This window comes from Rhynchophorus ferrugineus, unplaced genomic scaffold (assembly GCF_030347505.1).
Source record: "Rhynchophorus ferrugineus isolate W39M unplaced genomic scaffold, kcgeb_rfMv2 rfM3, whole genome shotgun sequence".
Taxonomy (NCBI): domain Eukaryota; kingdom Metazoa; phylum Arthropoda; class Insecta; order Coleoptera; family Curculionidae; genus Rhynchophorus; species Rhynchophorus ferrugineus.
Genome location: NW_027472582.1, coordinates 43725641 through 43797729, shown reverse-complemented (window position 1 = coordinate 43797729; position 72089 = coordinate 43725641). Strand labels below are relative to the sequence as shown.

The 72089-nt window shown below is 32.7% G+C and overlaps 1 protein-coding gene across 1 annotated transcript; it reads right to left on the bottom strand.

Moving 5' to 3' along the window:
- Positions 1-18811: 18811 nt before the first annotated feature.
- LOC143193320 (uncharacterized) lies at positions 18812-57461 on the bottom strand. The gene is made up of 10 exons (XM_076399475.1): positions 57155-57461; positions 34968-35148; positions 34487-34675; positions 25757-26002; positions 21879-22074; positions 21279-21431; positions 21042-21218; positions 20842-20984; positions 20496-20702; positions 18812-20295 (listed from the first exon to the last, which is right to left on the bottom strand). Exons 2-10 carry the CDS (start codon positions 35120-35122, stop codon positions 20121-20123), a joined length of 1641 nt encoding a protein of 546 aa, XP_076255590.1. The 5' UTR covers positions 35123-35148; positions 57155-57461; the 3' UTR covers positions 18812-20120.
- Between the last annotated feature and the right edge of the window lie 14628 nt (positions 57462-72089).

Here is a 72089-nt window from a genome sequence, read left to right as displayed (position 1 = left end):
TTATGAATGGGTTTCCAAATTAAACCAAATATCTTTTTTTTTCATCATATTGACCAAATTCAACAATTTCAAAAAGGTAATCATTAGTAGGAATAACGGGAGATAAAACACCTTGTTTGGGAGTGTTATAAACTAGGTCGCATATTCGTTTTTCGTCTTCAATAGTGTCGGCTCCTGAAATAAACGGAGTATCGTGAGAAAAGATGTTTACGTAGTCGTATGTTGAATATGTCAACGTATTTAACTCGCAAAAATTTAGGGGGTTCTCCGGATTAAATCGCCCTAAAATGCGCTGCGGCGGTTTATTTTCTGGGGAATTTCCTACTGATCAATTCATTTTTGTGCAGTCGGCAGATAAAACGAACCTACAACCTACCGAACCTACCGAATTCTACGAATCAATATTAAGATTAATACAATCGTGAAATTTCATTGTATTTTAGGCCATCTATTTGACTATTATTCAAAGAAAACCTTGTGCAACTTGGTAGTGATGCATTAAAGATGACGTGAAAATTAGTGGCGATAGAGTCTTTGCGATGGTGGAACCACCATCGTGGTTCCAAATTAATATATTGATGATTTTTATAATCATAGTTGGAAAACATTATACCTTCCAGATTTAAAAATAATTTTTAGCTTCTTCAAATGAACTACCTAACCTAGACTCTTTAATTCTTAAAGTTAACAACAAATAAGCTATTAACCTTACGTTTCGTATTTTCAATAAAGTTATTTTCACAAGCTACTTCTTAAACCTAACCGTTTTAACAGTTAAAATCCATTAAAGTTTTGGATTGTTTCATTGTAGAATACATCCCATAAAACATCCCAGTCAATGAAAATATTAGTCGACGTTTGACTTTCACAGAGTAAAAACGTGTCCGGGGAGACGGTCAGTGAAACGAAACAAAAGTGCAACAACAGTGTCACACATACGGCGTTAAAAAAGTTTAACAATAACATTTTAAAGACTGGGTTTAAAATAAAAAGTGAATGAAGTGCGATCGAAAAAAAGGTCAGTACATAAAACGTTAAGGGTCGAAAACTCAACATCTGGACCACAAATGCAGCGTTGGATAATTTGAAACATAAAAATAAAACACTGCATAAAAAACAGATAAAATTGAAATATCGACATCAGGCGTATCACATATTGCAGTTTTGAATCTAGAGGATAGAACTAGAACCCAGAACCAACAGGCACTCTACAATACGGCGATAAATGAAAAGTCCCTGAAATTGTATTAGGCAGCAAAAAAAATGCCCTCCAGCTGCAAGTAAATAAACAAAGCTCTGAGGGCAAGGACAGTACAACGATAAACCACCAAGCGAACAAAAGCACTCCAATTCTAAAATATGAAAGAGATGAAGAAGAATTGCAGAAAGAAGTAGACCGAATAACGGCTAAAAATAAAAAAGGAAAGCAAATAATTCCCCAGGATCTTCACCCCAGCAATTAAAAATAAAATAAATAAAGTTTCTGAAACTGCAATGGCACTCTTATGAAGGCAAACAAACTAGAGACATCAAAGTTATGGAAAAAGCGATTCCATCAACAGCTAAAACTGAAAAAATTATCGCAGAATTAAACCAAAATGGGCTTAAATGCTTAAATGCGACAAATATTTAAAAAAAAGAAAAGACCAAAAATAACAAAGTAGAAAATTTAGTCCACAAAAAACCATTACCCCTATTTATGTTAGCCTTTGAACATGATACGGACGCAAAAACAATTTTTGGTATTAAAAGAATTTTAGGGGTCGATATAAAAATCAAACCTTTTAAAAAATCGAACTTAATACCGCAATGCAAAAGATGCCAATTGCATGGACACACTCTGAATTTCTGCAGAAGAGAACCTAGATCTGTAAAATGTTCAGGCAAACATATCACCACAGAGTGTAGAAAACCCAAAGAAGCTAAGGCGAAATGTGCAAACTGTAATGAAGCACATCCGGGGCAAGTTATAGAGGACGTGTAGTTGCTGAAACACTACAAGAGAGGAGAAATAGAGTAACTCAAGTTAAACCTCAAGCAACAATGGTTGGAGAGAGTCAACCAAAAAAATATAACCAAGTTAATGGTGAAATGACTTATGCCCAAAGTATCAGTCAAAATAACCAAAGAGACACAAAGGAAGATGAAGCAGTCACCAACGAATTGCTACTTAAACTAATAGGAAAGCTGAACAGACAGGAAAAAATTATCGAATGTTATTAAGCAGATACAGGGTTACAATGGCCGCAATTTATTGTCTTCAAAGATACAATAAAAAAAAGGAAAAAAATATTTGAATGTCCTAAGCAACCTGGGAGAAAAATTTATTATTGGAGGTGATTTCAATGCAAAAAATACAAGATGGGGATCCAGAATGACAACAACTAAAGGCAATGAACTGCATAAGGCAGCTGCTGAACTAAGATGTAGTTGCATGTCAAACTGGAAAACAAACTTATTGGCCAACTGATGAAGAGAAAACCTCAGACCTATTAGATTTTTTCATAGTAAGAAACGGTTAGTAAGTTCAGATCATACGCCAGTGATTCTGACGTTGAGTGAAAATATAATAAGAAAGGAAAGAAACCCAACAAACAACAAAAAGGCTGAAATAGGGCCGATAGGACCCATCGGACCTAGTTATATACCTACCTGGATACCTGGATTGTATCTACCAAAGCTATCAAATTTTTTTATTAAACCTATTATTAAGAATACACATTTTACAAAGAAAAACTATATATAATATAATATTATCTTTTCTGCAGTAGAAATCCGATGTTGAGGTAAGTAGTTGTTCAAATTATATGACAATTTATGCCACAATATCTAAAGGTCTATTAAAACCACCTTTCCGGTTCATGTACTGTCTGTATTTTCTTTTTAAATTAACATGTACCACTCCAACATCGTTACGCTCTACCTTTTTTCCTGTTGTTGTGTCAAAACTGTAAAATCCCATAAGTTTCATCATTTCTTATTCATCCTGACTCTTTCCTTCTAAATCTGCAGCTGTTACTGTAGGTCTTTTTGACATCAATGTATTCCTTTTTTCTATAGGTTGAAAACTACTTCTTGATCTCGATCGTGAAAATCTTCGTTTTTCATGGGAATAGTATTTTCGTTCCCTTTCTGTTCCCCCGTGAAACTTGGAAAGGACCCATCATGCAAAGGATAAAAAATAGGAATGGAAAGGAATAAAACCAATCATTAGAAAAATAATCTTATCAACTTGGTTTCAGAAAACAGCACTCCAACATTGATCAGGCCCACAGAATCACCAATGTCATAGAACAGTTACTTAGTTTAAGAAAATAAAATTTGTTCTGCAATAAAGTTTGGCATGACGATTTAAAGCATAAGATTAGAATTAAAATTTATATTTGAAACTATGTTAAAATCGTTATATTTTACATTTTTTACAAAGAAAACAAATTAATGGATCTGCTTTATCGGAAGAAAAACTCGACATATGTAAAATTTTTATCCCAACATAGATTAACAAAATTCGAGAATAACAAGAATCGTCCGTTTTCTTTGCTTACGAGATATTTAGATTTTCGAAATCAGCTTTTGATTTAATTTGATCGTCTTGATGGTTGTTTATTTTATGTAAATTTTAGTGGTATTAAATTCTGATCAATTTCATGTTTCATTAGTAAATGCAGTTCTTAACAAAGCACTAACGGAGAGAATCAAGAGTTAACATGAATATTCCATATAATATGAACAGTTGTTAGTTCCCACATGGGACTTACTTATGGATTATGACAAAGTAGTAGATAAATGAAAGTCATAGAAAACAAACTAAAGATAAGCTATATGCGAGGGCGAGATTGAAAAGTGAAATGAATAAGCAAAGAACAATGCAATTTTATTTAAAAATTATATAGCCGGTTTGGTTAACGCAGTGGTAAAGGCGAGAGGACAGTCCACCTACTGTTGTGATATTCGCAGGTTTGAATCCTCCTGGGGCATGGTCGTAAATTTGTTTGTGATTGTCCTAGGCAAGAGTGTAAAATCCGATAAGTAAAATGATCTCAGTCACGCTAGTAACCAGGCTGGGTAAGACCGGATGTCTTCTGGGATGATTTCTAAGTTGGTCACTCGCCAGTCGGTGGGCTTAATGCCGAGGACCGTGGTTCGGAGCCCATGTTAAACTGTAGTCCAGATAAACCTTCGCTGGTAAAAAAGGATACTTTAAAATATTTTAAAAAATGATATACTTATGATATTTTATCATAATGTTCAGTGGTGTAGTAATTTATACTTGTTGATTTTTGAGAGTTAATGTAAATTATATTTAAATAAATGCAATTTAAAAAATTGTTAGTGAGTGTTAGTTCTTGAGATAGTTTGCATATTTTTTAATATGTTTTAATATACAAATATTTATTATTTTAATTAATGTTATATATCAAATATATTTCTGATCTTATATTCCAAATAATATGGTGAAAACAAGTTTCAGTAACATATCATTTTTAATAATCTATTATGACAGACATATGGTGAATTTAATACATTGTGGTGGAATTTAGGCCACAGGGTGATCACTAGTTAGGGTAAAAACAAGTAACTTATTAGTGTTAATTTACTAGATTGTTATAATAAACAATAAAAATTTTGTTACTTGCGTCAAGTATTGATCCTTAAAAAGATATTTTTTTCTTTAAAATTATTCTATTTATGTGAGTTCCTTAAATTCAATGAAGACATTGTTTTGAGTCGATTATAGAGATTAAAATCAAATCGAAGAAGCTTTCAAAGGTCGCTCAAGAAACTGATGTCAAAAATTATTTTCAAATCTGAAAAAAATCATTAGTATAAAGATATTTTTATCTATTGCAAATTCCAGATATTTTTAAAGAGAAACAACTAAATAAGCGACCCGTTTGCCTTATATTTCGAAATCCATGAGATATTTTGATCAAGATAGTGTACCAAATATAGTTCCAATCTCTTAATCTATATTTATACATTTTATTAATTATCCATTATAATTCTGATAACTGAAACTTTTGCGAAAGTAATGATTAAATCCAATTTGTGGTTTACAAATTGATAAAAACTATATTAAAAATAGAGGAATTTAAAAAAATAAAAAGTAAGATTAACTATATTTTAGTTCAGACCATTGGTAATTCAGGTGAGCTGTTAGATTTTTACTATTTACTGTTAAGTCAGAGATGGGTTAGAGTTCGGCTCTGTATATCCCTTATATTTACGTAGTCATTGTATACACCAAAAATATCTATATAACATAATTTCCCGATTTCATCATATGCAGTAATAAAAAGTAAAAATAAGAAGTAATAATTTTTGCACTTCAGATTGTCGTAGTAGATTTACTTTTAATTGCTAGTCAGAACTAAGATAACTTTTTTTTTGCCCACCAAGCAATGAAACCGCGATTATGCAACTGTTCCATAGGCATTTTCAGTCAATTCGAGTGGTAGCCATTTTCTCTCATTTTTTATCTTTTTATAGCATGGAAACCACTGGAAAAAGTTGATTTCTGATCTGCCTAATAGTTCGAATCATCCTATTTAATAGTTGTTTGTATACATCGCTTTTTCACCAGTAAATACTGATAATCAAAAACGTACAAGCAATTAAAGTAAAGCAAGTTAATGTAATAGAATAAGTATTTATTTATTTGTAAGTTATCTAAAAAAAAGTAATAAATATTGCGTCAGTCGGTGAAATAAGATATATGACTTTGGACATTGGATATTAGGATTTGATTTTGTTTCATTTTTCTCAAAAAAAGTATTTCTCAAAAAGATAACTTTAACAGATAATTCCGCCACCTCTGCAAGGAATATGAGGGCATTAAAAACTAGCTTTTTTTTGTTGAAAATGAAAAAGATGATATAATGTAAGATAATATTTGCTTCCAAATTCAAGCTATTGGACTTAAAATGTCAAGTAAAAGGTGATTTGTTACTCATATTTTTTAAGCTTCTAAGTGTGAAATTTCCCCTGGACGATGTGCTTGGACACATTATGCTGATAATTTATTTTAAAGCATGAGTTAGTCTTAGCTAAATCGTCTATGATAATTGATGTAGTTGGAAATAAAGATAAAGCTATTACTTCTGTTTTTCCATAAGATTAACCGTTGGTACTATTGTGTAAGCCTTTTAAAATTTTATTTGTTTTGCAGTGTATCAGATCATGACATTTGACCACAACTTACTATAAATAAGAATGAATCACGGAACTGTATGTACAGACATAATTTCAGAAACACTGCACCAAATTGGATAATTATTTTTTTATTGCGTTCGTTATTTCAGGACAAGGTTTGTACAAAAAATAAAAAGTAGCAAAGGTTTTTTACATTTAAATTTCCTAATATGAAGAGACTGGCACAGAAGATGGTTGATAAAAAATTGACAGATTGGCGTTTGAATTTTAAATTAACTTTTAAATATAAAGCTACTTAATTTAGCCAACTTCATCTTTGTTAAATTAAGTAATTGAATTAGGTGTACAAATGAACATAAATTAATAGATAAACGTACCGAAAAAACATTTTGGGAAGTTTTTAGGCATATTTAGGCACGTATATGTTTGTATAAAAGTGGTATAACTCAGTAAAACATGATTTTTTTATGTTGTGGACGAAATTCCATAGAAGACTTCTGCTGAGGCATGCCAAGAACTATCGTTGCTTTTAACTTGATACTGGCTAAATACGCAAATCTTTTGGAGCTATGATAGGTGTTAAAGCCCCAAAAGGACGTTCAGTTCATTCATAGTTTCAATTACCGTTTCTTTTACAATTCAAGAACAGGCAAAACCTTATTTATGTTTCGTGCTGGCTGATCCTCTATGATTCATCTGAGGTATACAGTGTTTCGAGATTTATCATTGCGGCAGGGGTGTTGGCCATCGAAAAAAATATCGATATTTCGATATTTTTAAAAATATTATCGTTAAATAACAATTTTAGAGGTTTATTAAAAATTATCGCCTAAAAAAATATCGATATATCGGCCAAAAATATCCATATTTTCTGAAAAAAAATCTGCATCCCATACATAATATTTTATTTAACTAGTGATCTCTTAATTAAATGAATAATTTCTTTACCTACATTTTTAAATAAAATTGAATTGTTCTTTGCTTATTTATTTAATTCTTTGATGTGGCATTTGCATATAGGTCTTCTTTAGTTTATCTTCTATGCCTTTCATCTATCTATTGCTTTCTACGTTATCTTATATCCCATGTGACCCAATTACAATTTTTTGAAATTACATTATAACTATTAATATTCATTTTAACTCTTGATGCCCAAATTAACGTATTTTTATCTGCAATATTCGGTTAGTGTTTTGTTAAAAATTGTATTTTCTAATTAAACCTGAAATTAATCAGAAGCTCTATGCTCTTCACCAGACATCAAATTAAATTAATATTGTGATTTCGAAAATCTAAATATCTTGAAAACGAGGAAGACATACGATTCTTGTTATTCTTAAATTCTGTTAATGTATGTTGGGATGAAATTTTCACATATGTCGTGTTTTTCTGTACAAATTGTAAAATTTAACTAACTTTATGTAACCATACTATTTTTAATTGTTTTTTATCCAAACTTGCCATAATTTTTTAATAATTCCAACAATATGGGAATAAGCGAAAGTAACACAAAACACTGCCTAAAATTAAATAACTTCATTTATTACTATTTTAATCACTCACAACACAAATGTAAAAAACAAATATTCACTTAATTTTAAAGAAAACAATTTTTTATTTTATTTTATAAACTTAAGAAAACCTTTATCCAAAGGGAAATTTTGTCCTGGTACGTTATTGTCGACGAGCAAATCTCTTAACTCGCACGATCACTAATCTGATGATTGTGTCACTGTTGATTTACATATAACAAAAATAACCCTATTAGAGTTGCAGCTGGCAACACCTCCGTCAGATCCAATCAAATAAAGCCTAAAATACTTGTTTATATATTTTATGTCACCAATCTGACGGCTATTCTATTTTGCTTGATTTGGGCGTTTTTCGATTTATTGGAATATATTTGTTTGTAGCGCATATTAAACAAAAATATTAGACCTAAAAATTTGTCCTCTATATAAGCTTTAACTTTGCCAAATTTCAAGCTTCTTGGTGCTCCTCAAAAAGGAAGGCCAAATGTTCGCCAAGCCGATTAATATATGGATTATAGTGACAAGTCTCTTCGAGACTTGCTCAAGCATTGCAAGCATGGTTCATTTGCAAGAACATTAGTTTACTCGGACAGTTCCGTGCTAACTCTCGAAGAGAACGGTCGTGTCTAGTCCGCCGAACCTACCTGCGCTTCCGAGGAAACTTCCACCAGTGCCTCCGCCAAAAAACATAAAAACCTCAGGAAAGCCAGCTGTCGAAGGCCGCCAACAAGGCGAAACAGGCAACTGTTTACAAACCAGAACTCAAGCCTCTAGCCAAGCCGGCCATTCAATCCACCCAATCGAAAGCCAAGGCTAACGTATAGCCTTCGATAATTGAATTCGCCACTAGATTACTGCAAACCAAGCTGATCACCAGAACGGACCCACAGCCACCACCGAAACAAATCACCACCAGACTAACCTAGCCTGTGCAGGTAAGTAGCCAGGCCACTTACCAAACTTTAACCTCTACGGCAAAAACAGTGCCAATCACTTCGGCGACTGCTTCTCAAACTCCCTCAAAAGAAAAAATCCCACAAAAATCCCACCTATAGTGCACTCTGACAAGAAGAGGTTCATGTGGTTCATTAGAATCTCCAAAGCACAATCAATTGACATTCTCTTATTCGTCCATTCGACATTCTTCGAAAAATTACTACCCTGCTCGAGGAAAGGAATTATCCTTACCATTCCTTCTGTCATCCGGAGGAGAAAGCATTCCTTGTAATTATAAGAAACATCCCAGAATTACTCTCCACTGACGAGGTACGCGAACTTCTCTTCGATCAAGGCTTCCACCGAAATTTGTGCAAAGATGGAAATTAAAATATGGGATAGAACTACCAATTGTTCAGGTAGTTGTCCCTTGCAAAGAGCGACAGATAATCTATAATGCCAAACTCGGTGTCATCACAGTGAGGGTCGAGATCCATAGGGGAACGCAGTGCATTTCAGCCAGTGCAGTGCTTCAACAGCCAGCTTTTCGGACACTTCAGCTCGCATTGTCGAGCCGGACAGTGGTGCGCCAAATGTTCCGGGCATCACGACATTGGATCCTGTACCAAACTCCCAGAAACATCTCCAAAGTGCAGTAACTGCGGTGAAATTCACACTGCAATCTTCACCGGTCGCAGCTGCCGCCCGGCTCTGAGAAAATCAAAAATTCCGACCGAATTCAGGCCTCCACAAGGTTGTGCATGAAGTAACCAAGGTAGCAGGAAGCTAGCCAAAAAACTAGCCAGCGCCAGCCAGCCTTCTCCAACCCAAACTCCTACTCCAGCCACTACAGCGGATGTCAAATTCCCAATGCAGGCGTTTACTGACCTGCGGGCAAGGTTTACTTTCCTGCAAGTGATTGGTGCCCTGGCTCACCAACTTGTTCGTCTTTTCCCAAAAGTCACTGTAACTACACAGAATACCGTCACTCGTCAAAGGAAAATTTTGAAATGAGAAACTAAGGAGAAATAAAGTGATATCATAATGATTTGACAAGAAAACATATAAATGAAGGAAACTAAAGTATTAAACATAAATAGGTAAATATGTTTTCAAATGAAAATAAAATACATTACTTTGTTATACAATTATTACTAACTGATTACAGACTAACTATTTATTTGGCATCGCCATTTTCAACTAGAATAATCAAAAATATTAAGCAGCGATTTATATAATTTATAAAAATTTATGAAAACAAGCAGAGTGCCTAAACAATGTTTATAACTTCTTATTATCAGAGTTGTTTCAGATCTTGTTTTGCAGAATTTTGCAGACATTCGACAATCTAACGACTTTTGAGGGCTGATTAGGTTACAGGTGTGAAATTATCAGACGACATTATTTCACTTTTAAACTAGAATAAAATGGGAAAGAAAAAATTGACTGGTATTGAAACGACTTTACAAATTGCGATAGGCAGTACATTATACAGTTTGATGACGTGAGTTCAGTGCTATTTTGGACAGACTATATTAAATTATTTTTCGCTTCTAATTAGCCTGTTAATCTAATTTCTTAAACAAGTCACAACGCACACACATATACCTGGTTACAACTACATACAACCAAACATTTCAGTTACGTGTTTTAGCCTGGTGAAGTATAATTCTGTGGAAACAAAATGAAGCTATTGAATTGTCAATAGAAATTGTGTAATGTCTAACAATGCCTTTGTGAGTACTTCTGGCGATGGATCATTTTGTTACGCCATTCTCATATTTGTGGTGAACTTGAGATTTTCTTCTCCAGACTTTGGTCCGCGAGAAATGAGTTCCATTTTATCGCTCGCCAGGTCGAGACGGCTCCCCTACCCCCGTATGTTCTGTTGGCCTCCCTCTTGTCAGCAGCATCAAGTCGAATTTTACGTTTAAGAGAAGCGGGAAGTTTGTTTCTCCACGGTTGGGGTTATGATGAAATCTTGACTGTGGCAGATTTGTGAGCAGACTGAATATCACGAGTTAGCTTGAGTACGGCTTCCTCGAGCTGTTCTAGAGTATTAATTTTCGGAAATGGATCGGATTCCAGGAGAAGAGATTGGTAGTTTTTCCAGTCGGTCTTTTTCCTTACTCTTGTGTGTGGGACTTGAGTGGTGGCGCAGTTTCCGAGTTTGAGAAGAACCGGACGATGATCAGAGTTTAGTTCGTCAAGGACTCGAACTTCGGAGGTCGATTTACGTCTTGAAGAACAAAGAAATAGATAACTCTTGCTGCACCTTGAGAAGCTGAACTGGGGTGATGATTGGTGGGGGTGGTGGGCTTGAAGTCGCCACCTATTATTTTTGGAAATTTTCCTTCAACGAGTAACGGTATTCGACCCTTTAGGCCACCACGAATTCATCAACAAGTACAAAGGTTGGCAACGCCGGTGGATTGGTACCATGTAGTTCCAGGCTATAAAAGACCATCACGACCACGTCTCGCTCTCTTTTCTTTTCTCCGACCCCTTGTAATAGTACCACTTCCACAGCGCTACCGTACTTCCTCTACCTAACCTAATATCCTTTCAATTATCCCGTCGACCACATGTATAATTTAATATTAAAAATAAACAGTATTTCTTCAACCAGTGTTTTCAGTTCTCGTGCAAATTCCTTCCAAAAATAGTAGTGAGTGTTCTGACAAATAATCGCAACGGCAGCCACACATTTCGACCGGCTGACCGACCCGACGAACATTCCTACACTGTGTAGTTGCAGAATGCAGACGATTTCCTATATAAGGATGTAATCTCGAAAGAACGTTCTTGGGTATCCATTTTGATGGAGGTTGTTTCGAAGTTGTTTGCTGATAACGACGGTAGGAGCTCGTGTTTGACTACTTTTCCGAAAAGAATGGCTGTTCCATCGCCTCGACCCGGGGTTCTATCGTTCCTCTAGAGAAAAAGTGTTCGAAACAGGGACGATACGATGTGTTTCAGGAATGTTTCCTGGATGAGAGCGATATCTGCGTCATAGAATGTTATTCTGCTTGCTTTCCGTGCAAGCTGTTGGCATTCCATGTCATTAGTATACGATATTTTGGAACAACCATTTCGAAGATTTAAAACGCTGCTAGAAGTTAAAGAAACAGGTAAATGTTGCCACTTAAGCAGCGACATTTGGGAAAAGACGAGTAAGTTGGTGAGCCAGGGCGATCACTTGCAGGAAAGCCTGCCGGTCAGTAAATACCTGCATTGGGAATTTGAGATCCAGTGTAGTGGTTGGAGTAGTAGTTTGGGTTGGAGCAGGCTGGCTGGCGCTGGCTAGTTTTTGGGCTAGCTTCCTGTCGCTTTGGTTACTCCATGCAGAACCTTGTCTGGAGGTCTGAATTCGATTATATATATATATATATATATATATATATATATATATATATATATATATATCGATTATATATATATATATATATATATATATATATATATATATATATATATATATATTAACGCTAAAAATTGAGATGATGTCAAATCAAAAAGTTTAATAAGAATATAAAATATTCACCATCAAATGTATACAATTCAAATATTTTTATAGTTACTATCAGCTAATATTACATTTGCAGCTTAAAAATTATCAACTCTTCCATTATTCTTGTTAAAACAATTATTCACTAATTGTATTGATTATGTATTGATTATGACATATTATGTAATAAATTAAAAGCTTAGATATAGCCGTTTAATAGATATAAAATATGGATTTTTACTGAGCTGAGCAATAGTCACAGTTTCATATAAAAAATGCAGTTACTATCCACGGGTTAATTCTGAGAAAATTGTATACATTATAAATCTTTGTTACATTTTTTCCGTGGTATTAGTGATTCTGTTTTCAGTGTATATAATCCATTTTCTTTTTCACATTTAAAAGAGAACTTTCTTCCAAATATGGTTGTTTTCTCCTTTTTAATTATAATTTTACATCCTTTTGACGTCATTTTAGATGCTGACAGTAAGTTGTATTTTAAATTGGGCACTATTAAGGCTTCTATTGATACGGTTCTGCCTTGGCATTTCACCTTCAGCACTCCAGATTTCTTGGTTCTTAGGATTTGCCCATTGGCCAAGTGTATTAACACGTCGTTTGGCAATGGCTTTACCTTAATCATGTGTTTTTCTAATGAACCTTCCACAAAATTATTACTCGCTCCTGAATCCAATACAAATGATATTTTGTTAGTCACCTCGTTGCTCAGATGTGCTGCGTACAGCTGTGCTTCTTCTGCAGTATTTGCTCTGCCTGTTGTAGGCTTTTGATAGTGTTGGCCTCTGCCTCTTCTTGAGTATCCTCTTTCACGAAAGTTGTATTCCTTTTGATATCTTTTCGGACAATTCGGTCGTATGTGATCTTCACTACCACATAAATAGCACTTCCTGGTACCTGCTTTTAATCCTGTTTCTTCAGTGTTTCTCTCGTTTGCTTTTAATTTAAGCTCTTCGTCTAATAAGCGTGCCTTCACAAAGTCTAGTTTTACATTCTCCACGGTTTCTAATGCTGTAACTACAGTATCATACATACTTGGTAGAGACAACAGTAAGTGGCACACTTTGTCGCTTTCATTTAACTCAGATCCACTTTCTTTCAAATCTCTAATGATTGTATCAAATGTTAAATAGTCGTCTTCCAGTTTCTCATTTACATTTGTCTTTAGTTTAATAAATTTTCTCCATAGAGACAGTTTAGTTAGTGAACTTGTTCGAACGAATACTCCTCTCAGCGCTTCCATTTGGTCCTTTGCATTTGTGCAATCTTTTATTATATTTAAATGTTTGTCTGAAACTCCTTGCACTATTATGGATTTTGCCTTACAATCCTCTTTGATCCATTTCTCCATTTCCGATGTGATAGCTCTTGCACTCGGTTTGCTTTTTAGTATGGCATCAATGCAGTTTTCCCTTCTTAATATTGTTTGTATTCTAAATTCCCAGTTGTTAAAGTTATTAGCTTTTAGAATAGGTACTGTAACATAACCTGCCGCCATTTTCTTAATCTTGTATTTGATAGTATATAATTATATATACGATACCACGCTAGTTATGATTAGTTTGTGATAATTCTTTCTTCGTGCTTCACTATACCGAACTAAAAACTTTTCCTAATCTCCATTCCCCTGCACACTCCGTCGTCACCCTACTACTTCTCATCTACACCGAGAATTCTGGGCCCATAACCTATTACGATTCACTGACGATTCGGGACGGGACGGAATTAATACACCACTTATGGCCTTGGAACAAAAGAGAAACTTTATTTTGATCCGGCGCCCTCTACTAACTTTTCTTCCTCCTTTCTATACTGGCTCTTGTATCGAGACAAGTCATATATTTAACACCTTATTGGCTGTATATTTGCTGAAATTTTGTTAATAGTTCTTCATTTTGATGGCTCGTATGTTGACAACCACCTTGTTAGCGGCTTTATTCTTCATAATCTTGATTGCTGGTTTGTTGACCTTTACCTTATTATCACCTGGTTGTTAACATATATTTTGGTGTACACCTTTTAGAAGCTTATTTCTCAACATGGCAACCTGTTTGTGGCCAGTTGTCTAGTTGGCGACAGCTACTGGTTTCCCCCTAATGATAGCAGTCTGATTGCAGACGCCCATTAGGTTGGCATGGCTGTTGCTGCTGTTCTCTATGTTAATAGTGTAATTGGAAACATCTATCTTGTCGGCCTGGAAGCTAATACTCACTCTAATAATGCCCTGATTTCAAAAGTCTATCTGATTGCCGTGCGTGCTGTTATCCACGTGTTGGTAGCCTAACTGCAGACTTTCATCTGGTTGTAATGAATGATGCTGCCCCCATGTTGGTGGCCTGACTGCAGATATTTAACTGGTCCGCTTATCTGTGTGTGTTCTCTGGAGTGTCTACTTGACGGTTCTGCAGGTGTTTGTCTTGTCAACCTAGATGTTAATACTCACTGTAATTGTGACTATATTGGTTGCGGATGCCGGACTGTAGACCTCTATCTGATTGCTCTAACTGCTGCTGTCGGCCATGGCGATGGCAGACAAACTTCTTGTTCGTCTGACTGCATGTATCCCCTGTGCTGGAGGACTGGCTGCCGACATTCATGTGAATGTCGTGACTGCTAATGTCGTCCGTAATGGAGACCTGGCTGTAGACGTTCAACGTCTCTCGTGGTGACCACCGGTTGATTGGCCCCCTGTTGCTAGCACCCTGGTTGTAGACGTTCATCGAAACGTCGCTTGCAATGGCCACCAATTGGTTGGCCCTTCTCTTGCAAGCAGCCTTGCTGCAGACGTTCATGGAACGTCACTCGTGGTGGCAACCGGTTGGTTGACCACTCTCTTGCATACAGCCTTGTTGTAGACGTTCTTAGAAACGTCTCTGATGATGGTGGCCGATTGGCTGGCCCCTGTTTGGTCAGTAACCTTCATATTGGCGGCTAATTTGTTGTCGCTTGCATTGGTGAATCTAGTTGTTGTTCATCTCGTTGGCGTACCCCACATAGGTATGTACCTGCTGCAAGCTTTCTCGCTGTGTCACCGTGCCTGGTGATTCTGTAGTGGTCTCTTGGATGAGCAGCCCGTCTGCGATGGCTCCTCAAGTTTGGTGGCTCGTACGTGTGACCTCCTTGGTTGGCTGCATGTCTGCTGCGTTTCCCCTGTTTAATGGAATGCTCGTTGTGCTCCCCAGGTTGGCGGAACGCTCATTGTGGACCTTCTCGATTAAAGGAACGCTCGTTGTCGCCCTCAGGTTGGTGGATAGCTCGTTGTGGATCTTCTCGTTAGGAGAAACGCTCGTTGTGGACCTCTCCAGGTTGGTGGGCAGCTCGTTGTGGACCTTTCAGCTTGGTGGGCGGCTCTTTGTGGACCTTCTAGATTGAAGGGACGCTTGTAGCGGTCCCCAGAAGTTGGCAAAACGTTGCTATGGAACCATCAGATTGACTGCACGGTCGCAGACCCCTCAGGCGGACGGCAGGCGTCTTGCGCACCGGTGGAACGCATGTTGTGGATCTCTCGGGTTGTCGGCACGCTGTTGCGCACTGGTCAAATGGGCGGCATACTTGTTATGCACCTTTAGATTGGCGGCACGCTAGTTACGGCCTCTAAGTTAGCGAAATTTATGTTGTGGATTTCTCAGGTTGACGTTACACCTGCTGTGCGTCCGTCATATAAGCGGCAAGCATGTTGCGGTCCTCTTGAATAGCCTGCACGGTTATTGCGGACCCCAGGTAAGCGGCACACTGGTTGCACGCCCGTCAGGTAGGCGGCATGCACGTTGCGGGCCCCTCATATAGCGAACTCCCCAAATTGGTTGGACTCTTTCATGGATTCCCCAAGTGGGCGGCAGACTTGTTGTGGTCCCCCAGGTTGGCGGATCGTTTGTCATGGCTCCCCAGATTGACGTCGATCTTGTTTACATACCTGATACTAAGTCTGCGAACTCGTGGTGAACGTAGTGACCAGTCAGTGGCACCCTCTCATTGGTGTACCTCGTACTGTCTTTCATGCTGCTGGCCTAGTTGGCGCCGGTCCTATTGACGTACCTCTTGCTGTCTCTCATCATACAGGATTGTTGCTGGCGTCAATCTTGTTGGTGTACCTCACCATGTTTGTGGCCTGCTAGTTGCGTGTTGTCGTATCAGAGGTTATTGCTATCTATGTAGACAGCTAATTCTCTGTTTCACATCATGCCGACTTGCTGGTGTACTTCATTGTCATGTCTATTGATATCTATAAGAACCCTTTTAGCAAAACAGATGAAACAGAAAAAATATATTTTCAAATTTATCTACTCCCTGTAATAAATGGAAAGTACGTCTGTTGCACTTGAAAACGTTGTCGCTTATAAAAAAATATATTAAAAAAATTAAGTTACCAGATCCGGTCCTGTGCCATTGTCCTCAGGGATGGACAATCAATTTGCGTCACCTATTACCTAGAACTAATTCGCGACGCAGAATTTTCATTCACCATTTCTTTTTCAGAATTTAAGGAAAGTTCCCTTTTCATGTTGCAGTGTAATTAAAAGCATCCTTTGTTTATGTTTCATCCATTTCGGTGCCATTTTGTGGCTTGGGTATGCGCCGATGTTTGTTTACTTCATGTTATTTTCGTGTTTATGGCTAATTATTAATTAATCATGAAACTGCCCTTGTGGCGATTGATCTGAAACAATAGTGTTTTAATAATATTCCTTTGTATGACCTTGTTCGTCTCATGGATTCTAGTTTGTGTCGTTTGCCCACTAAACACTACTTGTAAACAATCACTATAAGTGACTGTGACCGCGTTGTTTTCTATCCCACTTCTGATTTGTTAGAACCGATTTTGTAGAATCGATTTGGTGAAGGTGTTTAGGCAATTAAAACACTGGATTCAACTGAGTCGCTCTCTATTTATTCCTACAAACAACTCGGTCAAAGCCCCAACACAGAATGAATCAAGATGGCGGGATCTTCATCCTGTCCGGATGGCTTTAACACGAGCATGCGCTGTAGCGTTCATTATAATTTACAGGAAACTACTTTAATATCGACTTATGCAACCATCGACTATATATATATATATATATATATATATATATATATATATATATATATATATATATATATAATAAGTCGATATAGATATATATATATATATATATATATATATATATATATATATATATATATATATATATATATATATAAAGATGAACACTTCTTTAACAGGACGTGTGTGAGACGTACTATAGAAGGATGAGTATTATTTGACAGGAAATAATGGAGGAGTGAAACAATAACTGACTGAGATGAGACAGACTCATAATTCGAAAGTGGAGACGTGAGCATTTTTAGCTGTAGATGTCATAAAGTTTGAAAATTTCTTCACAAAGCAAAAGTGACATTTATTTAAATCAATGATTGACTTCTAATATATACAGGGTTGCTATTTATGATGATGAAGTAACTTTTGGAGAAACTATCCGAGTATTAATTCTAATCGGAAATTAGTCATATATGAATAAACTTAGGCATGACGACTTCATCGGAGAAACAATAAATTGACAAAAGTTAGGGAATTAATTCAGATTGAGGCTCAGCAATGCTGGGTCAAGTGAAATTCGTCGTCATTCATATCAAACCACAGCCGGCGCTCAAGGAGAATGTATACTCTTCAACTATCTACTCTTATTAGAAGTAGATGTCACTTTATTCTTCTGCATTGATGATTACAAGTATCTAAATTTCGGCAATTGCTCTGGATTCATTTGAGATTTTCATTAGCAACCGACCTGTTAGTTTGGCCATGCGAACTATATCATGAAGAATCTTAAAAGCCTCAACGTTTGTATCAGCGAATATAGCGCTTTTATCAGCGAGCATGGGATAAAGTCATTTCCTACTCGCATAGAGCTAATGGAATTATCGTAAAATCCCCGACGGTTAATTTTTACGATTTTTTACGAGTCTTTTTTACTTTTAATAAGAGCAATTATTGTTTTGGTCCATGTTAACGGTACGTCTTTCTCATTGCTAAATTTGTGCAAGAAAAAAGAAGGAATTGAAATAGTGTTGGTTTTGATCCTTTCGGATTTTCTGGTGGGCATACTTTATCAATTTATCAGGGAATCAATTGATATTTTTTAAGAATGATTGTATGCAATTGGTGTCGTAGTTACATTGTTTCACGGATGAGATAGTGATTACATCCACAGTCCAAGTCTCCGCGCCGCCCTTATACCTTTGAGCGTCGAACGAAATCGTTAATCATAACATAACATCTTCACATCAATCTCTTGAACTTTGTTAAATTAGTTAGAGTTTGGAAGCATTCATTTCGTCATATTTAAACATTCTTAAAACTTCTTTTCAGTCAGTTTTTGCTGAGCCTGCATGTGCATTGAAATTTAGAGACATATTGAGTAGATCAGTCGTTGGAATATAAATAATCACTTCTCGAAATTGGCTTTAGAAGGAGTCTTTACCTGAGCTTGTCTCAGTAGGTACATACATGCTTACAATATATGTGGCGCACGCTGTTTACTGGACAATGCTGGCCACTCCTTATTTCCATAATGCCAGCGCATCGATGGAGCAGCATATGTTTCTTGTCATTAGTATTTAATAATAAAATAATAGCTTAATAATTGTATACATTTAAAAATATATACATAATAAAACATAAATATCTTTAAGGCACATTTTATTTCAGGAAAAATACATATAAAACTTCACACTGGCATAATATATATATAAAACTAATTTTCCTTAATACCAAATAAACTAACATGATCACGGATGTTATGTTGACATAACATATTATAGTTGCAAAACATATTGAGAAATTGGGTTGAATACTAAACTATAACTTATTCCTGTATTAACCTAAAATCCCTATTTTTAACATTTCACCGATGAAAACCCTTTTTCTGTACAACGCGTAAGTGTACCCAGTGTCTCAAAATCTCATTTTGTGAGACACCTAGTACAGTTACACTATTCAAGTGATGAAAATGTTTGTTTTATTTTATTCAGAATTAAAGTGAATCACAGATACCTGAATAAAATAAAACAAGTTGCTTTACCAGTATAACATAATAATTCATCTAAAACATTTTAGAGAATATCATACTTAAGGAACTTACAGACATAATATAGAAAAGCTCTTTAATAACTATATATTTACTAATTTTTAGATGGATTATTTCTGTTACAAAATGAATTATATACAAAATGGTAATGAAATTATATTCATATTATATATTTGAGCAAGCAATAAGAAAAAAGCTATTAAAATACTATAATAATAAATAATAAATTCACAGCATCTTTTCTACCTTTAAATATAATTTTGTGAGAACTAAGCTTACTACTTTACATACTTTACTATGTAGGTAATAATTATATATTGTTATTCAGAAAATGAGCAGTAGATAAAATAGTTCAAGTAAAGCTCAATTAATATTTATCATTTAATTTTCTTTTCATATATGTATAGATAAATTAATAGAATTTGAGTATCCTTTAAAATAGATTGGTCCTTATGATACATTTTGGAGGCACATGAATGACCAGATTCAAGAGATGGCTTTACTTTTATAACTTAAAAATGTTACTTAAAAAAGCGTTAAAAAGGACATAAATGCCGTTCTACAAGGTGAATCGCTTGTAAATATAAAATTTTACATATATCATGTTATTTTGCAATACGCCAATATACTTTCAAATTGTTGTAATTAATAAACAATTAAGGCACATTTTTATAGCTGTATTACAAACTTGCTCAAAATTATTATATTGACTCACCTTGCAAACTATTATAAGGCACAAATGTATGATTTCTCTATTAAGTCTTTAAGAGGCACACATTTTTTTTTACAAAAAAAATAGTGATATGGAATATCACAATAGAAATTCATTTTCATTTTTGGTTTTGATTGCCAACTATAGCTGGCATTTTAAAGGAACCAACTGTTAATCATTTTGAATTTGGATTTCTACCTAATGCTATTTGAGTCATTTGTAATAGCATAACTAAAGAATCCAAGGGATTTTAAGGTTGAACTAACTCTGGATACCAGTGGTTCCTTAAATTTCCATATAGTTGTATCCATAACAGATGTTTTCCTGAATTCTTCACAAGTTTTCTTTAATGTCTTGACGCAGTCGGCTCTGAAATAAATTAAGTTAAATATTTTAATAATGCATAAAGAGGTTGATAAACACCTGAAAAAAAAACGGAAATATTTAATTTTATTTCATTATATGGCATTTTAAAATAAATTTTTCTATAACCCCAACATAAAAGTTCTAATATTACACTACATATAATAAAAACTATATCTAAAACAATAAGAAGACTAGCAACATACCTGTAATGTTGAAGTTGTGCATCAGTTGTTTCAATGGGGTATGATGTACAACCATTACCTAAACAACTTAGTGGGAAGTGGTTGTGTAATGTCAAAACCTTTTCAGTATTGTGGAAGCATTTAACATACTGGCCTGGTTTAGTAAAATTTTTTGTTCGGTAGACATGCTGCATCATATGCATGTAACGTGGAATTTCTTTAAACCACCTTTAAGATATATAAATAAAAATTAAAAATTAACGAAAACATTTATAGCAACATGTTTTAAAAATAATCTTTTAGAGATTCAAGATATATCGAAAATGTTATTAAGTAAAGTAAATTATTATGGAGAAAACAGTATTACCCATGATCATGCAACAAGTCGTCTAGAAAGTAAACATTTCGGACGTTATATGAAGCTCTTTCTTCGTTTTTAATTTTCATAGCTTTGGGTAATATTTTATCCATTAGTTCTTTCCACGTTGTACCTTCTAATGGCATTATAACCTTAAAAGTAAAATGAAAATAGTCTGAATGAAACATAATTACATGTATAATACTTACCTCATCAATATCCAGAAGGGCAATATATTTGTATTCATACATATGTTTATAAAAACAATCATTGTATGGTATAAGTTCATTTTGACGTTTATGGTTAGTTTTTTTTGATAAAAAGTAATGTTGCAAAGCTGGTGCATTTGGAAGAACTCCAGCTAAAGTGATTGGTGTTACTTCAACCTACAAAATTTATTATATTATTATATTTTGGTAAATAGTTTATTTTAAAAGTATGCTTACTTTGCCTTGTTTTTCATAATGGTTTAATATTTTGCTAATATTTGGATGTACTTGTAACTGATAGAGAAATATTTTATCAGCTCCTAAAAGGTTTAACAATTCTATCCATTCCACTAAGCGCACAGATAAATCTTCATGAAGAAAATCTAATCCCTAGAAAAAAGGACTTATTTAGTTTAATCGCAAAAAGATAAAGATTAAAATGTGTGTTAATTTAAATTACATTGTATCTCATTTATAACGTTGTACATATTATAAAAGCTGCAAAAGTGCTATAGATGCGGTAATATATCAAAATAAACAATTCGAATTCTCTGGCGTGTTGGAAATTAAAAAAAACCTGTCGATTTGAATTAAACTAATTTTAACAATAATATGTGTAATATGTTTGAAACACAAATTTAACTTCAGCTTGAAATACCTCAAGATATCAAAATTATTGCCAATTAGATAAATTCTAGAAAAAAACATTGAACTCCAAGCTTATATATTTATTAAGAAGTTCTTAGTATTGAGTTGTGATGCCTTATAATTAAACGTTTGTTAATTGCTCCTATTATTGAACATTCGGCCTTGTATGTTAAAAAAAAGGTCAGTCACCTTCACGCATACGGCAAAGTCCTTTTTCGCCGCTGGTTCACTGAATATAACTCGCAAATTGTTGGTGGAGTTGTCACAGGGTTTTTCCACCAACGATATTGATTGCGGAACTTTGTTCTTGTACGCTTGTGGAATAACACAAGCAGTAAGATATGGTTGAAAGATTCCTTGTTTGTAATTTCCCCATTTCTTGTACCTGAAAATGAACGAATCATGTTTATAAAGTTGCATAAGAGAATATAATAATAACAAACATCAAAAAACGGAGATATTTTACAATAATTAATAATTTTCTTCAAACTTTATTCATTATACGAATAAACAGCATTACATTTGCATGAACATTTGAAGCAGAAGTCCTTATGTGTTTATATATGTGATTACGAAGAATAGTGTGAATGTGAATAAGCAATTACCTCATAATTAACATGTTATTTATTGTACTAATATTGATGTTAAATCAAGGATGCATTGAATGAAGTAATATAGCTAATTTATCCTCAACGATCAACATGTTGGTAATAAAATAGCAATAGAAGAATATAAGATAAAAAATTAAAATTAAAATGCGATTGATATTACCATTGAAAGGCGATAATTTAACCAATATTAGTGTAACATTTTTAACAGCTAATTAAAATAGGCATGTTTGATGTTTGACAATGCTTAATATTTTATAACTTTGATGAACAGTTTGCACGGAAGAGATAACAATTCAAATTTACTAAGAATTAAACTCAACACGAAAGAGTAAATTGAAAAACAAAATTTATAGACTAGAGACATTACCAGAGCTCTAGAGAAGAAAAAAGTGTTTAGTCTAAATTAACATAAAATTCGATGATTTCTTACCCAGATTCGATGGGTTAATTATAAAATCGTCCAAGATTGTTTAATTTATTAAAATATAACATCCATCTAAATTAAATATTCTTTATATATTTTTCATATTTAGCACTTATTGATTTCTCCATCATTATTATTTTATTTTAATAAAAAAATAATAAATTCACAGAAACTTTGCTTGGTTTCTAGGAACATTAAATATAAAAGATGTTTGGTCAGCAAAATCGATATGCGTTGTGAGTTTAGAAATACTCATTTTGGATTTCGACACGCGATATACGTAAAACTACCACGAATATTGTTCGTTTATGTAACGACCCCGATATAAATTCAGTTAACAAAAAGCAATAAAATCAATACATACGTACAACAATAAAATATACTCATTTATTTCGTTTATATATCACGTCATAAGTACTTGCAACATTTTAATAAAATTGAAAATATTTTTCTTTTATCTTGTATGTACTACATCATCTCCATTTTCAATTAATTGGAAAAATTAGATATTAAATCAATAATAATGACTGTGTAAGAGTGGCATAGTTGTTGGATTATGAAAGTTATAATAATTGATGATTTAAAACCAATCATCAATTGATACTTAAAATACTAAGCATCGATTTATCCAAATTTCAATAACATTTATCCTTGGCATATTACTTAACAATCATGATATTCCTGTGCTGCTAAATATTTTTTAATCAATCGGCATAAATTAGTCTTGCCAAGAAAATGTTTAAAATTTCCTAAATAATTTATCTAGGATTATTTCAATACAATTGTAGCGACCTTGAGGCATGTCGAATTTTACATCGTGGAATAACGGTTTACAAAATACCCAGAAATATAATCCCAGATGTTGAACACGGACGGGGTGACAGCAGCGCCAACTAGAACCCGATAACGAATAGCTGGCAACCCCGAGACGTTTATCTGGGATGTTATTGAAGGGTATTTCCATTCATTCAGTGCTCAACCATCGTTTGGTTTAGACGTGCCACCATCGACTGCCCAAGCCTCGTCTCCACGTAACACCGCTGCCATCCGTTTTATCTAATTGTATTTTTCACATTTTTTTATATAACCAATAAATAATGGTCACATAATGTAAACACCATTGTTTCATTTCGTTTTACCTCCATGCACCGAGCCACATCATTTACCCTAAAGTGGTGACCCCGACGTGATCTTTCGCAAAATTTGGTTTGGACTCGTGAATGGAGGGTACGTGCAACATGGTATACGTGGCCGTTATATTTTTTGTTTCAAAATTTTCAATATTTTTAATTCGATTCGTTTTCGATTTTACCTTCAATATTCCTTTTCATTTTATTCCTATTCCTTTTCAAATTCCTTCAATATTACATTCATTCAAACATTTGTTCCTCATTAAATTTTATTTTAGTGCTGGAACAATGAAGCTTAAATTACATTTCATTATATCCAATTCATTTTTTAAAAATTTTTTGTCAAAATTTTCTTTCACAATCTTTTGAACTCATAGATATTTTTACATCACTGCTTAATCATCAGCGTCTCGGCTAAACATTTCTTTCGGCGCTATGTTTAAATCATAATGTCTTCCTTCGCTCGCCGTCTCCGTCATAATAGCAGATATTTTGATTTGAAAGGCTTTGGGCAGCTTCGGTCGGACACCGTCGTTATTTGGTTTTTCTGAATTACCGTAACGTATGTGACTACGGATTAGTCACAGAGCAGCCCCAGAAGCTAGGTACCGATTGCAGTCACCGTAGACTCGTCATCTCTTCGCCGAGGTACCAGAATTGCTAACGTCTCGTCGTCGAAGAAAATAAGCTACCACGTCGTCGAACAATCGATCTTCCCACAGCGTCGATTACGGGAGCCCTGTCCGAAAAGTAGCTTGTTCTCAACGTCGTCGATGGACCACATTCAAGTGCCAAAGCAACGGTATCTGTAGGACCGGAAGATATCAAGAGCCGTACCAGATCGCAACCAGACCAACCACAACCATTTCGATTTATCTTATTTTTCAAAGCCCTTTTCATGCAGCACATTTTGTTTGGTATATCTTTTTTTTGTATTTGATTTTTTTTTCATACATTTTTGTATTTTTGTTGCTTAAAATAATTGTATGTAAAATTCTGACAGGGGAGTATTGTAGCGACCTTGAGGCATGTCGAATTTCACATCGTGGAATAACGGTCTACAAAATACCCAGAAATATAGTCCCAGATGTTGAACACGGGCGGGGTGTCAGCAGCGCCAACTAGAACCCGATAACGAATAGCTGGCAAACCCGAGACGTTTATCTGGGATGTTATTGAAGGGTATTTCCATTCATTCTGTGCTCAACCATCGTTTGGTTTAGACGTGCCACCATCGACTGCCCACGCCTCGTCTACCGGTAACACCGCTGCCATCCGTTTTATTTAATTGTATTTTTCACATATTTTTATATAGCTAATAAATAACGTTCACATAATGTAAACATCACTGTTTCATTTCGTTTTACCTCCATTCACCGAGCCACATCATTTACCCTAAACAATTATTATAACATATAGTAATCAATTATTATAATAATATTAGTGAAATATTATAATTTTTCTTACTAGGTTTCTTGATATGTGTAAGTTAAATATTTTTTTAAAAACATTTTACAGTCTTCTTTTTACCAAGGAGGGTTTATCTGGACTAGGCCTAGAGTTTAACGTGGGCTCTCAACCACGGCCCTCAACATAAGCCTACCGACTGGCGAGTGACCAATTTTGAAATCATCCCAGAAGACTTCCGGTCTTACCCAGCTTGGTTACTGGCGTCATTGGGATCATTTTCCTTATCGGATTTTACACTCTTTCCTAGGACAATCACAAACATAAATTTATTACCATGCCCCAGCAGGATTCGAACCCGCGATTATCGCAACAGTAGATGGACCGTTCTGTCGCCTTTACCACTGCGCCAACCAAACCGGAATTAAAGATAATAACACGTTTGTTTGAATATATTTTAACGTCAATATCATATTATTTTTATGAATAACTTACCATATGTATTTGTACTCAAAGCTTTTGGTTATAACTGGATCTTTCTTTCCGTCGAACCAAAACTGACAATGGGTTACAATAGTAGGTTCTATTCTGTCAATCATGCCCAGAATACGAACAGTTGGGCCCAGCTTATTATTTTTTCTTTTGTCCAAATACGCGCCGTATAAGTGAAATGTTCCATTAGATGTATGCAATGTTTGCCAGTAGTTATTGTTAAATTCTATGTCGAATATACTGGGAAACCTGTAAATAATTAAAAAACGAGATTAAAAATAATAATATACTCTATTTAATCCAAATAATATAATATTGCAAATGATAACAATATATACTAGGAGGTTGCATGTAATTTCATGATTTTTTACTTTAAAAAGGCATTTATGGGGAAAATTGGCACAATATATATTGAGGCAACATATATTGTGTTGAAAGGAAGATATTGGTTTGGTAGCGGCTCAATCATCGATTCATTTTTGCACTTCCGTTAAGCCATGCTGAATCGACCTGAACAATTGATAATCCGACAGCGCTAGGTTTGATAGGTATATTGGATGCGGCGGAAATTCCTTGCTTGCTCTCGATCTGTTGGTCAGCTTTGTGTAAGATGACTTTAAATCTGTTATTCGCTATTTCTCGATCTACACTCTAGGGATGCCGAATGCCAGTACCTTCTTGTGAATCATCTTCATCGTATATAAAAGTTTGGAAAGCTGTCTGATATTCTGAACTATGTTTTCGTCCAATTACTTTTTACTTAAAATCTTGCATTTAACTGTCTCTTTTACTCCTTCTGGCCGTTTTTGTCATTCACATCAAGATTACCACTTTTAAATTGTTGAAACCAAAATCGATAATTGTGATGTGAAAGAGCAGCATAATTATAATTTTCTAAAAATATTTGGTTGGACTTCAAAAGTAAATTTCTTCAAATCAAACAACAAAAGTAATGAATGTCAAAAATCAAATTTTGACCGTTAAGTGATTAGCGTCTGTATACGTTCTAAATAAGCTAATAATGATAACTACTAATTTAGGTAGTGAAATGTGAGATGCATCGAATTTAATAGTTAAGTCAGGTTGTTTAACACTTGTTTAAATTGATATTTCCCATTTTCACTAATAGATATCGCTGGTCAAACTACATAAAAGTATGTTTCATGTCTTACAGGTAATTTAAAGTTGACGCGTCAGTGTATTTTTAACACCTTTGAATGTGAAATAAAAGAATTTTGCGTTTCATTTCGTTGAAACGATAAGAGTAAAATTTGTCTCAATCACACAATAGTGTTAAAACCTTGTGTAAAAGTTATAAAGTGAAGATGTGATCGGAGCCGATGGTTAGTGCAACAAAATAGTACAAGTAAAATATTATGAACTGTAAGAGAAGTTCGGAAAACAATAAAAGTTGAATGAAAACTTGGTTTAAATTATGAATTAATATGAATAATCAATAAACAAAAAATATGAATAATAACACGAATCAAAGAACGGATGCACAGCAAACATCAGTTGAAGCTTATATGGCATAACAAATGTGTACCGTACCGTACTATAGCAATGAATACTTACGCTGCTACCTACATAATTAATCAGGAAACCAAGAAAATCCCAACCCTTGGATGATACTAAAGCACAATGCTGACTTAAAGAGAATCAAATTAAGCCATTTCATTTTATGTAGTGCAGTGTAATGTACTTAACAAGAAATATAGCAGTGTTTTTCATTTAGTAGAATATCGTTAAACACTATATAACACATTAACACATTATAACACATACATACATACACTACACACATAACATACATATACACACATACATATACACACATTAATTATACACACTAAAAAACAATAAACACATTGGTGTAATACTTTGGACAAGTTGGTTTTAACTATTCGAGAAAAAATACCAGATTTACAGAAGAAAAAGCAATTTTGTAAAAAGAAAAACAAAATGACGAAACCACAGATAACCATAAGGTAGAAAATGCCGAAGAGGCTATAGAATATATCAATAAGGTTTAATGTATCCATTGCAATGGCGATTACCCAGCAAATTGCAAAGGGTTTAGATGGCGCTACTAGAATTAAATCCATATGTTTTTTTAGTTATCCTTCAACCCTCAAAAGATGCGCTTATAAGTTTGACAGCTGTCGGATCGTTAGTTAAAAAAAAATGGATAAAAAGGAATTTCGTGTGTTGATAAAATATTGCTTTTTGAAGCGAAACAATACAGTTGAAGCAAAAACTTGGCTTGATGCCAAGTTTCCGGACATTGGCCCCGGAAGGAAAATCAATCATCAAGGATTGGTATGCTAAGTTTAGACGTGGTGAAATGAGCACCGAAGACGGTGAACGCTGTGGACGCCCAAAAGAGGTTGTTCCACAAAAATCCACAAAATGATTTTGAATAACCATAAATTGAAATTTAATGAAATAGCAGAACCTCTGAAGATATTAACTGAACGTGTACATCATATCATTCACGAATATTTGCGTATGAGGAAGCTCTGTGTAAAGTGGGTGCCGCGCGCGCTCACTTTTGACCAAAAACAACGACGAGTTGATGATTCGGAGCAGTGTTTGAAGATGATCAAGCGTAATAAACCCGGGTTCTTGCGTCGATATGTAACAATGGATGAAACATGGCTCCATCATTTTACTCCTAAGTCCAATCGATAGGCATTCGAGTGAACTGCACACGATGAACCCGCTCCAAAGCGTGGGAAAACGCAACAGTTGGCTGGCAAGGTTATGACGTCTATATATTTGGGATGCGCATGGAATAATTTTCATTGACTACTTTGGAAAATGAAGTGCTGCTTCGAAAACGATGGCAAATATCCATGAATTGGGCTTCGAATTGCTTCCTCATTGACCATATTTTCCAGATCTGGCCCCCAGCGACTATTTCTTTTTCTCAGATCTCAAAAAAATTGCTCGCTGGGAAGAAATTTTCGTCGAATGAAGAGGTGATCGCTGAAACTGAGGCCTATTTTGAAGCAAAGGATAAAGTTTCTTTCTTTCTCGAGTTTCACAAAATATTGTTCTGGGTCCAACGTTATAATGCATTTCTGCTGAACTACCAACCACAAAAATTGCTACTGTGGCAACACCGCATAGGACACGGCAGTCTTAGTATCTCAAGACGACCCAATAATAGCATGAAAACAATTTCAGACACTTAAGATGTGCAAAATGTAACCGTCGTTGAACATTTGACGTATTAAAGCTAATGAAAGAAAATTTGCTCATGTAACTTTGACCTTGCATCTGAGAGCATGCCCATCATTCATCACCAACACTAAATTCTTGGTATGCGTCTAGATCGACGCCTAACTTGGCACATAGCACATACTTAACGAAAACAATTTAGACATAAAATAAATCAAATGTATTGGCTTGTTTGACATAAATCGCAGTAATCCTTAAACAACATGTATATTGGTATCTAATATAGTCATCTTTCAACACATCCAATTAAAGTATTTACTGCTACAGTCGATGTTCCGTACTATCTTTAATAAAGTGATGCAGTGTGATATCCTTCTAGAACCCACAATGAGTATAATTTAAAGTGTTAGTTTTAAAAATTTCTGAGTGCTTGTGCACCCCAGTGGACTAGAAGAACTTCAGGACTCTTTAGAAGGAATGGTTAACGTTATTTGATGACATGAATTGAGATTCTTAATCTGTCTGTCTAGAACGGCTTTCAGCTGGTGACGTTCAATTAAATATTACTTCGAACTTGTTGAACAAATTCGTGGGAAGAAATTTGTCAAAGCGCCCTACCGCGAAGAATTGGCTTTTCAGTATTTAACCAAGTTGTTTCCAAAACATATGTGTTATAAGTAAAAATAAAAGAAGTAATATTTCTTAGACCTTGTGTTAGAAAACTAATGGCTGCGGCAAAGTTTACAAAATGTTTAACGCCTGATGAAGCAGCAGATGGACATCGTTTCAACGTCTTATTCAAAACATTAAAAATTATAAGATTGGAGGTCGAATGTCTTTCTCTTGATTTTAATCCACAAAACTTGGGCAATGATGAGCGATAAGAGACTGTTGAGCCCTAATGAGTGAAATCAGAGCAGATCCCGAGCAGTATAAAAGACTCAGGTTGACCTCTGTTTATTTCTGATTTATACTTTTTAATTCAATAAATAACTGTAAATAAAATAAATTTTGAAGGCTCAATTAACAGTTTTTGTTTGCTTAGGTTCAAAATTCTGCATTTGTGTTATCATAGGAAATACTTATTGCCCATTGCGTATAAAGTACTGAAGACAATAAAATTATTATAGTTATAATCTACAATTATGGTATTTAACATTATAAAATAATATATGCAGTTTCTTTAACACAGTAATTGTACATTATTTAAACCTAAAATATGTCTGCTTATCAGACTTCCGGTAGTTAGTGTGAAGCGGTGATTGTATTTTGTTCATTTATGAAAGATAAACATTGTGTTCAAATTTATTTTACTTCGTTAAATTTGTTACCCTTAATGGTTCAACGATCTGCTTAATGCCATGGCATTAAGTATTTATTATGATAACTGTTATAATACATGTAGAAAATCACTCCATTAAGTGATTCCTTGTATAAATATATTATTCTAAATTATATATGTTATATAATACGGTCCTGACTATCCGGCCATCTGTGTAAAAACTACCTGAATGGTGAACCAGTGAAACGGAAGGGTCTGTTCTTTAATAGATAAGAACCCTCAGTCACACTTGATATCGCCGTTCAACAAGTCGCCTCTTCTTTTCGTTGAGTAAAATAATATTTTCCCGTAAATTAATAGCTTTTTTCTAAACTTTTTTACATATTGTAACTAGCGCAACTGGTAGGATTTCAAGGAGATCATAGGCTGTTCTCTCTATTTTGAATACATTTAATTAATCGGAATCAAATTGATTATAAAGAAAAGAAGGTAGGTTGACGTTGGATTGGCAATCGTTCCGTAGTTACTCGAAACGTTTCTTGGTGTATTTAAATTGTTGTATGTTCGGGCAAAAGTATCGCAGCTAAGGTTGTAAGGTCACAAAAGGTCAACAATCTCTAGTCACAAACTATTCTAAGTAAGAAACATTCAAGTCTTGAAAAACACTACTAGTCCGTGGATTCCCGGGACATGCATCACAGTTCAAGGTGTAACGTCACCAAAGGTGGACTGAAGTTGCTGTGAATTGATATAGTTTACTGGAATTTGGACAGAACCTTGCAATTCAGAGCAATCAGTTCCTTAGTCGACTTGGAGTCGTCAAAATTTGGAAGACCAGAAGAATAACGACCACGTATATTTCTGCGGCCATTTCTTTAGGAGGGAGCTGTTATATAATACGGCCCTGACTATCTGACCATTTGTGAAAGCACTATCTGAATGGTGCACGAGTGACACGGAGAGGTCCTTTTTCTAATAAATATGAATCCTCAGTGTCGCTTTGTATCATTGTTTAACAAGTCGCCTCTTCTTTCCGTTAAATATAATAATATTTTCAAGTAAATTAATAGTTTATGTCCTCTAAATTTAAGTATTATAACTTATATATGTCTATTAATTATATCGGATGGTGTTAAACGTTTTAGTCTACGCATCTTACTATCATGTTCTGATACTATCACAGTATTATTCAGCTGATAGGAGTGCACCATAACTTTTTTGGGGTAATTAGCACAAACACTCTTTCAAAGTACTTAACACAAACACGTATACTCCTTATGGGTTCTAAAGGAATATCGACCATAAACAATGACTGGAATGCAAACGGATTACGCGGAAAGCAAACAGAATTGGAAGACGTCATAACATTCTATGACGTCGACATCGCTCTCATCCAGGAAACTTTCCTGAAACCCATCGCATCGTCTCTCTTTCGAATACTTTTTCTTTACAGAAACGATAGAACCCATCAGAAAAGGAGTCAAACACGAGCTCCTAACGGTCGTTATCAGCAAACAACTTCGAAACAACCTCCATTAAAATCGATATCCAAGAACGCCCCTTCGTGATTACATCCCTGTATAGGAAATCTTCTGCATTCAACTATACTGAATACCGAACACTTGTCGAAAGAAAATTTCCAAAAATAATAGGTGGCGATTTCAACGTCCACCACCCCACCTGGGGGTGTTCCAGAGCGAATTCAGTCCAGAGTCTGGGCTACGGTCTTGCCCTGCCAGATGAACCCACCCATCACCCTATCACAGCTTCTCAAGGCGAAGCAAGAGTCCTTGATTTCTTTATTCTTCAAGACGTAAATAGCACTTCCGAAGTTCGAGTCCTTGACGAACTAGACTCTGATAATCGTTCGGTCCTTCTCATATTCGGAAACTGCGCCACCACTCAAGTCCCACTCCCAAGATTCAGGAAAAAGACCGACTGGAAAAGCTACCGATCTTTCCTCCTGGAATCAGATCCAATTCCGAAAATTAAAACTCCAGAACAGTTCGAGGAAGCCGTACTCAAGCTAACTTGTGATATTCAGTCTGCTCACAAATCTGCGATAGTCGAAATTTCATCACAACTCCAACCGTGGATAAAGGTGAACAGAGCATGCAAAGGGGTAAGGAAGGCCGTCTTGACCTGGTAAGCGATGAAATGGAACTCATTTCTCGCGGACCAAAGACTGGATGGCCCGCACAATGTCATCCCCCCTCTGAAGTCAGCGGTTACAGGAAATTTCGACCAAGAAACTGACCAAGAAAAAGTCGAGCTCCTCGTAGAGAACTACGAGGCTCAGATGAAATGCCTCCCACCCGCAGAGAACACTAAAGCTAAAGACAACGACACTGTCATCAATGAATCCAACTGCATCAAAAAACCAATAACCCCAGCCTTTCTTCTTAACCATTTCGTGTCCAAAGTCCAGTTACCCAGTTAAAAAAGCTCCTGCATAAGCAGTTCGCGGAACTGGCAGACATCATTAACTTCATCATGAGGCTGCAACATTTCCCGACGTCTTGGAAACACGCACATATAGCGGTTATTCCCAAGAAAGGAGCAAAATCATCTCCATCTGAATACAGGATCAGCTTTCTCAGTGTCATTTCGAAGCTTGCCGAGAGGGCAATATTCTACGCTCTCAGTTCTTTCACAAAGGAAAATAACATCACTCCTGATGAACAATTTGGCTTTCGTGCTCACCACTCCATCGAGCTACCCGACTGGCTGCACACATCCATCACGCTCTTGACCAACGTAAAAAGCTTGGAACAGTCCTTCTGGACCTAACCAAAGCCTTAGACAAGGTCTAGCACGACGGTTTGATCGCAAAATGCGTGCGATTAGGCCTCCCAGAAGACCTAACCACTCTCATCAAGTTCTATCTATCGTACAGATCTTTCCAGGTCTAGATCAGGAAAACACAAGCCGAAAACAAATCGATGCTGGCGTACCTCAAGGTTCCCCGCTGGCCCCAGCCTTATTTAACCTCTTTATTTCGGATCTGCCAAGAAAAGAGGACAGTGACGTCGCGTTTTACGCTGACGACACTTTCTTCACGGCCGCCAGGTTCGAAGTTACAATTCATGAACGTTTACAGAAGCAGCTCGATCATACGGTCAAGTGGTTCAAATTCTGGAGGTTGCAAATCAACCCCCTGAAAACCCAGGCCATCATTTTCCATAACAAGCGTTACGCACTACGCGTCTCGCAACTGGCAAGATCGACACCGCAATAATTCTGTGGCTGGATAACGTCACGTACCTAGGTCTCCACTTGGACCGACGGTTCGGTTGGCATTCCCAAATCCAGAAAGGTTCGGGGATAGCAAACCTGCTATCTTCTCTGATTTGCCCTTCTAGCAGACTTCCCTTCTCCATCAAAATGCTTATTTTACAAGATGTTAATTCGGTCCGTATTCCTCTACGGAACTAATGTCTACTTCAAGTTTGTTACATCTAACCAGGTGAAACGGCTTCAAGTTTTCCAAAATAAGCTCCTCAGGAGAATCTTAGAGGCTCCATGGTGCATCAGAAATAATCAAAGTCATAGGGAAACTGACACTCCAGAAACCAAGCACTTCATATCTCTATCATTCCACAAACAACAACTCAGCTCAAGTACTTTTGAAAACGCGCTTGTTCGCGAGCTGGTTGATATGCTTGGAGCTAGAACCGCGTCACCGCTAACTCCCCCTCCTTTTTTTTCCAGGATGAAACAACCTCATCCGTCGTTGCAGTCATAATTTTTGCCCCCATACGACAGTATCCAGTCGTGTGTTAAATCAAGTTCGTGAATCAATAGAATCGCCAGGTCCTCCTGCCCAATAACGGCTGTCCGATGGGCAGGTGCCACATCCCCAAATTTAATGCAGTAGCAGTAGCGATCCACAGGGGTCAACTGTGGGGCCGTTTTCGTTTAGTGTATTGGTAAGCCTAAAGGCAGACCCACATAACCCGGTCCAACTTGTCACTCCAGGGCAAGTCTCCGCGACCAGGATGCGCCATGCATTCCATCGTCTGGTTTTAGGCCAGAACAAAAAAAAAGCACAAACAATGACACGCAATCTTTTATTTTAGATTTACTGTTGATTGATGACTACGTTATACTTGTTAGAAGTATCCCATAGTTGGATTCGATATAACCAAATAGATCTAAATATTAATTCGTACAGCCAATACCTTGAATTTAATAATAACATATTCTGTAAATTCCATCATATTTTAAAACAAAACTGAATAAAATGCAAGTAATAAAATCATATTTACCTCGCACAAGTATTGTTTAAACCCATTGGTTTATTTTTGTTCTTATTCCAATATGCAATGGGTAAATTGGGAACCCTATTTTGAATATCTTGTATTAGATTATCTTCTGTTAAGGATGGGCTTTTGTCAACCGACGGTTCCAAATCTATGGTTTCAGTTGTCGAATCATGGCGAGTTAATGTATCCAGTCTAAAAATAAAACAACCATTATTTAAGATTGTGTTATGGTAGACAGTAGTTAAGTTATAATTGAGGGCTCGTTAACCTATGGTATATATTTTTTTAATCAGTTTTGTTTATATAAAATATAATTCATATAAAAATTACAGTTAAAACATAAATTTATGTAACAATATATAAAAATTAATCAGCAATAACTAATTAAATTAAAAATAACTCCAACGCCCTTTCTTAAATTGAGTTATCGATAAATATTCGATTACTTATCAGGATTAGTTTATTATATGATTATAATACTTACCTTTTTTGTAGTAAGTATCTGCTGTTTAGATGTGGCATAGGTACATCTAACTTAATGGAACGAAATTGTAATGCCGTGTAGATAACCAAGGCCCATACGATTCCCAGACTGACTACCTTGGTTATGAATCGTCCACCTCGGTTGCCCTGCATCATTATGTTATCGGCTTACCGAGGAGGACCTGAAACAGAAAATTAAGCGATCAATAAGAGAGTAATTTTTGAAAAAATTACATTTTCATGAAAAATGTTAATTACATAAGTATACACAGTTTTGAACTTGTGTTACCAAAAGCTGTTTATAAGATAAATTGATGGATTGAATAAAAATCAGCAGTCTGTCTTTTAAAATTAGTTGTAGTTTTCAAAATATATATTATTTTTTATTATTTATATAATTTTGACCATTAATGGCTATTTATTGAATTAAAAATTATAAATCATAAATGAACAGAGGTTGAACTGAGTCTTTAACACTGTTTGGGACCTGTTTCACATATTAAGGTCTAATAGTAATCACTCATCATGCCTCCTTCTTAAAATCCTCGGAATCATCTTGGCCCCGACATATATTCCTTAAGAAATCAAATGTTTTAGCTCCATAATGAAATCGCATTCATTGCTCGACGGCGATGAAGATGAAGTTCTTAAAGCATTTTTTGGATTTGCACCTGGACAAATTGGCAATGGATCATTGTCCATATGTGGAATTGGCTTCGACATTTATGATACGTAAGTACATTTATACTGTACTATTTTGCATTTATATCCACGCATTCATCGAGCAAAAAAAAGTAGCAATCATATACATGATTTTTTATTGTACAGACTTTGTTCTGCACGCGTTACAAAACAATTTTAGTACACATGCACGTACTACGTACAAGTATTTCAAATATGCATCTTTTAGTAGATTTGTCATGATTTTTTCATATTTACCGACAATATAACATCCACAAACGTAACAAAAACATTTCGAATCGACTTTGTAATGTTGTCTCTGTATTTTCATACGTTCCGACGCACAATTACAGCACAAAAACAAGTTTTAAATGATGTTCAATGTAACGTCATAAGCTAACAGCTATTATAAGAACGTAGTGCTGCCGCCATGTGCGAACTCGAAAGCGAAAACCAATCTTGACCCACAGATTAAATATCTGAGTTCACAGCATCAAACATTAAGAATCGTTCTCACCTGCTCGGAGCCAAAAGTTATTTTTAACTCGAATTTGTAAACTTGTGATATCATATAGTAATAGCAAAACATGATCTGAATTAGGCTTATTTACAATATCATTTTTAATTATGACAATTTAAAAAATTATACATAACTAATTGTTATAAATACATTTATATATTTTTTATAACGTTCATGTAGATAAGGAAAAATTGCTTTAAATTTTATCGAACGTATTGTACTATTTTTTAATGTTGCTTGACATGCGAAATTTCTTACAACATTGTTGCTACTCCAATAAATTAATGTGTAACTATGAAACAAAACGTGTCGTTCTGTATAATATAATTGAGATTAAGCCATACAAGTAATTTTTTTAATTCCGTTATATTTGCATAGGATGACGTTAAATTTGTAATTATTTGCTGTTTATATATTTACAAAAATATATCGAATATAAAATTGCTTTATCTATTTATGTATGGTCTCAGTAATAATAAGTATTCTATTATAGTACCCCATTGTGTTGTATGTTGAGACACGTATGTGTTTATTGTCACTTAAAAGGCATTGTAGTATCCATTTGGTGGGAGGCCGAATACAATTGAGTTGTCAAAATATTCTGTATAACTTCAATATAGATGCCCACAGTTGGTCATGTAATATATATTATGTATAGATATCGTAGAGTGATCGTAGATTATATTTGAAGTAATTTTCTTAAACATAGGTATTCTATAAAATACAATTATTCCATTTAAATGGTAATCATTGACAAAAATTAAACCGAGCGGTGTTAGTTACTATCAGGTTTTAAAAATTAGCAGCGTTATTTCCAACATGTGATACATAGCATAAAACCTTCATATTATATATTATTTATGCAAAAAAGTATATAGATCATAATTTGTGCTTTTTAGAATTCTGAGCTATGAAATTACTTTACACATTTCAGTAGTATTCGTTATAGTTTAATAATTGTAATTTTTGATGTGTGATTATATTTCAAATTATATAGTTTGCTGGTACATATTTTTATATTTCAACATATAATTATTATTGTAAGTTAATAATTACGTAGGACAACACCCCTTTAAAGTACTCAGTTGTAAAATTGTATAAATGTAATAGAAGTAAAATGTTAATAATTGTTTCGTTCATATATGAAATATACATTTTGTTATTATATTAGTTATAGAATTTTTTACATAGCTTGTGTATCTATTGCATTATACTCTAATAAGTTTTATCTAGTTAATAATAAAAAAAATTATTTGGAATAGTATATATTATTATAATAAATATGTTATGGCAAAACATATTAGGCTGTCTGTTAATTGGTAAAAGTCAAAATCGGTTACAGATTAACAAGGTAAAATACAAATTAGAAATTATTTATGATAATATATTTTAAAGTTTCCTTTTTACCAACGAGGGTTCATCTAGACTGGACCTATACTTTAACGTGGGCTCCGAACCACGGCCCTCGGCATTAAGCCTACCGACTGGCCAGTGATAGAAACCATCCTAGAAGACATCCGGTGTTACCCAGCCTGATTACTGATGCTCCAGCGGGATTCGAACTTGCCACTATCGCAACCATCCTGTCGCCTTAACCACTGCGCCAACGAAGCCTGTTATTAATATTATTAGGGGAAACTATTTTCAATATCAAGAGAATATTTATTTGCAAGTCTACATGTAGTATCTGATAAATATTTACTAATACAATAGAAGTTCTCTTATAGTACATTAATAATTAATAATAAGAAATATTAATGGATCAGCTAAATAATAATACAATAAATTATAGCTAGTAATTCAGATAAATAGTGCAAGTATATAATTTAGTTTAAGCTAAATAACAACGAGGGTTTAACAACGATGATATACATTGATTATTATTTCGGAAATACTTGTTAAAATAAATTGAAATATTAATGTTTACATTGCATTGCAATTATTAAAGATTTACATTGATAAAAACCACCTAATATTTTGTTTACATTAATTTGTGTAAACTTATTAGTGAGACTTTTAAATAGACGAATTTTCAGAGTCAATTCGGTTTAGTGAATATGATAGATGGCTATCTTAGAAAAACCACTTTTGATAATTCATATTTACATTACCCGGAATAAAAGATATTTCTGGAAAAAGTGTTGTTTTGGTCACACTGGACGGTTTTTATGGGTACAGATCTTATTTACGCATTATTTTAATAATTTTTTATAATTAGATATTCTATCGTGTATAGATGGTGTCAGGGCCCCTAATGTAATTTCAAATCGCTAAAAATCCTAAACAAGTTGTGTATTTTCGTTCCAAGGCAGAAAAATATTGCAAGGCCGGAACTAGCCAGTATAGTTTGAATATCGGTAATTTATTCACAGCAATAATATCTAATGTAAGCTAATGCAATTATTTACTATTTTAAGTATCTTTAAATATATCTAATCTGTAATTAACGTAATATCGAGGTAAATCACATTTGAGGTTAGGCCTCATTCGTTTTGTTTATTGGGTATCCCTAATAATTTTGGTTAACTATGTAACATGCATATTTTGGTAGCTGCGTCAAATACATTTGCATCTGTATCTTCAAATTATCATCATAACATTTTTCAGTAGGTTTGCCATGGAAACAATTTTGCTTTGTCTTTGCAAATGTAGAGCACTTGATTTCAATAATACTATTATCACATTTCCCAAGTGGCAATTGTACTATTAATGGCTACTCTTTAGAGTTATTACTTGCACTTATTAATTTTCTTGCCAAGTGTTATAATGATCGTATTTTTACTTAATGTTCTTTAATATTCTACCACGTTTCATGGTTAGTGTGTCTGGAATAATCCCTCACTTCAATTCCATCAAAGCTCCGGTATTCTTTTTAAAATTATTATTTCATGTACGGTTACAGAGTAGTCATTATCGACGAATCGATTGTGGGCAAATTTAGGTTATTTGCCTGGATAAGCCCCAGTTTTTTCATTCATCTTTTCTTTCCGTTGGTTGCCCAAAACTATTCTTTTAAAAATCATTAAAAACTTCAAAAGTTGGATTGGGGAAATTATGGTTATGAAACGGTAAGGGACATTAATGTTTCGTAGCGCCTCTGATATGTCTTTGACTTAAAATGAAATATTCTGATATTTTGTGTTTTTATTTCTGGTAAAATTTTAGTGATCCCACTTTTAATTTAATTTTTATAATTTATATAGCTAATATTTATAGTTATATAATTTTATAATTTTAAGTTGTATCTTTATAATCTCTCTATAGTATATTTTTCTTTTAAAATTTTCTGATTCTTTATTACATTCATCTAGCCTATTAGTTATAAAACCAATGCAGCGAGGCTATCGATTAAGCGCTTATCTGCATTAATTCTGATTGTATGCTGTTAGGTTAAAATCTTTACTTTAATAATATATAAACGACAGTAATAGCAAATAAAATTTGTATGTTCAGACTTAAATGAATCAGCATTTATATTCAACAGATGAAATCATCATAATATGTTGTTAAAATATGACATATCACATATTAAATATTAAAAAGTCATTAAAACTGAAAAAGCCTTGAGGAAAAATACCTTGAGGTTTGTATTTTTTTGTGAAACACTGTATTTGCCTGCAAAATGTAATGTATTTTATTATTATATAAACAAGCATAATATACTAAATGCAGACGGTAGATATTTAGACAAAATTAAGAAATCTAAGCACTCGGTAAATACGTGACAAACAACTGCAAATATTTTGAAAGTAAATTTGTTAATGCGGAGGTCAACAAAATCAAACTGCAACAAGCAGAGACATAAATCCTGTGCTGGTTTCTAATTTCCATTTAGTTTAACGTAGTCACATGTAACGATGAAAAAATACTCCTCAAATGACCAAAATTTGCCTTGAAAATATGTAGGTTTGTTGTAAAAATATCACTTTTAATATCTTTTCGATTTGAAAAAAAAAATCGATATATACAGGAGGAATATATGTCTAAATGCTAGTATTAAAACATGTTAACATATTAATTAGATTTCTGAGAACATTTTATAGAGCTGTTAGTTAAATAAGACGGCCATTTTTAAATACTTTATGTGCAATTAATTTATTGCCGTAAGGATCAATTTTATTTATAGTATTAATAGCCTATATATTTTATTCAATAATTCATATTTTGACATCAATCGTAAAACATTTTACGGCTTTATTATACCAGTATTAGTTGTTACTATCTTATCAATATTAGAGAAATATTCCAGAAACATCAAAAAATTCATATTGACATTAAATATTCTTTCTTGATGGGAAAATAATTTGATGAAAATACGTATGTATTGTATCACACTTTACAACACTTTAGTAATAATAATATTATTTCTATTGTGTTGTTTTTTGACATACCTATATGTTTACTTCACAGCATTTATTTCGTAGAAGGCTTCATAATGCATTTGAGTTATTAATATTCTGTATAACTTCAATATGAAGAATATATGAGCGTAAAAGGTTGATAAAACCATTTTGATTTCATGCAAACAAATGGCTGAAGAGCCCAAGAAATATGAAAGAAATGCGTGTTTATTTACAGATGTTTTCACTTGGGATTTATAATGACAATAAACAAAATGTGAATTTGGAATGTTAAAATAGTAACAAAACTGAAAGTAACAAAAAATACATGGATATAGGTTATAAAATGGAAAAGAGTTTGAAATAGAGAAAATTATTCAAAAATGCTTTATAAAAATATTTTTAACAAAAAATAAATAAGGAACTCACTAAAAGTTAAAAAAATAATCTTTTTAACACAAAAGAACATTTTAAACTAAAATATGTACATAATAATCGTTGTAATAACTAAATACAAATAAACAAAAACCTTATTTAACCTATCTACTACACGTATTTTATATTCTACTATATACAAAAAATTTAGCTTCATACCTACCTAAATACCTATTTACAATATTATTTTTACTACTACTCACTGATCACTTTGAAGTTAGTATGTGCCGAACCCAAACTGTTATATTAATTTAGATTTGTTTTGTTAGTAATTTATTTTTTTTGTAAATGTCACAAAATTATATTATTATTTTTAGAGAGTTCTATTTATTTTTTCAAGTAGGTTCAATTTTTTTGTTAAAAATATTTTATTTTTAGTGTTTTTAGTGTATATACTCACTAAATTATGCAGTTATTTTATTAAGTATTGCAATGGGTAGGCCCAGTAAAGCCCGTATGAGCATAAATAGGAATAAAGAAACAATTATTGAAAATAAGGAAGGCTTCAGGCACCGAGGTCCGCTACCTAACCTAGGTGATTTAACAAATGTTCTAACTAAACTAGAACAACAAAAACTTATTGTTCCCGTTGGGAATCGAACCCGCGACCTCTGTTTGGGAGCTAAACGCTTTAACCAATACACTATAGAACCAGTTATCTGCAATATTTCTACGAGGTCTTATATGCTATAGTTAGTGCTTAGAAAGCAAACTGATCGGCTTTTGCACTGAACGACTTCCGATTTTTCGTCACATCAGCTCAGCAAGACAATTATACCCAAATATCTGATTATTTTAGATAAAAAATATGTGAAAACTTTGTACGTGCCTTTGAGATTTGAGCTTTTCCCTCGATTTCCCTCCTATCCTCCCAACAGATCCTGACTTGGCTCCAATGGAACCACCTCGGAAGTGCGTTCTTTCGAATAAAAAAAGAATTTTGAAAATCGGCCCACAATCAACGGCGAAATCGGCGAACATACATTAAAAAATATATACTGCCGAACATAGAACCTTCTCCTTTTTCAAAGTCGGTTAAAAAAGAAAGAAGAGACGGCTTGTTGAACGGCGATAAAACACGATATTCAGTGTTTTTAACCATTAGAAAATAGACTAAACACATCTCACTGGTCAAGATTTAGGTAGATTTAAAACAGATGGGCCTTCCACATACCCGCGATAGTCAGGGCCGTAACGCTGTATTTATAACATATATGCATTAACATTAGTTAACAATGATAAAGGAATAAGTATCACTGGTAAGGATTACATAACAAGAATATATATGATGAAATGTGCAGTATGAAATACAGTTTAAATGATTTTGCTCATCTACTATATTTATATCCATAACAAAGTCCTGAGAGATATTGTAAGTGTTCCCAGAGACTACAGGTCTGATTACTTACACCGAGACCTTCAGATACCGACTGTCGCTCAGTAAATCAAGAGAATTGTAAAGCCAATATCGAACTAATACAACTTCTGGATAACACCAGAACAGGACACAGGATCAAAATAGTCAAATTATGCCATCCTGTGTAGTGTAGTAAGGTACATTTAATAGGAAAACAACAGTGTTAATACATTATTACACCAGAGACTAAGATAGGACCAATGGATCCTCCTCGAATATTTACCTAGATTTAAGTTATTGTAAAAACAAGTTGTAGGTTACTCGAGAACGAACAATGCAATAAATAAATTTAAAAAAAATCCGTGAAATAATCCTTGTCTTTTTGGGATTCATGTCCAAGACTTCAGCTTGCATTAAGCAATTACATGTGAAAGCCATAAGGACTTCTTAGCGTTACAAGATTTAATATTCTAGGTATCACTAAGGCTTTTGACCAAGTCTTGCATCATCTACCAGGCCATCATCTACCTAAAACTAGGTCATCTTCATCTATTTCGTTTTGAAGTATAGGAAATACGCTAATGCAATATTTTATTAAATTGTCCAATCAGTTGTTGAAAATTAAACAGAAATTTACATAAAATTTACAGAATATATGTTAAGATTTACATATCATAAGATATATATTTACAGTTGATCAGGATAAGCAAATTACAAAAACTTTACCGGCAAAAAACAGCATTAGCTATGAGTTGTATTTTTGGAAGAATGGAGAAACCAGATGAAGTATGCGGAATGGCGCTAACTTACACCGTTTGTAAAGCATTTACAAAAAATTGTCTATTGCAGATTTAGAGAGAGAGAGAGAGAGAGAGACATTTTTAGAGTGGCGAATGCTACTTAACCTATGCGGTAGTTATTGAAAATTGGGCCACTCGGTTCAGTTCCATCGTGAGAAGTCACAGTAAACATTTGAACGATGTTACATTATGAATATGATCCAAATAAAAAATATTTTCTTTAATACCTGACACATAGTTCCATTTCAATTTCAACATTCGTCTATCCTTTTTGAAAAGTTATAACGTTTATTCTTACATATTTAAATAAAAGTATATTAAATAAAGACTGAAGTGTCTTAATGGGTACAAATTCGATATTTTGCCTTGAATACAAACTTTAGATCCTTTAACACATTAAGATAAGAAGCTAAATGTATCTTTATTGGAAAAGTAGTTATGAAAATTCTGTCAAATTTAATTCTGACGATCCAACAATATATAATATTTTGAGGTCTGAGTGCCAGAAAAGTGGGGGTTAAATAAGCTTGATGCTGGAAAATGATATTTTTCATTGTGAAAAGTTTCTTTCACAGTTTTTAGGATTTGTATTTATTTAGTACAAAATAATAATAATAATAATAATAATTTGAGTCTACTGCTTTACGGCTTTGGAGTGCACAAAGTTTCCTTTGTATCCCTATAAACTGGTGCTAATACTTCTTAGGCGTTTTTAGAGCACATTTTATTTTGATCTTTTTATGGAGGAAATATTTTTAAAAAATAGTTTTTTTTTTGTATTTTGAAAATATTTAAATGTATTTTTTTTAGAGTCAAAGTCTAAATGTTTAAGAAATGTTTTAAAATTTTTAACTTTTAAAAACAATAGATTTTAAAGATTTTGAAAGATTTTTTTTTATGTTTCATAGACTTCATCTTTCTCTAGTTGGTAAAAAATTATGATTTATCTTCGATAAGAGTTACAAGAATTCAAAAATACAAAAAAGAATACATCTTGAGTTCTGTCTAAGAAGCTTAATTCACCAAACCCGTTCAAAAACGACTACCCGAAAATTCTCTGAAACCGCAATTGATATTTCAAGCCACGTGTTAGTTTTAATAATTTTAACGTTCTTGACAGTATACTTTTATTATTTCTTAAAATATATATTAAACTATTAAAATCGTATTTCTTTACAGTTTTTCGTACAAGATAATATGAATATGTGATAAAATCATATTGATAGTTGTTAGATTTGCGTTAACATTGTTTTTATTAGGAAGCAGAACGCTGAATTGATTACAAAAATGAACATAAATATGTAATATAAGAATGTTTAATATTTAGTTTAAATCTTCTAGTTACACATAACATAATCAATTAGATTAACAAGTATTATATTTTAATACCACATTAACTAAGTATGATGCAAATATAATTACTTTTCAGCAGTCAGCAGCAGTTCAGCATATGATAATAATCGACACAGGCTTTAATCTATTACAAAATAGGTAAAAACCCTTATATTTTCTTCTATTTTAAACCTCTCAGTTGTTGTGCCATTTAATCTTAACACAAGCACTTAAATACGCAGTGTATGTTAGTCCATAGTCAGTAACGTAAAAATCGTGTGATGTAACACCTCATTCTAAAAGAAACAAGCACAGGGATGGACGTGGTCGTTGTCTCGACTAGACAGTTTATAGTTGTAACAGAATTATTTTTTGAGTATTGCATGTACCTTCGTCTACCAGATTGTCTTTCCTATTCAAATTTCTATCGCATGGAATGGTTTGAAGGTGACTGCAAATGTGGCCTTATACACTGAACTGCGATTCTTGTACCGGGAATTCACTAACTATTTTTTCAAATATAAAATATCGTATCGTGTCAAATGTCTAATGAAGCCAGGCCTAAGCAGGAAAGGCACCGAACGAAACGCAAAACTCATGGCTTATGCATATCAAATCAAAATGCAAGGGTTAAACAAAGCATATAAGAAGTTAGACCTGATGGAAGATCCTACATTACCGTTGAATATCCGAGCATTCTAAAAATCCATATAGTACGTGATAAAACCGCGTGAGAGGGACCTACTAGCTGGAAGAGTATTTCACTCCTCAAAAATCTAAACGAATCGGACTGCAAAAAAAGGTACACATCACAAGGGGAATTGAATCAGCCTTCTCAGCCACCACCAAGAACCTGAGACACGAGTTTCAGTGATAAAACGCGACGCATTCAGAGTGCAAAATGAAGAACATAAAAAGAACAATCAAGAGCAGAACAAAAATCAGCGTCGAGAAACAATAATAAATAATCCATCAAGAAACTGTCAAGAATAAGTCAACAATAATTGAATAAAACGGGTAATTTTACTCACAAAAGCAGAATCTCCGTTCGAAGAAGACATTCATCAGGTCTGAGGACGGAATCGGCGTTAAAATAAGAGAAAACCATAAATTGAGTTATTAATTTTTCAAGATTGTTGTCTCTCCTTAATACTTATCACCACGTTGAACAGTAGATCCAATCCAGATAAACACTGGTTGGTAAAAACTGCAGATCTGTTTTGCCTTCGCTAGATAATTCACCAGACATGAATCTAATAGAAAACATTAAACATAGAACTCACCAGACGAGCATTGCAAAAGAAGTGATTACCACCAAGCAGTAGCTAGTAAAAAACATTAAAATTAATTATATTATTTTTTAACTATTTCAAACTGTTTGTATAATTTTTTTGTAGTTTTAATGATACCAATAGATTATAAATAAAAAATATACAAGAGACCCTCAATTAATCACTTGTTACAAAAATCCAATTAAAAAAGTAATTTTTTAAAATTTTTTTGTATTGTTATTTTATTGTATCTAAGGCAGGGTAAAGTAGAAAACGTAATTTCAAGTATTAGTTTAACCGATTTAAAGAGTATATGCAGTTACATTTCCACTTTTTTTTATTAAACAGTATTCATTCAACTCATTAATCCATCTAGAAGTTACAAAACTGTATGAATTCGTAATGATTTTTTTTGTAAAATAAAAAAAACCCTTTCAAATTAAACTGGGTAATTAAAATAACCGGTATCCATTATAAAGTATCTAATTAATACCAATTGCGTTTCTAATAATAAGCAGGGTATTCAACTTTACGAAATACCACTGTCGCAACAAGGTACAAATAGACAGGGCGAATGGTAGCCAGCATTTTATTTTTCACTTTTACTGACATGATAACAGCCGAACACAATGAAAGGTGACCGTGTTTCAATTCAGAGGGTGGTGGCTGCACGCTGAAAATAATCCTATTCAGATAAAGCGGAAGCATTAATAATCGAAATATTTAAATATGGCAATGGTGAATGGATTGTTCGAAAGTTTTTAATTAAAACAGAACGTTGCCAAATGTACGTTTTTATAAATTTATATGTTTATGCTCTACGGGTTCATATAATAAATTAATTATTTATTAAATAATTATATTTCCTTATTTTAATTCATATATCACTAGAATTGACAACTGTTATACCTCTGTATTTATTAAATGATACACAAGTTCATTTGTTGTTCACAAGTTGTAACATAGCCAATGACTCATTTCAAACCATATTGATCAGCTTACTTATTGGCATGGCTGAGATGGTTGTTCTTTAAATAACTTCACATTGTTTTATTACGGCAAACCTAAAGTTAAAATAACTATGCTTTAAGAGAGATTCGAAATATTTTAATAACTGTGGACATAAAATAATCCACCAGGAATGATTGGTAATACCACATGCATGACTTAATTATATCCCAATAAATCAGAGCTACAAAAAAGTTATTATGCATCGACACTATGCAAATGCTTTCTTGATAATTTAATTTTAACATAACAATATTAACCTAATAAATGACCTATTGATTTGTGTTCATAAGTCATACCTAGCAACGCCTGCTTGTATGTATAAAGTCCGATATCAGTAGTTCTATCAAAGTGATTTTTAAATAATAAAATGAGCCATAAATAATATTTCTCGACCTTCGGTATTTCAAGTATGTAATTGAAAAAAATATACAGGAAAAAAGTAATATTATATATTTTTCCTTGAACTCTACTTCCTAAATACATCACATACCCTTAGCCTGGTTAGTTAATAATCATAATTCATCGGACTATTAGATGCACAATATACTAGATATGTGATAATATTATATTTTCATAATCTGACCATGATCGTTCAGTAATGCTGAACATTGGAGCATATTTATGCATACTTATCTAAACACTACTAATTTTCCATACTATTTGGTAACTGAACGAGTATACATTTATAAGAGACTCGTATACACAATAAAAAACATTCGATATTATTTCTATGAGACCCGGATCCTATTAAAGGTACTAAAAATAATAAATACATTAAAATGGCGTTCAGCCGGCTTGGTGGCGCAGTGGTAAAGGCGATGGGACGGTCCTCCGACTGTTGCGATAGCCACGGGTTCGAATCCTGCTGGGGCATGGTCATAAATTTATGTTTGTGATTGTTTAAAATTTGTGAATGTTTTAGGGAAGATTGTAAAATCTCACAAGTTGGAAGTTGGTTGGTTGGGTAAGACCCGATGTCTTCTGGGATGATTTCTAAAGTTTGTCACTCGCCAGTCGGTAGGCTTAGGCAATATTTAATCACAACTATTTTTTCTGCTTTAGAAGGAAAATAAACAACTTGTTTGGAGATTTTATTGATGTATTGTTATATTGAGGCACCGTATAACAAAATGATTAAAATAATATATCAATAACACTTATAACCACACAAACCTTAAAGTGTGTATAAAACAACTATATCATACACAGATTTAGAATTTTTGTGCGTATTTAAAATTATATACGATTTTTTTTCAAATCCTTTATTTTGTAGAAATAATTTTTATTATGAGTAGAGTATGTAGAATTATTGCGAAGTCAAAAATAATCCTCATTTCTATTATATAATATTAATAACATGTGACAATAATATTAATATTTAAGCAACAAGATTAAAAACGATGGTTGTAAATTGAGGTATGTTGTCTGGATTAAATTGACGACGCAATGTGTTTTTATTCGAGAGAAAAGCGGATGTTAGATGGAGAAAGCGAACAAAAGCCTTGTGGGATGCGCAATAATCGAGAGATAAGCTGTTTAAATAGGATTTTTATGGATTTAAATTAGTAGAAACCGTACATGACGAACATGATTGAAGACATTGTTATTTGAATTCCTTTGAAATATATATTTGTTATTTGTTTCATGAATATTCTATTAATTGCAATTTCTTAAATAAAAATTAACTTTAATGAATTAATAATTAACCTCAGAAATATTGTTCATCGATTTGTATTATTTTGCGCAATTATACTGAATTGGCAGGAAAAAATGATAGTCGCGTACTGCAGAACTTCCCATCACAGTTCAAGGTCTATCCAGTCAGCGCCTATCCAGTTTTCAGGATGTCCTGTTTTACGTACTATCTTAAACATGCTAAAATAATCTTAAAAAAGGCTACAGTTATTGAAGTTACTAGTTATAGGTAGGATAGGTGCCCGATCTGACACATCACCTTCCCGGTTGTTAATTATTCAACGAACCATGGAAAAGTCCTTATCAGGTGATGGCTTGGTAGTGACAGACACTTGCTTTAAGTGAAACATATTTATATTTTAAACGTAATTTTAAGGTCGAAAAAAAATGTAAAAATTAAATAATACGTCTAATATAATATATAAATAAATATACATAATATTAGAATTTAGTACTGTATTCGTTTTATAAAACCACAGAATAGTAGAATAATGTTCGTCCACTGTGTTTTTGAATTTAATATTTTCCCCTGGTAACAAAATATTTTTAGCAAGAACTAAATCTCTCTCGGTTTATTTTAACCCTCTTTATTAAGAATCAGTTTTAAATAGAACATCTAATTCTGTTCGAAGCGCATATTGCACGGGTCAACTAACAAGTTCAGAGCTATTAAGAAAATTACTTTACAAGGCTACTAAATTTAATTTACATTGTCACAAACATATATATCTTTAGTTATACATGTAACATATATATCGTCTGCTCAATTTTTTAATATATTTTGTATTAACCTCATATTAAAATTTAAATATGAAGAAGGAGAAATTATTTAAACTATAATCATTTTTCATGTCTGGTACTTTTTACAAGCTATAGCTAAAAGATTAAAACTTTTTTATATCATTCAATTTGTTCGATTATTTCTGATGCGACGGTTGAGGTAAATTTGTTTTTAAACAAGACTATCATATTAGTAAAAATATTTCGGTCAAACATTCATTCGATCTAGCTGACATGACATATACATATGACATATGATATGGGCATAGTTAATGCGCAAGCAGAATGGACGCAGTGGATATAGTCATATCACAGCATAAACCATCATAGCTTTTCAGTTGTAAAAGCTTAATGTCGGTTGATTGGTGTTTCACATAGAACTTTTTGATAAAAATAAATATAGATAAGTTTTGGGTCTATTATATTGTAAATTTTTATGATTAAACATTAATATATAAAAAAATATAAATGCTTGTAAATATAATTTAAACAAAACTGAGTCATCAGTTTTCGGGATTACTAATTATATTTTTTATTAGATTTATGTTATATTTACTCTTATCTATTGTCAGAAGTATATAAAATCATAAAAGCACCGAATTTATAATGATATAAGCATAGTAATTACGATAAATACAAGAATCACCATCAATTAATATATTAATACAAAACCCTTATTTTCAGCATAATTTAATGAGCATTTTTAAGGACTGCGGATTAATTATCTGGAGGACTTTTTAGAGTTAAAATTTACCTAAGGTAGATCAGTGGCCCCCTTTTATAGGGGCGGAGTAGCCTTATAAAAGTACTATATAAATAGAACTACCCAGTTTACATTTTTAAAAATATATAAATAAAAGATAGACATAATAAAATGATTCTAATACATGTACATATGTTATAATAAAATGTGAAAGGTTTAAAACACAAAAAACTTTTATTTTACTTAAAAAACTATTTTATTATATGGAAGAAGTGACGACTGTTGAACGGCAAGCCATATTGACGGTTTAAATTAGTGTTGAAAACAGTTGCAAATCAGTCGCACTAGTCGATAACCAAAAAAGTAGTTGACTGAAAATAATAATTACTATGTGAGTAAAACACACGCTTCGACTGTTTTTTCCATTTTAATCGTTGTATTTTAATATTTGGAAAATAACAACGACATAATATAGTAAAAGTAATTGGTTTATTTCTATTTCATTCCAACGTGTATGTAGCTTTTTAATGGTGCTACAAGTGAGATGGACATGTAGGTATTATTTCCTGAACTTTCATTAAGAAAAAAAAGGAAAGAGATAACTGCTGGGTGCTCAAAAGCACAGTTTCATTTTGAATCATGTAAAATTATTTTTATATTTTACATATTTCATTTTAAAGAGGAATTGAGTACTGATCGCTAAATATTTGGACAGCTTATAGTTCTAATACAATTCTTTGTGAGTATTGCTTGTACCCTCGTTCGCCAATTTGCTTTCGGTAATCTTCTCTTTACGTTATGACTGTTCAATAGTCTATGACTGAGAAACTGAGCTATGATAATCCGCCTTTGATGCCGTCCGCCGTTCACCCTGAACTGCAAGCTTCTGTCCAAATTCCAGTAGAAAGTTAGGTTACAGCAACTGTAGTTTGTCTTTGGTGGCTTAACACCCTAAACTGTGATGCTTGTGCTGATACACCACGGTCTAGTCGTTTGAATGTTTGTCAATTGAATTCGATTTTAATAGCTCGAAACGCATTATATCTTGCTGATACCATCAATATTTTCTGCTTTTCGATCTTTTGCATAAAATGTAAATGTATGGAAACAGTTAATACTTCAGATACTAAGCTGTTTGAAAGTTTTTTGAGAGTCTGAACCTTAGTCGAGAGTTTTCATCCAACAAGTCTTGAACTGTCTGCAATTTTTTAAAGTTTTGAATTTAACCCTTAGATTAGGTTGTTTAACACTTAACACTGTTTATAATGATACTTCGCATTTTCACTAAGAATCTAAATATATGCTAGTATCTAATAAATATATTTCACAAGAAAAAGAACACAGTTCAACACCCAGCTTATACTTGTCATTTAGTGAATGTTTTGTCATTCAGTGAATAGTTAATTAGTTAATTAATGAATAGTTAAAAATAGTTAGTGAGAATATTTGGAAAATTTTAAGCCTACTTTTCTATGCCTTCTAGTGGTTCCTCAGATCATTTTTTTGCATTAACAAACAAACAAACAAGGCCAGACGTCTATATATATGGAAGTTGAAAAGAGTAATATACTTAGGTGTTACAGCATATTTTTCATCAATGTCAATATACTTATAATATATGCATATCTTAGTTCTTCAAAGCTCCACCTATAGCTTATTTTATAGCCATTTTAAAAAATATTTTTACGCTTTGCCCTTGTAAATAAAAAATAAATAACCGATTGAAATTAATTCTTAGTTATGTTTTTATGAAAGATTAACAGTTTATTGAATAGATAGTACTGTTGATGAATATATAGTTGATGTCTTTGCAAAAAATCAGATTATGAAGATAAGAAGACAGGTTGACTATGGATTGACAATCGATCCGCAGTTATTTGAAACATTTCTTAACATAGTTAAAGATGGATTAGATGTGTTTAAAGCCTAAACTAACAATAAGCTAGCCATAAACTATTAGACCTATTTCATGCTTTGAAAAGCAGCCTTAGTCTAGTTTTTTGGCATAAGTATAGCAATTCAAGGTGTACGGCCACCAAAGCAGTAACTCAGTTGCTTAACCACAAGTGTATACCATGGAAATTTTGGTTAAAATAGTGCAAACTAGTGGGTGACGATACAGGTGATACACAAAAACAATTTTATTACAACTGTAAGCTGCCCAGGCTGCATAACGATTCGGTGGTTGTTTCCTTAGGAGAGACGTGTTATATTGCGCGATTTTTACGTCGCTGGCTACGAAGTGTGAATTCGAGGAAAGGGCGTCACGTGTTACCTGAACCGACTAAAGTGTTGTACGGCGTGATATAGCCGATTAGATTGATATAGTGATAGTTCGAAAAAAAAATCCGGAATGCTTACGCCAGATCGTGAAATGTGATGAGCGAGGTATCCAGATATAAGGATTTCCTTTACGTTAGAGCCAGCAATACTTTTGGTATGATTTAATAAATCGCCACTTCTTTCCATGCGTACATAAGTTGGTAAAAAGGTGTATATATATATATATATATATATATATATATATATATATATATATATATATATATATATATATATATATATATATATGTTGTTGTTGCGTTTGGCTACACTGCTTCCATATGAATCATGCGATGCGTATGTATTGCTCAGTATATATGCCAAATTTTGTAAGGTATATTTCAGTGTATTGTACGAATTCGTATGTGACGGTTAAAACAAGCGATGCCCCTATAGCATCTGTCACTGTGCATTAACCTACTTCGCTATGATTGGTCATAATTTTTGTTTATATTCTACTAGGACGGTACTGTAATATAATTTTCATGTGAAAATTATAAAATGTTAAAAATAATGGTAAAGTGCTCCATATACGTGAGGCCTATAAATTAGTTTTAAATGATTTTTTTAATTTGAAGTTTTATTGTGAAAAATCCGTACAATGTATTTTATTGAAAATATTATCCATTTATAACTTACTCTTCCCCATATTTTATCAAATTTAGCAACTTACGAATTCCATCTTGAAAGAATCTCTCAAAAACACATCTACAAATCGTCACATTTCATAAGAATTGAAGCGCTACTCAGACCGGTCACCACTCATATGTCGGAACAAATACTAATCAGAAGGAGCAAGGTGTGAATAATACAGCAGGTGGGGTAGCACTTCCCATTATAATGTTATCAAGTAAGTTTTTATTGATTTTGCAACATCTGGTCGAGCGATGTCATGTTGAAGAATAACATTGTTGTGTCTTTCTGTCAATGTCAATGTCTTTTGGCAACAAATCATTCAGCACAAAATATATTTCCTTGTTCTTCAAGCGATTGGCAATGGTTTCTTATGTCACTTCCAATAATTCTCATATTCTTTTTGTGTTTTACACGGAACATCATCAGTAATGCCTTCAAATTTTAGTCTTCAATTTTTTGGTTACCGTCATACAGCATTCGATGATGTCCAACTGCCTTTTTCTTCGAATTGAATTTAAAAAGTACAATTTCCGCAAATGGATTTACTTGGTACAAATTCAAAAATTTTCAATGTACTGATTTTTTTTTGTTTACAGTTCGATGAAATGACAAAAATGGGGGCAAATGACAATTTATGGGCTAAATAAATTTATATAATTTTAACAGAGAAGAACTCCAAGTTTGCTTGCAATATTAGAAAACCAAAAAGAGAGAACTTAAAAGATCCTATAAAATTGATGCTCCTAAAGAAGTATGAAAACGGAAAAGGCTCTAGAAACTATGAAATTATATTTGTCAAGCAGCAATGGTGGTTTTATATTTTGTCTTTTCTAATATTAACATTTGTATTATAATGCTATTTTTATATTTTATAGATTTACATTTATACTTTGTATTTATCTAGAAGATAAATTTATACATATATTTTTGAGAAAGTTGATTTACATTTTTATTTTATGTTTGTATGAAATTGTTTTTTATTTGAATTTTATTGGTTAATTAAAGCTATTGTCGGGTGTGCCATGATGTCATATGAGGCGCCTGTATAGTAAAGCTTGTTTAAGAGCCAATTGAATGCCAAATTCTTTTCTTTACAGGTGCCTACAATGGAAATTTTAATTAACCAATGAAATTTCTCGAATGCCCACCAAATCGTTATATAATTTCAGGACGATACAAAAATTTCTTTCAGGGGCCCTATTCCATCTGTTATTTTACTGTGTATATAATGCTAGTGTAATAAAATTGTATATATTTTATCCGGTAATAATAGCTTTTTATTACAAATATTTATCATGTTTATTTATGATACAAGCAACATATGTATTATTCCGTTTGTATGGTTGCTGCTCTCTATAATATTTTTATTAAACATACATTATCCAGATGATTTGTTTACCGGGGTATTGTTAAAACTGAATAATAGGCCTGGTGATTATAAACTACTTTATGACAATTCTACGTATTTAATTTACCAGGAATAAAAGTTATTTCGGCAAAAAATCGATTTAAAAGAAACATTGTCGTTTGAAATATTTAAATTTTAAATGGGCGCTAAGACCACTCAATTCTGTGCGTGACGTAGTTGTTTTATCAAACTTTTTTGTGTTGTAGTTATTATCAACTCTATAAAATGCATATTTTGATAGCACTGTCAAATGGTAAATAATCCAAATAAAATCGAAGTGGGCTCTAAAGTTCAAACCTTTGAATGGGGATATGATGGTTGGGAAACGGTAAGTGACGTCAGTGTGATGGTAAGGTTCTGATTCTTTCGCGGTGTTTGCTTTAACATGGCGAATTTTGAATCACTTTTAATTTTAAATTACATGCATTTTTAATCCTCTATAGTATATTAATATTACAAATTTTTGTGATTCTTTATTACAGTCATCTAGAATTTGAGATATCGGAAATGTGTTAACGGACAGATATCAGACTATTTCGAACGAAATTATACATTAAACAGTTGATAATTATAAAAAAATTGGTTATAACAATAAAAGTATTATTATTAATTGACTCTAATAATATTATATTTAAATTGAAAGTAACATAACTAATATCATTTTACATTACATTTTTAAAATGAATAAAATACCATTTTGACGAAAATTTTGATTTTACTCAGATCAGAGTTCATTTATATTTAAAAAAAATCTAGATAAAATAAATATAATAGAGATGTAACTTCTGCGGATTATATGAAGTAAACGTTCATATCGTTACATGATTTGATGAAATTTAGCATTACATAATAATTATAATACTGAAATATATGTCTTTTATATATTAGGGTTTACTAAATATTTATTAACTATTTTATTATATAATATAATAATATTTATTTATAAAACTAGGAATATAAAACATAACCAATATTATTAAAATCTGATGATATAAAACATATTATAACAGCAAAAATCATATGAATATGAATCAGCATATATATGAAAGTTGTAGAGTATGATATGAGATAATAAATCATTATGAGAAATGTTATATAACATTTTTTTGTAAAATAAGGTATATATATATATATATATATATATATATATATATATATATATATATATATATATATCATAAAAGATTTAAAAAAATTCTTTTCAAAGGCCAAACAAATGGTCACGTGATCGTGACCGTCGAAGAATATCTTCCAGAAGTAAATACCGTTAGACGGCACACAGTAACATTTCTGACCGGCAATTTTCAACTTTACTTCGTTCGACTTGAATTCATAGTTTGGGTTACCAGTTTACATACGAATATAAAGCAAATAAAATAGTTTTAAAACACCTTAATATACAGTTCATAATAGCGATTTGTCATTTTGTCATTAATAAGATAAATTTATGTTTAATGAATCCATAATTGAATATATATTATTAATTCATATTTTTTTATTTCTAAAATATTTTGTAGGAAAATCTAAACCTGTTTTATTGATTTATATAAAAATGATATTTTGAACTAAGCCGTATATCTGAAGTACCACTCAGGATGTTTAATAATTGTTAAACTGAACAGAAGTAAACATAAAAAAATTTACATTACGACAAAAAAAATTTTGAATATGCTATATCCAATAGTGCAAATAAAGTAATTATTGTTACATTTGTATTATATAACAAAAATGTTAATAAGCATAAATAATATATTAATTAAAGACATAATAATAGATATTTTTCATTCAGCTGTTATGACCTTTTGTTACACCCTCGTATATAACTGCGATATTTCACTTTTCATTATTGGTAGGATGAGTCTGAAATGCCTGAAGATATGATTAGAACGAGGCATGTAGGTCTGAAGCTATCAGTGGCGTAGATAATTGAATGAAATTATGAATATGAATGATGACATGAAATGTCATAAATTATTTTAACTTAACAGTTAATTGATATTGATAAGTTGGAACTTAAATTAGTTAAAATTGTAAAATAATACATTTTATTTATATACATTATTTAGTAATTATTAACCATGTATTTCTTTTGACCTCACGTTCTTTATTTTATATTTTAGGAATATAATCAATATTAACCATAATCTTAATATAAATAATGTTGCTTTACTTTTGAAGGCTAATTTTCATTTTCAACTTTCAATTACTAGACATAATCCAGAAGATAAAATAACACTTCAAAAAGCCTACCTATCAGTAGAACTAGAAATATTATTTTATGCACTGGAATAATTATTTCATGTGTATCCCAATGGTCGAACTTAAAATCAGTGACGTTCCTGTAAGCGAGGACAAACAGAATAACCGCTTACCGGTATCACCGATACTACCAGCACTTTATGTTATATTATAAGAGGGCCTGAGCAAATGAAACAAGGACGAGTATAAAAAGCCTTTGTACAAAGTTTAGAAACCTTCAACAAGAGTTGTACTTAAACAGTTCAATATTCGAAAAGAACGCATAAATACTGTTTTATATATCTAGTAAATAATTATTTAAAAAAATATTTAATTCTGGAAAATATTTCATCTCTATATCAGTTTTAATAAGTATTTATAAGTTTTTCTATTCAACTCAACTATACCGCCAAGAATAAGTTTAAACGACAGCTTCCATTTACATAATATTAGTTATTAATAAATATATAATTTTAATTAAGGAGCAATTTTTATTATATTAGTCAGCCTTACTTGAATTCAGTAAAAGTCAGTTATTAAGTAGTTACAATTTAAAAGCGAATATTTTTAGAACTAGACAACTTTTAGAATTAAATTATACGTTATAGTGAGATATTTTTAAAGTCTATTCAATTTAACTTAATAATATAAGAGCTTACTTATAACAATAGGTAATCCAGGTTCGTTAGTGCTTGTTTTTTAAACTTGTCGCATTCGTTATTACACTACAAAACGCACAGATTTCGAGATAGCACTCCCGTATGTAATAAAACCAAATGTATAGGATAATTTTAAACCAAACACCATGTGAAAATAATAAAGATCCGGTCTGGTAGAAAAACAGCTGTAACACTCACACACGCAGTTAAAAACGAACTAAAGCGCTAAAACATTGGCAGCCGCTCTCGTCATATTACTTAGACTAACTCGGCTGTATAGAGAGGTCTTTATCGCCAACCACCGATTGAAGAGAAATGAACATATAAACGTGACGTTCGGCCATGGTGCGGTTATCGCTTGACCGCTCGATGTCGTTTCTTGTGAGTTCAAGAAAAGAACTGAAGGCGCCAACCTCGGCAAGGTCAGGCATCATCTTCTATTTTCTATTTGATCATTTTTATTTATCTGCCTAACTAACTTGTAAGATAAATTTATGTTTAATGAATCCATAATTGAATATATATTATTAATTCATATTTTTTTATTTTTAAAATATTTTGTAAGAAAATCTAAACCTGTTTTATTGATTTATATAAAAAATGATATTTTGAACTAAGCCGTATATCTGAAGTACCACTCAGGATGTTTAATAATTGTTAAACTGAACAAAAATATATATTAGAATTTGATATATCGACGTTACTAAAATTTACATTACGACATATGCTATATCCAACAGTGCAACTAAAGAAAATGCTTTCAATAGAGTACTGTATCATACAATTTCATATATTAGATTGCATACGTTGCATTTTAATAGCCTTTGCATTGTTTACTATATTTTTGAGTGATTGTGAGGTTGATCTTTGTGAGGTATACAAAGAAAGTGGAATAAGCATACCACACTAATGATTAATTAAATAAGTTATTAATTATTAATTCAAGGACTAAATCGATACTATTTTGTATTTTGTATTTTATATGTTGCAGCTTGTATGTACTGCAGTTTGTGTATATGTTATGTAATTCGGCCCAGACAATCCGGCCATCTGTTTCTAAAACTACCTGAATGGTGAACGAGTGAGACGGGTTGGTCTGTTTTCTAATAGACTCTCAGTGTCGCTTTCTATTCTATTCTATTTTCTAAACCCTTTCACATTTTACTTATATAGGGTCTCACGTGGTTTTTGAAAATAAAAATATTGGTATGGCGGTTTATTCGAGCGACTGGTATTTATCAGAGATCACACGACTCTACCAGTACTGCTCCGATTGACTTTTTTAGTTTATTAATCTTTGGCTTCTCATTGGGCAGTTTTAGTCTCAGTCCCATCATGTGCATTTGTAGGCGCTTGGACCTGTAACTAAATTTTACTTGTCAACAAACTTAAGTTAAAATTAAATTAATCTAATTTGTATTTTCTATAAAGTCACTTCGTTATATTCAATTGTTTTTCACTGAATTGATACTTAGGCGTACACGTGTACCCTTAGGTACGTTGCATTGGAGAAATTCTTGCAGGAACTTTACGAACTAATATGTTGTCGACTTGCTCGGAGTCTTTCGGATACCTTTCTTGTACCTTGGAGAAAATCTACCACCTGGGGGTTACCGGTTTTCATGTAGGTTAATGTGTTAATGTGTTGTAAAATATGGCATTTTGTCTCACCTCTACCGGAGATAGATCTGGCCTCGTGAACCAAATCTATACCAAGCTATCCAACCTTTACTTTGAAGGGCTATGAAGGTCGGTTGAAAAGGTCCCATATAAATTATTTTTATCAAAATACATCCGATAAAAATGTATGCTTACATATATATTTTAATCCTCACTTGCAAATTTTAAACTAACTCTATTGTTGTCTGTAGGACAAATTAAAATCATATAGAGTTGTAATAAAATATGAGGTGATAATAAATTCTATAAAAGCTTATACAAAGGGTCAATTAATTATAATCATTGTAATATTTAACTGATATCACTAAATATTTGAAGAATATAAAAACATTATTAACATTATAAACTACATGACAATATTATTGTTAATTAACCATGATATATAAGTGGCTATTTAATGCTCTATTAGTTACTTACCAATCAAATTATTATCATAAGCGCTGCAAGTTATTCTTATTATTTTTGATTTTTTTCAAGATTTATATAGACATCTATATAAACTGAATTGATTTGTAAGCATCTTTAACCTGTATTATTTAACTTAAGTTGTAATTGAATTTTAATAATCGATTTTAAGTTAACATTACAAACCATACTTTGAAAATATAATAATGCCGTCACGTCAGACTCGCTTTTTTTAAAATTCTTTGATCTAGTTTTTCTTTAATAGAGGACAATAACTATTGAAGATTTACTCATTTTTAATTTACTTAAATGTTTGACTGAGTTAGAGGTATTTTACCATTTTTGAGGATTGTCAAAAATGATGTCAGCATTGTACATGCATTGTACATTGTATATACATTCTAGCTTTCAGCTCAAGACATAGAGTTATATACATACATACATTTTTTTTGGCAATTTTTTTTTTATTCAAGATAATTTCCTTCAAGGGTGATACACTGATTATAGCGACTCTCCAACTTTTCGATACCATTTTTCTAGTACGATTTGTCTTGGGCTTCAAAATAGGCCTCAGTTTCGGCGATCACCTCTTCAGTCGACGAAAATGTTTTCCCAGCGAGCATTCTTTTGAGATCTGAGAACAGGAACTAGTCGTTGGGGGCCAGATCTGGGGAATACGGTGGATGAGGAAGCAATTCGAAGCCCAATTCATGGATTTTTGCCGTCGTTTTCACTGACTAGGTGCATTGTCTTGGTGAAGCAGCACTTTATTTTTCTTCAAATGCGGCCGTTTTCTTGGCGATTTCCTCCTTCAAACGGTCCAATAACGCTATGTAATAGTCGCTGTTGATGGTTCTTTTTTCCTTTTTCAAGGTAGTCAATGAAAATTATTCCATGCGTATCCCAAAATACAGACGCCATAAGCTTGTCAGCCGACTGTTGCGTTTTCCCACGCTTTGGAGCGGGTCCATCGTGTGCAGTCCACTCGGATGACTATCGATTGGATTTCGGAGTGAAATTATGGAGCCATGTTTCATCCATTGTCACATATTGCCACAAAGATTCGGGTTTATTACGCTTGATCATCTTCAAATACTGCTCCGAATTATCAACACGTCGTTGTTTTCGGTCAAAAGTGAGCTAGCGTGGCACCCACTTTCCACAGAGGTTTCTCATACCCAAATATTTGTGAATGATAAGATGTACACGTTCAGTTGATATCTTCAGAGTGTCTGCTATATAATTCAATTTCAATTTACGGTCATTCAAAATCATTTTGTCGATTTTTTAAATGTTTTTGTCGGTAGACTCTTTTGGACGTCCACTGCGTTCATCGTCTTCGGTGCTCATTTCACCACGTCTAAACTTAGCATCCTTGAAGGTTGATTTTCCTGGGACAGTGTCCGGAAACTCGGCATCAAGCCAAGTTTTTACTCCAACTGTATTTTTTTTCCTTCAAAAAGCAATATTTTGTTAACACGCGAAATTTCTTTTTTCAATTTTTTTCACAATAACAAAAGTTGCTTCACTCAAAATGCTATAGTTTACAAACTAATAATCCGACAGCTGTTAAACTTAGCTGATATTAGCTGAAATTTTCATAGTTTGGGAACTTGTAAAACTATGGCATGAAGTAACATTTTGGGCACTATTAATAATAATATAATTATTTAATATTATCACCAATCAGGTTGTTTAGAATCAATGTTTTTAAGATATCTGTTCAAAAATGAAATGTTAAAAATGAAAAATATCACCTTGTTTAGATTTACTAATGAAATTAAAATGGAATTAGTTATAAATAAGTTGACTCATGGAAGGAAAAAGTAAATAAAAAGAAATGTAATTACTGGACGATAAATAAATATGTTAAGATTTATTTTGAAACTATTGCACCGAGCATATGAGCAAATGAGTATAAAAATGTATTCATTAATTGAAAAAATGTAATTAATTATCATACAATGTATATACACTCAAGTTAGTATTAAATCCTCAGGATTTCAGTTATGGGGAAGCTCTGTTAGAAGTAACAAAACCATGTGTGTATTAGAACAATGCATAGTGGTTGCACATAGATACTATCATTACGACCTTTTGATTTCAACTTGCATTTTTACAAAATTAATAGGGTTCCTCAAATCAAGATGATAATATCAATTATGTAACGGATTCTCTATCGCCTTCAGCATTGATGTTTGTAATTGTTTATTGATAATATATATGATATAATTACATGACATTATTTAATCGTCGGACATCGGAATTACCAACACAAGGTAATTCCGAGGTCCGTTGTTCAAAGGCCGCCTTCAGCAGTAAAATTCCAAGTGTCGATGGACTAAAATCCATGTACATACATGCATATATATAAATATTTAACTATGACTTATTTTAAATTTTAAATAGATCTATCAGCACTAACACTCTAACACTAATATTTTTCGGTTTTAAGTTTCAACCGTCCATTTGATATTTTTGCTAACATATTAACTAATACAAGCTATCATTAAATAGAATTCCGTATTATTATTTTAAACCAATATTTTTTAATATATAGTGATCACAATACAGCATATTTCGGTATCCTTTTGTGTTAGTTCAATAGGAACGTGACAAAGAAAGATAATTAATTGGCTACTACACAAATATATTGATGGTGTGACCCTCCTAAAAGGTACTGCGCAATATTGTTTTTGAATCATGTTTTATGCATATGAAAAACAAAATGGGAATGAAATACTAAACCAAGGTTAATCCGAAATAATCGAACTACTGCATTATAATGTACATTGTCCCGATCGATGTTTACGCTTTAATTAAACAAGCTAGAGAAGGTGGAAGTTAGAATTGGAGGCCAGCTAAACACTTATGTGTGTTACCATATTTCAAATCATTTCTTTGGTTTTACATGTTTAGTTAAATTATAACATCGTATCTGATATTAGAGATAATTAATTGATGATGTATTTAGATAAATATTAATGAACAATATAACCGATCTATGGTTAAGACGACAGGATGGCCCTTCTACTTCTGCAATAATCGCGGATTCGAATTCACCAGAATATGTTTGTAATTTATGTTAGTGGTTAGTGTTGTAAAAGTCTCTAGGTAATAGTGTAAAATCCGACACGGAATAACCACCTTAATCAGGACAGTAACCAGGCTGGGTAAGACCTGTTGGGATGTCTTCTGGGGTAGTCTCTAAGTTGGTCAGTCGGTAGGGTTAATGCTGAGAACTTTGATTCTGAGCCCACGTTAACCAATGGGCCTAGTCTAAATAAATCTTGGTTGGTAAAAAGGGAGCTTTAAAATATAATTAAATAAATATATATTACAAACGACACATCTTTTTACTATTTTTTGTTCAAATAACTTCTATTTAGACCACTAGAAGGAAAATAATTTTAAAAGTTATAAATTCCAATCACCATTTTTAATTATTACTATGGCCGAGTATTAATCTTATTTATAACCGACTTTGAAAAAGGAGGAGGTTCTATGTTCGGCTGTATATTCTTTTAATGTATGTTCGCTAATTTCTCCGTCAATTATAGACCGATTTTCCAATTTTTTTTATTCGAAACAGTGCACTTCCGAGATGATCCCGTTGGAACCAAATCAAGTTCTGTGGGGGTGGGGGGAGGTTTATACTGAGGGGAATCTAATTTCAAAGGCACCTAAAAAGTTTTCACATATTTTTTATCTAAAATAATCAGATACTTGTGTATAATGTTATTGCTGAGCTGATGTGATGGAAAATCGGAAGTTGTTCAGAACAAAAGCCATTCGGTTTGTTTTTTAAGTACTATCTATATCATTTAAGACCTCGTAGAAATATTGTAGACAACTGCTTCTATGGTGTAATGGTTAAAGCGTTTAGATCCCAAACGGAGGTCGCGGGTTCGATTTCCGTCGGGGACAATAACTTTTTGTTGCTGTTTAGTTAGAACATTTGTTAAATTATTTAGGCCAGGTAGCGGACTCCGGTGCCTGAAGCGCTCTTTATTTTCAATCATTGTTTATTTATTTCTATTTTTCCTCATACGGGCTGCACCTTTACTTGGCCTACCCAATATGATATTAAAAAAAACTGCGTAATTTATTGAGTAAATATCTAACACTAAAAAGTGGGAAATAAAATATTTTTAACAAAAAATTTAACTGACTTCAAAAAATAAATAAGGAACTCATTAAAAATTAAAAAATAATCAAACTTAAATTTTTAACACAAAAAAAAACATCTTAAAACAAAATATGTACATAATAATCGTTGTAATAACTAAATAATAATAATCAAAAATCTTATTTATTATTTAACCTATCTACTACACGTATTTTATATTCTACTATGCACACACAATTTAGCTTAATACCTACCTAAACCTATTTATCTATTTACAATATCATTTTAACTATTACCAACTGATCACTTTGAAGTCGGCACTGAGGCCAAACAATACAAAAATAATAATATAATTATGTGACATATACAAAAAATTAAATTACCAACAAATCAAATCTAAATTGATATAATTGTTTGGGTTCGGCACCGACTTACAAGGCGTCAGTTAAAATAATATTGTAAAGAGATAAATAGGTTTAGTTAGGTATTAAGCTAAATGTGGTATATAGTAGAATATAAAATGCGTGTAGTAGATAAGTTAGATAAGGTAAAGTTATTACAACGATTATTATGCTCATATTATATTTTAAAATGTTTTTTTTTCTATTAAAAATCTAAGTTTGATTATTTTTAATGAGTTCCTTATTTATTTTTTGAAGTTGGCTCAATTTCTTTGTTAAAAATATTTTATTAAGTATATATTTCAAAAACTTGTGTAGTTTCCAACAATGTGTTATTGGTTCAATTTAAAGGCAGTCAGTACTAGCATTGAATAATATTTAAAAATAACGATATAATATTTTTCTACGATAAATCATTGAAGTTTCCCCCAATAATAATTCACTGTTCTTATTTGTAATTAATTTGGATTAATTTGGATTATTACCTTTTTAATCTAATCTAAATGCAATGTATATACCAGTTTACTTGACTATTAATTTGATTAATAATTATCATTGACATGATTGATTCATATCATATCTTACTGTTTTCTCTTTGTATAATCCTATACTATTATGGATTGACCAACATTCTGTCTTAAATCACAATATTAAATAAATAATATTTCTTCGACAGTGAATTTTAGCAGTTTTTATAAATAAACATTAAATGTATGTTGTCTAATTTAAAATGACAAAAATTTCGAATCCATATTACACTCAAAGAAAAAAAAATCGGATTGATAATGTCTGAAAAAATTGTTCATATTCGCTTGGTATTTTTCATATTTAGATAAAATCAAGTATGCTACCTGCGTAGTAACTATACATAACGATACAGAAATACAAGTGTAGAATACAATATTTCATAGAAAAGTAACATAACTCCAAAGTTACACTCACTATTTATTAAATATTTTCGGACTATATCCCGCTTAATATTTGACTTTTACCTTTACTTTTACTTTTTGAATATTTGCCCTCTCATTACTAGAACCACTAGTGAAAGGAGTTTCGAACCTTCAAAAAGTTCTCGTCTTTCTATGATGGGTCCACATTATGGATCTAACTTATAAAACTATTTAATTTATGCGGATTTTGCTTCTGATTTCTTACACAGGGTGTCATGGCTAATAAACTTACTGGACGCGTAAATGAGGTCAGTTAAAATCCCGATTTTGAAACCAGTGCTGCTAACATTCCACAAATACCATCACGTACTTAAAACACTCTATATACAACATTCAATGTTTAATTTTAAATAGCGGTTTAGGTAATCTCATCAAACGTTACGTATTTCGAATTAATTCTTTACTAGTTTTATTTAAAGTTGTGTTACGGTAAAAGCAGAATACCGAAACCTCAATAACACATTTTTTCGTTAAATGTATTGTATTGTGTTAAACGATAAGAAAACCACGTTAAAACTTGTAAACAAATTGGAATTATTGAAATTGTAAATATTTATTTTAATTACAAAAACCGGATATATACTTCAAACGCCTTTTTTGGTTAATATTTAAAACAGATTTTTAATACAAAAAACTTTAGATATGCTTAGTGCAATCTTAGTTTATAAATTAATTTATTAGTAATGCTCTGTTGCGCATTTATATATAAGCAAAATAAGTGCGGGATAAATACATCAGTATCAGTGGGAAAACACCCCAATTAAAATTAATTTAGCCTATTTAAACTGAAGTTAAGAGTAACATTTATGCACCATACATGTTCATGTGATTTGGTTCGTTTTTAATCTTCTAATTTCCTGCGTATTATCTAGTAGCTGTGTTTCCACGTTGCTGTGATTTAGTAGATCTATTTAAACATTTTTAATCGGTTTGCTGTTTAATCTTTTAGCGTAATCTTATATTTGCACCCGATACATCCAAAGGAATTTATCATTATATTGTATAATTGACAGGTTTTATAATTGATAGGCATATGCAATGTGCTGCTTCCACTTTAAACTACCATCAAGATGGATATTAAGTAATCGTTATAAGTGTTACAAATAAATTCGATTATTAACAATCGGTTTCTTTAATTTAGGTAATACTAATGAAATATTAAATTCATAATGGTTACTATTTTCAGGGTAATTCCCTTGCAATTTTATATAGATTTGCTGATTTAATAATTCTGACATCAAAATCGATACAGTTATTTTGGCCCTAAGCTATAAAATAAATATTTTAAAACTTAAATTTTAAAGCTGAAATTGACGGGCACGTTGCTAAAAAAAGATCAATTCCAACTCATTTATTCCAACGATCTTTTATTGAACTGATTTATCATAAATAATCCTATGTGTCTAAATCTGGTGTATAAGCCGGATATTATAGAGTTATAGAGCCGGCTTTATAGCACTTCTTCCTTTGATTCCTTTAGATTCCTTTTAATTTTTCATTATGGTGAAACGTCGCATAAAATTATTTTATATTTTATAAAGTTATAAAGAACGAGGCACCCTCTGTGTACCCATCTAATAAAATTTAGTTATGATCTCCTGAAAAACTAAATTTTTTCTTTTTATATTTTAAAGTGTTCTTTACACCAATTAGCATTTATGTCGACTGTACCTACTACTTAACTTCAACTCCGAACTACGGTCCTAGGCATTAAGCCTATTGACGGGAGCGCTACTAATTTAGAAACCATTCCAGAAAACATCCAGCCCAGTGGCTGGGGTGACTGGGAACATTGTCCTTGTCGGATTTTACCCTCTCGCCAGTCATAATTATAAACTATCATAAACTTAAATTTACGACCATGCTCTAGCGGGATTCGAACCCGCGGCTAACGTAACAGTTGAAATCATGTCGCCTTCCATTGCGCCAACCAAGCCGGCAAATGAAATCAAAATCAAATATTCTACTATTGATAATATAATGTTAAAATGGATTTGTGTTTGACCCATCAGTAGATGGTCCACTTTATATGCATACAAAGAAACAAAGTGTCTATTCTAGTATAATAGTATGATTAAAAGTATGAGTAACAAAAGTTGCTAAATTTTTTTTGCATTTTACAATTTTGTGTTCCGCAGTACGAGAAGAAAATCTTAAAGAACAATAGCCATTTAAAATAAAAGATTAATATCAATTCAAATACAACGTTTGAAAGTAGTATACGGTAAAGTCTTTCATCAATAATTGAAGAGCCAATTATTAATTATGAAATTTTTGTTTTTTTCTTCCAAAAATATTATGATGATGTTTTATTTTAGATACTTAGAATACAATTAGATAATAATGTATTTCCTATTACTTTACCATCAAGGGTAAATGAAAATATTTTAAAACCAATGTCACATTTATTGTTTCCTAGAGGAACTGTTAAAATATTACATATTACTTAGATACACATGTTAGACACCCAATCTAAAACTGTTATAAATTGTAACTGCAAGCATCAAGGACTAGTTTAATATTAAATGAAGTAAAATTTCTTGGTAAAATATTAATTAACATATTATAACAAATATAGATGTGCTAGAGGTAAAAACGACTTATGTTACTTAATAATTATATATTTTAATGACATACATAATCATAATGATAATCAGACTTGACAGGTGGTGATGAAATTCCTCCTATTGCGAGCGAATGTATTTTTCTTTAATAAACATTATTAAACTGCTGGTGTTATATTTTTAACAGGTACAAAAAATAAATAGTTACCTCTTAATAGTTAAAGACCGTTTCTATATATGACTTTATATGAATTTATTATACTTAGATTCTTTATCTCTAAATTAAAAAAAATATTTCGTTGGGTGAGATTACAGTTAAAATTATACAGTGCTCTTTTGCTTTTATTTTTCTCATCTCTAGTAGTGAGAATTTGTGAGTTACTGAAATCATTAATATGAAAATGGGATTTATCCAAGAATACAATTTTCTTGAAACTGAAAAAGGTTTCAATTCAAAGTACCGCTATATTGCTGTACTATATTATTATTTTTATAGAAAAAAGAAACAAAGTTAGTTTTCATTAGTTCCTAAAGGTGTTAATTTGTTTTTTCAACAGACGGATGTTAGATGTCGAATTAAAAACCTTTATAGAAATATTTAGCTTAAATAATTATAGGTAAGACAGCTAGAACATTTCTAGAGAAAATTAAGATATGGTCAAGGCCTAGTTCAAATTTATAATAAATAATTACTGTTTTAAGGCCGAAAACCGAGGAAGTTATCTGTTGATCTTTATTATATGGAAATATAATTTAACGGAAAATTAAAATAATTTATTTGATTTTATGTACATTTTATTACTTATTGAATGAATTCGATATTTATTGATCATTGTTAATATCTGTGATAAGTTAGTATTTATTTACTATTTAAGGAAGAGGTCATAATTTTTATTTTAGCTTATTTACTATTATCACCAGGTCTATTGTGATGTCTCGGTTTGTTAATTGTGATATTTCAGTTGGTTATTTAAAAAGGTTAAATGCTTTTCTAGATATATCTCAGATTTTTGACAAAGTATGGCATACGGGCTTGCAGGTTAAACTAAAGAAACTTCTCCCTCATCCGGACTATCAGTTTCTAAAATCGTATCTCACTGATAGACACTGATAGACATTTTATTGTAAATCAAGGCGATGAACATACCGAATTAAATCCCATATATTCTGGAGTTCCGCAAGGTAGTGTACTGGGTCCAGTACTGTATCTTCTGTATATGGCCGATCTGTTCACCACAAAAATAACTACTATGGCAACATACGCAGACGACACAGCAATCTTGGCATCCTATGAAGGTCCGGTCACAGCATCAATAAACCTACAAACCCACCTGGTTCAAATTCAATTATGATTGAAGACATGACGCATTAAAGTCAATGAAACAAAATCCACCCATGTAACGTTTACCCTGCGTAGAAGAACATGTCCACCAGTGAATATCAATCATCGTTAACTCCCCCAAGCAAAGTAAGTTAAATATCTTGGTATGCACTTAGATCGACGCCTAACCTGGAAGAAGCATACTCTATAAACGAAAACAACTTCCACTGAAATTATATCAAATGTATTGGCTCATCGGGCGCAAATCCAAGTTATCATTAGATAACAAGGTGTTGCTGTATGAGTATATACTCAAGCCTATTTGGTCATATGGAATTCAATTATGGGGTACCGCTGGCAAATCTAATATATCCATCATTCAACGGTTCCAAAATAAAGCGTTGCGTGCCACTGTTGATGCTCCGTACTATATTTCAAATAAAGTGATACAACGCGATATTCCTCTAGAGCCTATAACGAGTGTAATTTAACGTGTTTGTGTGAAGTACTTCGAAAGAGTGTCAGTGCATCCCAATGTATTCGCTAATCAGCTAAATATGCGACGTGATAGTGAAGTGCGTAGACTAAAACGTTAAACACCACCTGATGTAATTACTGGACATATATAAACTTTAGAATAAGACTAATTAATTAAGATAATATTTTATATAGAAGATCGCTTAATGAAGTGATTTTCTGCATGCCATGTAAATGTAATATAGACATAAGAAATACTTATTGCCTATAGGACAGATTGTGGAATCACAAGAGCCACAAAGAGTAAAAAATAAATAAATAAATAAATAAATAAAGGTTAAAAGATATGTTCCGTTATATTCTTAGATGTAGCATAAGCCTAACAAAATGAAAGAACTGGAGTTCAAATACAGGAATATGAATTGGTAAATTGGAAGAAAATCATAATTATCTATTTATAATACATTTCTACCAGAACAGGACAGAGACTCAAAAGAGTCAAAATAATTAATCTTGTGTAGTTTACTGTAATGAGGGTTTAATAGAAAAACAGCAGTGTTAATATATAAACAATATAACGCCGAGACTAAGATATAAGACTTCTAGATACATACTTTTTTTTTTTTTTTATTATTACTCTTCGTGAGTCCACAATCTGCCCTATTGGCAATAAGTATTTCTTCTGTTTATATTATATATACATGGCATGTAGAAAATCACTTCATTAAGCAATCTTCTGTATAAAATATTATCTTAATTAATTAGTCTTATTCTAATGCTTATTCTAAACTCTACATATGTCCAGTAATCAGATCAGGTGGTGTTAAACGTTTTAGTCTACGCACTTCACTATCACGTCGCATATTTAGCTGATTAGCGAGTACATTGGGATGCACTGACACTCTTTCGAAGTACTTCACACAAACACGTTGGATTACACTCGTTATAGGTTCTAGAGGAATATCGCGTTGTATCACTTTATTTGAAATATAGTACGGAGCATCAACAATGGCACGCAACACCTTATTTTGGAACCGTTGAATGATGGATATATTAGATTTGCTAGCGGTACCCCATAGTTGAATTCCATATGTCCAAATGGGTTTGAGTATAGACTCATACAGCAATACCTTGTTATCTAATGATAACTTGGATTTGCGCCCAATGAGCCAATACATTTGATATAATTTTAGTCCTAGTTGTTTCCGTTTAGAGAGTATGTGCTTCTTCCAGGTTAGGCGTCGATCTAAATGCATACCAAGATATTTAACATGGTCTGCTTGGGGGAGTTGACGATGATTGATATTTACTGGTGGACATGTTCTTCTACGCAGGGTAAACGTTATATGCGTGGATTTTGATTCATTGGCTTTAATGCGCCATGTCTTCAACCATAATTGTATTTGCTCCAGGTGGGTTTGTAGGTTTATTGATGCTGTGTCTGGATCTTCATGGGATGCTAAGATTGCTGTATCGTCTGCATATGTTGCCACAGTAGTTATTTTTGTGGTGGGCAGATCAGCCGTATACAGAAGATACAGTACTGGACCCAGTACACTACCTTGCGGAACTCCTGAATATATGGGATTTAATTCGGTATGTTCATCGCCTTGATTTACAATAAAATGTCTGTCAGTGAGATACGATTTTAGTAGCTGATAGTCCGGATGAGGGAGAAGTTTCTTTAGTTTAACCTGCAAGCCCGTATGCCATACTTTGTCAAAAGCCTGAGATATGTCTAGGAAAGCAGCCGAACAATATCTTTTGGCATTTAGGTCAGCGTTTATTTGGTTTACAAGTCTATGCACTTGTTCTATAGTCCCATGCTTATTGCGAAAGCCAAACTGATGTTCTGGAATAATTTTTCTTTTTTCTATTATATAGTTTAGTTTTTTTATGTATAATTTCTCGAAAACTTTCGAGATTATTGGTAATAAACTTATAGGTCGGTATGAGGTCACATCTTCTGGTATTTTTCCTGGTTTAAGTATCATTAATATTTTAGCTACTTTCCAGATACTAGGGAAGTAATTAATTCGTAGCATAGCATTAAATATATATGTTAATAGTTTTATAGCCTTTTCTGATAGTTCTTTTAAAATTTTGCCAGTAATTAAGTCATAACCAGGAGCTTTTTTAATATTAATCTCTCTCATTATTGTATGTTTAACTTTTTTGACCGTTAATTTCTCGTGCGGTAAATCCATTTGAAATGGCGAATCTAGAAAGCTAGTAATTTTATTTTCGTCATCTTTATGTAGCTGAGACTGGAAAGGTTTAAAAACATTTTTTAAGTGTTTTGAGAAAATGTCGGCCTTCTCTTTATTGCTTCTCGCCCAATTATTTTCGCTTGTTTTAATAGGTGGGTTATGCTGCTGGGATCTCCTAAGCTTTTTTGTTGCTTTCCACAACGAATAGTCTGTAGCCTCAGTTGATGTCAAGTTTTCTAGGTATTCTTGAATGCCTTGGTTCTGTTCGATTTGGATTAGATCTCTCAGCTCTTTTATGGCCCTATTAAATTTTCTTTTATTCTCTTCAGTCCTTTGCTGTTGCCAATTTCGTCGTAACTTTCTTTTTTCTGCTATCTTTTTCTGTATTGTACATGATATATGTGTATTTTTTCTTGGAAATGTTTCAATGGTGGGAGTCGCGGAATATGCTGCCTCCTGTATATTTTTTGTAAGATTTATTGCTGCTATTTCTATATCCATTTCAGTTTGTAACTGTAAGTTTAGAGAGATATTTTGGTCTAAGTTTTCTCTAAATGAGGGCCAGTTAGTTTTATAATTGCACAGAGAAGGGGGTTTATCTTTGATGGTAATTTTTGAAGAAATTGTTACTATTATTGGTGAATGATCAGAAGACAGGTCGAAACATGATTCTGCCTGACACTTTTTTGGATCAATATTTTTTGTAATACAGAAATCTATTGTATCTGGCTTTTTATTTCTGTCTGAAGGCCAATATGTTGGTTCACCAGTAGAGATATGTTGTAAGTTATCTATCCT

Coding starts and splice junctions, on each gene's coding strand:
- LOC143193320 (XM_076399475.1), bottom strand. CDS start 35,122: ATGATGCAGGGCAACCGAGGTGGACGATTCATAACCAAGGTAGTCAGT. Junction 26,003..34,486: donor TTAAACAATACTTGTGCGAG/GTAAATATGATT, acceptor AATTATTTACAG/GTTTCCCAGTATATTCGACA. Junction 20,296..20,495: donor GCACAACTTCAACATTACAG/GTATGTTGCTAG, acceptor AATTTATTTCAG/AGCCGACTGCGTCAAGACAT.